Source organism: Trachypithecus francoisi, unplaced genomic scaffold, assembly GCF_009764315.1.
Source record: "Trachypithecus francoisi isolate TF-2019V2 unplaced genomic scaffold, Tfra_2.0 Lachesis_group1, whole genome shotgun sequence".
In the NCBI taxonomy this organism is placed as follows: Eukaryota; Metazoa; Chordata; class Mammalia; order Primates; family Cercopithecidae; genus Trachypithecus; species Trachypithecus francoisi.
The window spans coordinates 13,730,421-13,802,509 of NW_022681454.1; the positions used below are offsets into that span (position 1 = coordinate 13,730,421).

General features: G+C 40.5%; 1 long non-coding RNA gene across 1 annotated transcript; it reads right to left on the reverse strand.

Moving 5' to 3' along the window:
- Nucleotides 1-24,011: 24,011 nt before the first annotated feature.
- Nucleotides 24,012-44,331, reverse strand: LOC117085159. The gene is made up of 2 exons (XR_004437827.1): nt 44,282-44,331; nt 24,012-24,388 (listed from the first exon to the last, which is right to left on the reverse strand). It is a non-coding gene; the product is annotated as an uncharacterized LOC117085159 (long non-coding RNA).
- Nucleotides 44,332-72,089: the final 27,758 nt, after the last annotated feature.

Genomic DNA, 72,089 nt, shown 5'->3' on the forward strand with positions numbered 1-72,089 from the left:
TTTTATGTGATTCTAAAGCCTTGCTTTAGTGTATGCTAACCTTCTCATGACTTCTGCCTTTAATAAAAGAGAAGTAGAAAGCAGTCTCTGGTCACAGAGTTTTTATAGTCTGGCTGATAAAATGAGCTATATACAAAACTGAAGATGAATTCAAAATCAATTATCAACAAGACTAAGTTTAAGTTTCTTGGTAAAAGAGACTTCATCTTATTCATCAATGAGGCCTCAGCACAGAGTCAAATGCCTAGCACAAAAAGGATGCTCAATACATATTTGATAAATAAGTAGGTGAATAAGTGCATGAACAAACAGCAGCATGTTAAATACGACTCATTCAGCAAGCTATTTACTGAATGCCTCTTATGAGCTAAGTATGCGGCCAGGTACTGCTTCAAAGGGTACAGAAATCAACATGCCTTAAAGGGGGAAAAGCTGGAGAATGAATCAAATAAGGTCAAAATTTTCGCATGATTTACCTACTTTAGGATCACTCCAGCCCCACTTGCGAGAATAAGACTCCTACTATTTCCCAGGAACTCTAGGAGATAATTATTGAAAGAACTAATATTTATTGAGTGTTTACATGTTGAAAGGCACCACTTTAATTACTTTTTACATGTGGATGCATTTCTTGCTTACAGCATTCCCACAAGCTGGGTATTGTTACTACTCCCATTGGAATACAATATATGTGAAGAAATTAAAACACAGGTTTTAAAACCAAATATGACAAAATGGTAACAATCATTGAATCCAGACACTAAGTTTAAGGTGATTAATGCAGTTTAATTTGAATATTTATTCAAAAATTTTCATGATAAAACAGTTAAGAAAAAGAATAGGTTTTGAGGAGTTTAGATCAATGTGATTAAAGATCTCTCTCTCTCACACACACACACACCCTAACTTACAGTTCAATAAAGGAGGACAAATGCTAAGAATCTAAGGCACAGTAGGACTCATCTGTTGGTAGGCGCATGTCTATTCCCTCCCAAGTTTCTCAGATCCTTGAGGGTAGGGTCTGTGGCCTCAAACCACGTATTCCCAGCACTCAAAACTGTATCTAAAACACGGTCAATGCTTAATGATGCTCAATGAACAAATGAATGAAAGAATGGGAATGAGAGGTCCAGTGTGATATAGGGCAGGGAGATGGTTAGAACCATGGCATATCAGTTTCCTAGGGCTTCTGGAACAAAGTATCTCAAATGGGCAGCCTAAAACAATAGAAATTGTTTGATTTACAGTTCTGGAGGCTAGAAATCCAAAATCAGGATGTCAGCAGTGTTGCACTCTCCCTGAAATGTATAAAGGAGAATCCTTCCTTGCCTTTCCTAGTGTCTGGAGTTGGCCACCACCAATCCTTGGCATCCCATGGCTTGCCACTGGACCACTCCAATCTCCGCATTAGCCATCACATGGCATTCTCTTTGGGTGTCTCTCTTTCCTCTTCCAATAACGGCACCGGTCCTATCGGAATAAGGGCCCATTCTATTTCAGTAAGACCTCATCTGAACTAATGATACATACAAAGATACTGTTTTTAAATGAGGTCACATTCTGGGCTACTGTGGATTAGGACTTCAATATATCTTTTGAGGGGTCACAGTTCAACCCAGAACATATGGTACCAGGAGAGACACGTCCATCCTAATGCACCTTATCTCTCCAAATGTCCAAAAGAACACAAATTTAACCTGAATGCTTCAGCATGTAAGATGAGGAACAAGCTTAATATGTGTTCATTGACAATCCTGACATGGAAAGAAATTTTATAATCTCCGCCAATCAAATGCCAGCAACAGCTGGCTTTCTCACAGTGCCAAGTCAGCTTTCCCAAGTAGTTTATGACTGGCTTCTCATCAGCTATTTATGTTTTCAGAATATTAAGCAGTGTGTAGTCACTTTCTCAGGGAGGGCTTCTCAGTGCGGTTTCTAAAAATGTGCTGAATGTGTTTCCGAAGAGGAAAGGCGCCAGGGGGCCTTTAGTGGGGCATGCTGAGCCTTGTAATCACAAACAGATGAGAGTTTCCTGGTTCTGACTCTAAGAAACCAGCAAGAGTCCCCCAAATCAGCTCACAATCAGCCTGGGCAAAATCACCATCTTACAAAAATTGTCATGGACTCCTTCCCTCCATCCTACCAAGTCCTCAACCCTCCAGGAAACTCAATTTGCTGATATGGTAAAGGGACCCAGTCTTCCTAATTTTGTGGTCTAGAATTCACAAAAGGCCTTCTATGCTCTCAGTTTAACATAGAGAGCTCCCCAAATAATGATGTACTGAGCACAGCCAGGGCTTTGTCTCCTGCTCCATGTATCCACTGACACTGGTGAGCTCTTGCATCTGCTAAGATTCTAGAGAGCTAGTAACAGAATCTGAGTATAACTTAAATGAAGGGAGAAAGTGCTTATTGGATGGTTACTGTGGTGGCGTGTGCAACCATGGGAAGCCTGAACAATCTCAGACCCCTGGGGATGTAATAAGGTGTTCAGGAATGGGGAAACTGACGTTGATGTTCTCATTGTGAAAAGATCCAAGACCCCTGGGTGCCTGTGGGTCTTTAGTCAAGATTCCAATTTTTATCCTCACTAGTGTTATCCGCCCCCTTGGGTAAAACAACAGAGAGGGAAAAGCCAGTCCTCAAGTGAAAGAATGCTATTATCATAAGCAAAGAGAGGAAGCAGTGTGCTGAGTGGACAGCAACACTAGCCCCCACCAGGAGACCGAGGCATATGACTGCCAGAGGACTCATTTAACCTTGCCCAGCAGCAGGCAGATCTACCACAGCCTGTTTTCCTGAGGCCACACTCCAGGGAGCCCTGTAAGATCAGTGAGGCTCTGAGTCTGCCCAAACCATGGACAATGGGTACCAGATGGAGAAATAACCTACCCAAAAGATGTCTAATTAGGGATTCCCATAAGAGAGTCTACCAAACAAGATCAATCAAGAAATTTTAATATCCTTCCTGCCTAGAGCTAGCACCTAACATAAAATGCAAAGACCAGTGAGCCCTGCTCACTAGAGACTCCTATAGGAGACAAAACAGTTTCCTTAGTCCGGCATTTAATACTATCTGTAGCTGTAGCTTTCTACTTCCAGGATACTTTCCAGAATGCTCTGAGGCTCAAACTGTGTTCCCACAGTACCTTGTACAAAGAGTCACTTCTGCATTTGCCACATTACAAAGCTTCTACGAGCAAGTAGAATTCACCTGATTTCCCTAAATATAGGTAATTATATGGGCAGAGAGGATGAGAAGAGAGCCTGCTAACCAAAGGAAACCTATTAGCAACAGGACAACTTAGGAATAACACAAGGGATCATCACAGGCAGAAAAGGAGGCCTATTAGGGGCATTGTTTTTATTTAGAGGAATAAAACATTAAGCAATAATCAAAAACTAAAAATTATTTAAAAATAATAAATATGATTAAAAAGGAAAAAATAAATTTTTGAATGTCTTCCCACCAAAAATCCATATACAAAATTAAAGGACAAATAGAAAACAAACAAAAAAAAATACTTACAACAACTATATCAAAGGATGTTAATTTGTCATGCAATAGAATTCAAACTAATAATAAAGGGAATAATAACATAAGCAGCATATAGAATTGCTCCACAAATATTATTTTATTTATTTTTTTTTTGAGATGGAGTCTCGCTCTGTTGCCCAGGATGGAGTGCAGTGGCCAATCTTGACTCACTGCAAGCTCCGCCTCCTCGGTTCATGCCATTCTCCTGCCTCAACCTCCCAATTAGCTGGGACTACAGGAGCCAGCTACCACGCCCAGCTAATTTTTTGTATTTTTTTTAATAGAGACGGGGTTTCACCGTGTTAGCCAGGATGGTCTCAATCTCCTGACCTCGTGATCTGCCCGACTCAGCCTCCCAAAGTGCTGGGATTACAGGCATGAGCCACTGCGCCCAGACTAATTGCTCCACAAATATTTATTGTTCATCTATTAAGTGTTCAGTTCAGAAAAATATATAAATTGTTTAGAATTATATGAACAGAAGCCTAACTTCACTCAATGATTTAATAAATGCAAATTAAAACAGCAAGATATAGTCATTTTTACCTATCAAACTGGCATTGAGTAAAGGAGATTTCAAAATACGGATTTGGCAAGATTTGGAGGAAATGTATATTCACACACTGGTAATGAGAGTACAAATTGGCATAACTTTTTTAAAGGTCAATTTGGCAAAAGATCAGTATCTATTATAATGAAATACCCTTTAATTCAGACATTCTGCTCCAAATAATTTCTGTGTACAGATATGCCCACAGAGGCACACAAGGATGTATAGCTAAAAATATTCATTGGAGTACTGCATGGAAAAGAAATTTAAAACGTAAAACGCTCCAAACTGAAAATAATCTGCATGTTCATTAATAGATGATCTATACATAAATTATGGACATTTATATAATACAATGAAACCATTAAAAAGAATGTTCTAGAATGATAGAAAGAAAATGGTATATACTAATATAAAATGTCTGTAATATATTAAAATGAAAAAGAAGTCACAGAAAATAGTTCATCGAATCTTTTAAAAATCTATTTAATAGGCAAAATACAGAACTTTCTTGTTTTGTGGGTGTATCAGGTATGAAGATAGGAGTGTGTGTATTTGCATTCTATATTTGCATATGTTCATTATATGTATAATAATTTCTATTTCATTGTATTTATCTTTGCCTACCTATTGCATGAAATTCATGTTTTAAAATCTACACTTTTTAAAATATTTATTTGATTTTTAGTCATAACATTCTTGTAGACTATTTTCCTTTCCTGGAGCTTTTATTATTATTATTATTATTATTATTACTACTACTACTACTACTAGTGATGGTTCATTTTAATGTGTCAACTTGACTGAATCATGGCGTCCCAGATTGCACATTATTTTGGGGTGTATCTGTAACGGTGTTTCCGGATAAGATTAGCATCTGAATCAGTAGATTCAGTAAAGTAGAACACCCTCTCAATTGGGTAGGCATCATCCAATCCTCTGAGAGCCTGAGAAGAACAAAAAGGCAGAGGAAGGAGGAATTCACTTCTTTTGCTTTTTGCCAGCTTGCCTGAGCTGAGGCATAAGTCTTCTTCCTTTGGTCTGGGATTTGCACCATCAGCCCCTCTTGGTTCTCAAACCTTCAGACTTGGACTGAATTATAGCAGCAGCTGTGATGGATCTCCAGTTTGCAGATTGTAGATGATGGGACTTCTCAGCCTCCATAATCATACGAGACACATATGATAATCATACGAGACACATATGATAATCATACGAGACACATATGATAATCATACGAGACACATATGATAATCATACGAGACACATGATGATCATACGAGACACATGATGATCATACGAGACACATGATAATCGTACGAGACACATATGATCATACGAGACACATATGATGATCATACGAGACACATGATCATACGAGACACATATCATACGATACACATATGATGGTCATACGAGACATACAATCATATGAGACAATCATGACACATAATCATACGAGACATAATCATATGAGACACAATCATGAGACACATATGATAATCATATGGAAGAAAGTAAAACGAAAAACAGGGTATATGCCCTATTTTATACCCAATATACCATAATTGTGTGTGTATATGTATATGTATATATGTGTGTACATATATACACACACAATGTATTTTTAGGGTATGTGTATATAATGTGCATATATACCCAATTTTTTCCTGTTTCTTTGGAGAACATTCAAATAATTCTTATTCTATATTTTTATCATATCCTCACATTTTAATCCAGCTCTCAAATATACTACATATCCAATGCAGGCTCTCCTTTCCCTCTTTCCCAAATCCAGCAAGTTTTGCATAGTTTGTAAAGTTTTTTTTTTTTGACCATTTAAATAAGAGACCCTTGTGTTTGAAAATCTTAACTTCAGGCATACAAGTCCTAGAAGACAAATATATAAAGGTGGCTTGGGGCTTTCCCTCAGGACCAGAAAGACAACAATATCCTTTGAGAGAGAGAACTGCAGTCCTTGCCCCCAATAGTAATACCACTACTGTGCACACTACTCAGTGAGCAAAATCCTCAAAGCTGGACTGGTTCTATCTGTTGGGTCTGCTCTGTCTTTCTGATAAGCACATCCCAGGAGAGGAAAGAAATACGGCTGACTAGTTAGGTGAAGGCAGGTCATTGTGGTTCCTTCTCTGCTTCAGGAACATAGTCAAGGACAGCTTGACCACCCAGCTTTAAGTAACGGCTTCTCAGTTTACATGGTTTATGCAGTGGACCCCAGGACAATTACTTCAGAATTTAGAGAGTTTCCCAGAGATGCACAGTCCTCCTGGGAACAAGAACCAGCTGGGTGTGAGGCTTGTGCACTTGCTCCGAAAGGAGCATTCCCACACCCTTAAGTGACCCAACAGAGAGATATGCACACATTGGGGACCAGAGAGACATTTTTTGAACCAGTGCTAGAAGTCACGACTACAAATTCTCTTCCAGATTATTTCCTTATTAATGGCTGTGAAACATTACAGCCAAAAGCTTCAGGAAAGGCAGTATGAACCAACATGGCATTCAGTTCTCTAACCAGAAACATAATATTTCAGCTTGACTCAAGTGTCAGAAGTCACTGTGGTAGAGAGCAGATCAGCAAAATGTCCTGAGAGCCATGCAAAGGAGACAGTCGTTTATGCTGGTGGCATCATTGCACTTTTAGGGGTGGAGGAGACCTGGTACGGGTCACATTTTAAGTAATAAAAAATAATAGCAGCAACAAGCACTTTGTCATGTTCAATATGTAGCAAGTTCAGTTCTAACTTCTTTTGTGATGATCACTTAGTCCTCACTACAGCCTTATGGTCCCTGTCCCTGTTATTGCCACATAGCAAGCCAGGAGGCCTAAATATAGAAGGAGTAATGTGGCAAAGGCACTCAGCTAGTTAATGTGGAGATGGCTGGCACTGAAACCCCTAGACCTATCCACATAAACTCTGCTATGCTACCTTTCTATGCCTGAACTGGGTGCCTCCATCAAGACTCTCCTCCCTCCTCACTTCAGAACAAGTGCAATGACCACTGATAATGGTCATCTGTGTTTGAAATTGTACCTATCACAACTTGATTTTTATTGCCTCAATTGCTTTGCATCAAGTAGAAATATCACAGGCAGATGTTGGAATGAGACCAACCCCTGTTTGGAATTTGCTCAGCACCTTGCTCCCTTGTTAGACCTTAAGCTGAGAGTCTACTCTCTAACTAAAGTTTTCCCATCTGGAAAACTAGAACAACACCCACCTTACAGGGTTCACAGACTAAAGACATTTGCAATGCACCTGGTGGAGGAACAAACACATAGGATATGCTTGATATATACTGGTTCCCTTCCTTGTCTTTTCCTTTTTCACAGTGCCCTACCTACACTTACCCACCTCAGGTGTTAATAGAAAAACACTTTCTTGTTTTACAACAGCCCTCATCTCCATTCTGGCTAAGAGCAACTACACACAGAGGTGCTCATTCCTTCATTCACTTACTCATTCAGTAACACAAGGTAGCATGGACCTTGGTGGGGGGTATTTGTTTCCCAGGGCTGCCTTAGAATACCACACTCTTGGTGGCTCAAGACAAGGGAAATTTATTCTCTCACAGATCTGCAGAGAAAAAGTCTGAAATCAAGGTTTTAGCAAGGCCATGCTCCCTTGGAAGCCCTTAGGGGAGGATCCTTCCTTGTTTCTTCCAACTTCTGGTAGACCTGAGCTTCCCTGACCTAAATGTGCAGCATTTCGACCTCTTTCCATGGTCATGGTGCATTCTCCCCACGTGCCTCTGTCTTCAGATGGTGTTTTCCTCTTCTTATAAGGATGCCAGTCATATTGGAGGAAGGACCCATCCTAACAACCTCATCTCAACTTGATCAAATTTGCAAAGACCCAGATTATTTCCAAATAAGGCCATGTTGCCAGGTACCAGAGGTTAGAAATTTAACATGTTTTTTGTGGGTATACAATGCAACCCATAAGAGGGATGACAAATGCAGAATGGCACGGCATGGATCCAGGGGAGGCAGATGGGGAAACTGAGGCACATACTTGGAACTTTTGGTCAATTTGTTTCTCCCCTGTTTCCCAGCATGACTCTCCCATCATGACTATGCACTCTGTGGGAAGGAACACTGTGGCACAGGTCAGAAGTATTGAGGGAAACTCCTTCATAAGAAGCCAAGGAGTTGGCAGTCAGTGTTTCTCCCTTAACACCTACTATGCACTACACACACTCCAATCTCCTACTTGAATCCTCCCAATACCCCTATGAGATTATAAAAGGTGGAAGTGAAGCAACTCATGAATGATTAAGCAGCTTACTGCTGATAAGGTTCAGGGCTGGAATTTGAATCCAGCTCTGCCTGGCTCCAGAGCCTGGAAACAGACAAGAACCACTTAATAGAAAAGTTGTCACAGATGTTCAGTGTTGTATGCAAATGAAGAATTAAGGTTAGCATATTATGGTATCATTGTGAATCCTTCATTGTTATTTGCCACATGGAAATGGCAACCATCCCATGTGGACCAGTTCACCAAGGAGATGCAGGGTTACTTATTTAATTGACTGCCCTCCACCTTTCCTCTCCTTTCCTCAAATCCCATTTTATCTCTGGGCACAGATGGAGCATTCGTTGAGGTGTTTGTGCAGCTGCAGCCTATTGGGACTCCCACAAATCAGCCACAGGGTGGAGCACTAAGATGTGGTGTTGCATCTGCTCACCACACCCGAGTTGTCTTCCCTGCTGTTCACCAGCTCTGTGACCTTAGGCAAGTTACCTAACATCACTGAGTTTCTGTTTTTCTATTTGGAAAATGAGGATAATTATACCTATTCATAGGTTGTTGTAAAGATTAAAGTAAATGTGGCAATACATGAAAAACCAGTGGTATAGCACCTGATACCTAGTATGTGTTTAATTAATATAACTTTGCTAGGTCTATAAGGCAATGGGTTCTCCTATATTTTAGCTCATTGCACTAGATTCCTATGATATGATCTAAATGGGGAAGGAGTGGAGAGATCACTTTAACCTTAAAACAGAAAAAATGGGATTTTTCTCAAAGGTAGTCATATTTCAAACCAGGGGGTGTAAGGTATAAAAAAGCATAGGGACCTTTAGTTTCCTAAGGCAGGCATAAGGTGACTAGATGACTTGAAATGATCAAAATGTATCTTCTCACAGTTCTAGAGGTTGTAAGTTTGAAATCAAGGTGCTGGTTGAGCCATGCTACCTCTGAAGCTCCTAGGGGATGAGATTTCCTTGCCTCTTCCAGCTTCTGGTAGTTACAGGAGTTCCTCAGCCTGAAAATTCATCACTCTGGTCTCTGTGTCCATCTGCACATAGCCTTCTGCTTGTGTCTTTGTGTCTTCACTTGGCTATCTTCTTATAAAGATGCCAGTCATATTGCATTACAAACTCACCTTACTCTAGTATGACCTCATTTTAACTAATTGCATCTACAATAACCTCATTTTTAAATAAGTTAACATTCTGAGGTTCTGAGCATTAGAACTTCAGTATACTCTTTGTGTAAGACACACCATAACTGACCATGTGGATTGAACTTCCAGAGAACTGATTTCCACTCCCCCAACCAGGGCCTAGGCTGTGGTTTACCTGATGGGGTCACTGAACCCTTAGGTTCAGGAGAACCCAGCATGCATAAGTCTCTTCCCAAGTCTACATTCAGTGACATCATGCTGATGGTTTGAAATCAGCCAGGTGGGAATATTCACACCATATAAATTAGTAAAATCTGCTCAGAGAGCATGTTGTTCAATATTCACCAGCCCACTGCTGTAAGTCACCAAGTTAAGGGAGTCACTTGGCTACTATGAGATAGAAAAGACCCAAGACCCATGGGTTTCAGGAGATGAGAGTGTGTAGAACTGTAGAGAACTCCACTATTTATTGAGGAAGTCAGTTCACTTCTCCAAGAAAGTGAACTGCAGGATACCTCCCCTCTGCTACCCAACAGGCCCATGCTGAAGGCTGAAAGAAATAACGGTGTAAGTACAATGCGTTCTTTAAAAAAAAAAAAAAACAAATATTTTGCTGCTATTTTTTTTTTAACAGAATCTTGTTTTATTCAGCATGAAAAGTACACAAAGCCTCAGATATAATTCACAGTGGATGTATTAGTGCATTCTCATGCTGCTATAAATAACTGCCTGATACTGGGTAATTTGTAAAGAAAAGAGGTTTAATTGACTCACAGTTCTGTGTGGCTAGGGAGGCTTCAGGAAACTTATAATCATGGTGTAAGGAAAAGTAAACATGTCCTTCTTCACATGGCAGCAGGAAGGACAAGAATGAGAGCTGAATGAAGGGGGAAGCCCCTTATAAAACCATGAAATCTCATGAGAACTTATTCACTCATGATTGGGGAAACTGCCCCCATGATTCAATTACCTCCCACTGGGCTCCTCCCATCACACGTAGTGATTATGGGAACTACAATTCAAGATGAGATTTGGGCATGAACACAGCCAAACTGCATCACTGAGCCCCTGGCCCCTCTTAAATCTTATGTCTTCCTATTTCAAAACACAATCATGCCCTGGCAACAGTCGCCCAAAGTCTTGTCTGAGACAAGGCAAATCCCTTCTCCCTATGAGCCTGTAAAATCAAAAGCAAGTTAGTTACTTCCTAGATACAAGGGTATAAGTGCTGAGTAAATACACCCCTTCCAAATGGGAGAAATTGGCCAAAACAAAGGGGCTATAGGCCCTATGCAAGTCTGAAATCCAGAAGGGCAGACAAATCTTAAAGTTCCAAAATGATCTCCTTTGACTCCATGTCTCACATCCAGGTCATACTGATACAAGAGGTGGGTTCCCATGGCCTTGGGCAGCTCCGCCCCTGTGGCTTTGCAGGGTACAGCTCCCCTCCCAGCTGCTTTCATGGGCTCTTGTTGAGCGTTTGTGACTTTTCCAGGCATACAGTGCAAGCTGTTCATGGATCTACCATTCTGGGGTCTGGAGGACAGTGGCCCTCTTCTCACAGATCCACTAGGCAGTGCTCCAGTGGGAACTCTGTGGGGTGGGGGGCTCCGACCCTACATTTCCCTTCCACACTGCCCTAGCAGATGTTCTTTATGAGGGCTCTGCTCATGCAGCAAACTTCTGCCTGGACATCCAAGCATTTTCATACATCCTCTGAATTCTAGGCAGAGGTTTCCAAATCTGTTTTTGACTTCTGTGTTCATGCAGGCTCAACACCACGTGAAAGTCATCAAGGCTTGGGGCTTACATCCTCTGAAGCCATGGCCCAAGCTGTACCTTGGCCTCTTTTAGCCATGGCTAGAGTGGCTGGGATGCAGGACGTCACGTCTCTAGGCTGCACACAGCAGGAGGGCTCTGGGCTGGCCCATGAAACCATTTTTTCCTATTAGGTCTCTGTGCCTGTGATGGGAGTAGCTGTCATGAAGGTCTCTGAAATGCCCTAGAGACATTTTCCCCACTGTCTTGATGTAAATTTCTGCAGCAGTCTTTAATTTCACCTCAGAAAATGTGGTTTTCTTTTCTATTGCATTGTCAGGCTGCAAATTTCCAAACTTTGCTGTTCTTCCTCTTGAGTGCTTTGCCACTTAGAAATTTCTTCTGCCAGATACCCTAAATAATCTCTCTCAAGTTCAAAGTTCCACAGATCTCTAATGCAGGGCAAAATGCCACCAGTCTCTTTGCTAAAGCATAACAAGGATCACCTTTATTCCAGTTCCCACAAGTTTCTCATCTGAGACCACCTCAGCCTGGACTTCATTGTTCATATCACTATCAGCATTTTGGTCAAAGCAATTCAATGAGTCTTTGGAAGCTCTAAACTTTCCCACATCTTCCTGTCTTCTGAGTGCTCCAAGTCTCTAGAAAGTTCCAAACTTTCCCACGTTTTCCTGTCATCTTCTAAGCCCTCCAAATGTTCCAACCTCTGCCTGTTACCCAGCGCCAAAGTCACTTCCACATTTTCAGGTATCCTTATAGCAGCACCCCACTCTACCAGTACCAATTTACTGTATTAGTCTGTTCTCATGCTGCTATAAGTAACTGCCCAAGACTGGGTAATTTATAAAGAAAAGAGGTATAGTTGACTCACAGTTCTGTGCAGCTGGGGAGCCCTCAGGAAACTTACAATCATGGTGGAAGGGGAAGAAAGTATGTCCTTCTTCACATGGCAACAGGAGGGAGAAGAATGAGAGCCAAGTGAAGGGGAAGCTCCTTATAAAGCCATCAGATGTCGTGAGAACTTACTCACCATCATGAAAATAGCATGGAGGTTCAATTACCTCCCACCAGGTCCCTGCCACCACATGTGGGGATTATGAGAACTACAATTCAAGATGCGATTGGGGTGGGGACACAGCCAAACCATATCACTGAGTGTCCAATAAATATTTCTTAAATAGAAGTATTGCTATCTTAATCAGAAGAGTGGGTTTTTTTGTAGTTTGTTCACAATTTAGCTCCCCAAAAAGCATAAGTAAGTCTAGGATATTGACCAGTTGCTAAGCCAGAATGACTTCTTAAAAGACCTTGTCAACAATTTACCCAGCAGAGGCTAATGCTTTTCTGTCTGTCTCCAACTGGAACTCAGAAGGGAACATCAACTGTTTTCTCCTTCATTTTCCTACACTTCCGCCACCTTGTACACAGCTCCTGTTCTAAGGTCTTACTTTAGACTCTGAAATTAGCATCATAATGGGTCTTCCAGCTTCGTATCTGCCCCACCAGCTCAACTACTTCCTCTTTCTGCTCCTGGGGTGCTCTTTTTTTTTTTTTAATTTTTTATTATACTTTAAGTTCTAGGGTACATGTGCATAACGTGCAGGTTTGTTACATATGTATACTTGTGCCATGTTGGTGTGCTCTTTCTAAAGACATGTCTGACCATTTCATCCCCCTGTCTAAAACCTGAAAATAATTTCTGTCACCCTCAAATACAACCCGAACTCCTTAGTATGGCATTCAAGGCTCTGGGGCTATTATTCGGTCTGGGTCTGGGTCTGGATAGGATCTTTTGATGCCTGATGCCACCTCAGATGCAGATGGGCAAGTAACCCAAGTTAGCCAATTAGATTTTCCCAACCCCAGTCACTGTGGTTGGTAATCCAGGAAGATCACTGACCCAAATAAAGCCAATAAGTCTTACCTGGGGTTTATTTAAATAAATAAATAAATAAAATTCTTTTTTATTGCAAGTCATTAGGCTGGAAATAAATAATTCTAGACATATCTATGATTGCTTCTTACTGCATAGGAATTCCACATTTCATCTTTGCAATAAGAAAACATACACAGAGAAAGAGAGAGAGCAAGAGTAAGAGCGAGAGAGAGAGAGTCAGTCTGAGGGAAGCTAAGATAGAAAGGTAGAGGCAGAAGAGAGAGGTGAGGTCTTTAAGTTCAGGTCCAGTTGCTCTGGGGCCATCTTTTTTGGTCCACACTCACACTTTGCCACACAAGTCCACCTCCTTTCCACTTAAACCATCTCCAGTTGGGTTTCTGTGATGGAAAAGAATCCTCAACAACAAGACAACCATTGACATTCTGTCCCCAGCTTGTCCTTCCAGCCTTGCCCATTTTCCTTCCCTGGACTCTGTCCTCCATACTTTTGCACAATCTGATATATATTCCTAAAATTCTCTTGTCCACTGTTTAGGCTTCCACTTTTTTTCATCTTCATTGAGTGTTTCTTTGTAAGCTAATGGTCTGTCTTTCCCAGTGTGGATGAATTTCAAATGATCAAAGTATAAATTCACTGTAGTGTCCCTGACACCTAGACAGGGCTGGGGACATAGTATTTGTACAACAAATATTTTGCTGAAGAAATAAACACATTTATCCTCAAAATGGGAGAGAAAGTGGTCATGATAAAAGGTTGCAGGCTTTATGTCTTAGCCTTGCTACACTATGAACTTGCTGAGAGCAGGCAACAATTCTTACCATGTCCAAAGCTGCAGCCCACTGTGCAGTTCCTTGCACATGGGGGTGCCCAGTAAAAGGGAATAGGCTGACTTTATCTGTAAGTTTGTGGGGTCTGAAGAGAGAGCCCTAGGAATTCCTAAACACTGGAGGCACTCAATAAACCTGTGTTTAAACCTAGGTGACAATTAGTCTAGTTTTAAGCACAGTTTTAATGAGTGCCCCCAATGACTTCTGACTTCTTCCCTACTCTTTCGGAAGGAATAATAAAATTAATTTATTACTGATAAGAGCAGCCAACAATTTATGTATCTCTTACTAAAGGCAATATAATTTTTTTCATAATTTTGTAGTTTTGTAGTTTTATGTAATTTAATCTATAGAAGAACCTTACATTGACACTATTATAATTCTTTCCTTTTCATAGATTAGGAATTGAGGCTCAGAGCTGTTAAGTGACTTACTGAGAAGCCCATGACAGTCAGTGTCAGGGAAGGACTGGAATCTGGAGCCATCGTCAACTAGCCCCTCCGCCATCACTCACTTAGCAGACACTCTGAGGCAGGCCCCATACTCACATTTAGAATAGAGATGTCAGTGGGACATAATGCCTGTCCTTGAAGGGAACACAGAAACAGATGGCAACATGCAAGGAAGAACATCAGGGTAAGGTACAGGGAACAGAAGCTGAGGGTAGTGGGAACAGCAACATCAGAAAAGACCAGGAGGACTGAATTTTGGAAGGTGAGTAGGAGTTAGCTCGGAAAGGAAGCAGAAAGGAATACAGAAGAAGAAAATAGGAAGCATTCTCCAACAAAGAAACAAGTGTCCTTGAGGGCTAAAACCAGAGTTGGCAGTAGCTCCTTAATTAACAGAACTCAAAGATCAGGATTTGAGGTACGGAATGGGAAGAGGGAAGTGGCAGATGATCAAAATTCCCAAAGGCCATTAGTGTCTCATCAGGGAGTCAGACCATCCTGAAGATTTGTGCCTAGAACCAATACAGCACGGTGTCCTAGGTATGGACTTAGAAATCAGAGAAACATAGGCTATTATAGCCTCAGTTTGGAAAACAGAGCCACAGGTAAGCCCCTATGTGATAGTTCTTTATTATGTATCCCAGAGAGTAGAAGTGAGGTAAAAGGAAGACGAAATAGGAACATAGGCTGAAATAAAATAAAAAGATGCATTATCAATTTGGCTGCCATAAGGTACAACTAGTTGCTTGATTCTGTAGGACTGTTCTTCAAGAAAATAAATAAAAAGTATGTTTGCACAGCCTATCCAGGGTAATAATCAGTACACCTGATTCTACCTCCTACTGATTAAAGGTTCGTCCCATGGAGCATTAATTCTCCAGTTCCTGTGGGCTGGGTATACACAGGTGACTAAAGGTACTGTGCAGTTGGGGTCACAGAGAAGCCCCAGGACAGAAGGCAGCAGGCATAGGCTGGCTGGGTGAGGTGATGTCCAGACACCTCTGCCTGAAGTGAGTGGAACTCATGCTGAGCGTATTGCTATAGCAGCCCCTGAAACAAAAAATCAGGTGAGGCCAAGAAATAGATCAGTCTCATGCACACTATCCCAACACCTGCTGGCTATGTTTCTTAGTGTGCCTCAGTTTCCTGTGAATAAAATGGAAAGAGTAATTGCATTTGGCTCATGAGAAAATTCCAGTGCTCACAACTGTTCCTAGAACATAGAAAATGCTCAACAAATAACAGCTCTTATTACTACTGTCATCATCAAAAACAATGGTATGATCAAACTAACTTTGCCAGAGATTTGCACTTTGGGTCACTGATTTTTAACCTATTATTATATATATATAGAAGTTTATCATTAAAAAAAGCAACAGTAACCTTGAGCTTTAAAAATAAAAATGCAGCACTTTTTAAAATCCCTTTTATCTCTGTTCCTGGAATCAAATTGACCTCTCTCTAAAAACGTGACTTGGAAAGCACCATGAATGAGGACACAGAAGATGTGGGCCTTAGTTTCATCTTTGTACAGAGCTGTGTGTTCTTAACAATTCCACTTGTTCCAACCAACAGAATGTATTGATTCTTGTTCTTGGTGGCGGGGGAGGAGGGGGTGGGCGGGGGGAAGCAGGCCCTGGGACTTGCTCTACAGACAAAGATGAGCCAGGCTTAGTCTTCCGAGATCTCAGTCTAGGAGGTGAAAACAGACCCTGAAACATCTGACTCTGGTATCAGACAGTAAATTTTTCACAAACATTACAAATAATCAAGGAGCAACCAGAGAACCACATGGAGTCTCTAGAAAATTGGTTTCCTCACTGGTCACAAGAATCCAACAGAGTGTCCCAAGTATGGAGCACAAATCTCTAGTAAAATTGAGACAATTTAGGTGGTATACAGACAGGACATTAAATAAATTATAATTAATAGTGTAGTAAGAAAGTAATTCTCTTTACAATCCTTCTGGTTCTTACAGGAGGTAGCTGCCATCTGGAACTTGATAATCTTCACTTTTAATAAAGAAAATAGGAGACCACTAGTTTGTTCAGAACTTTTGGCTGACTTGGTATTTGCACATAATTGTATAAATTTATTTCATTTTACTTTTTTCAAAATTTTGTGTGAAGTTTTACTTTTTAATTGAAGATAAAAATATATTGCTTTTATTTTAGACATAGTTATTTAAGTTTTAAAAAGTAACTTGATTAAAAACACATTACATAAAGACAGTACAGATGGTATGTAAATGTAAGGAAATAATTTTTCACTATATGATTCAATATAAAGTAATCACTTTGATGGATAGCATCAAATATAGCAAAATCATAAAGGTGCAATGAAAATTTCTGAAGTTGGGGAAATACTGGAGTAGATGACTTAGAAGCCCTCCTGCTTTTTAAATATATTTTGTCTATTACACAAACACTTACGGAAAACACTTCTGAGAGGAGTCCTTCAAGGGTGCTGACTCTGCTACAGTGATTTACCTGCTTCATCCTCTGTGGCTTGGAATAAGGATATGGGATTTAGCCAAAGCAGTCATTTTCGACCATGAGGTGGTCTTGATGATGGATACCAAACTCCAGGAGAAGAAAGAAAAGAGACTGGGACACCAATGAATATAGTGCCACCAAAGCCAAAGGAGTCCTAGACTATCTACTGCCAGGCTTCTTTTATATGATACTGAAATAAACTTCTTTCTTGTGTATTTGACTGAATTTTTAGACTTTCTGTTAGATGCAGCTGAACCTAATATTAAATGATACAGCATTTATTTCTTGCAAGAGAGGTACTATGAGAAATGAAATCTAAAACATAATATTATCTTATTGCATAAAGTCCTACAGGCAAATATTATGGACTAGGATATTGCAGGTAGAAAAGCTGATGTCCCATGCTATATGATAGCAAAACAGTTTGCCAACCTATTGACTAATAGAAGTTGAAACACAGACCACACATTCACTTAGGCTATACCATTAGGAGAGAGGAAAGGAAAAGTCAAAAATGTTGATATATTAGTTATCTATCACTGCATAAAAATTACCCCCCCCCAAACTTAGCAGTTTAACACAGTAAACATTTATTATCTGATAGTTCCTGTGGGTCAGGAATTTAAGCACAATTTAGCTGGGTCTCTCTGGATTAAGATTTCTTTTAGAATTGTAATCAAGATTTTTCCTGTGGCAACAGTCTCATTTGAAGACTCAACTGAAGCAGATCTGCTTACAAGCTCACTGATGCAGTTGACAAAATTTAGTTCTTCACAGTCTGTTAGAGTAAGACCTTCATTTCCTCACTGGATATTTATCAAAGGCCTCCTTCAATTTCTTGCCATGTGGATCTCTCCAGAGAACAACTCACAACATGGGAGCTAGTTTTCCTGAGAGCAAGTGATAGGATAAGAGAGACAGTATACCCAAATCTTAATCGCACAAGTGGCATTTATCACCCCAGTGTGTTCTGAAGTATTTCAGTAAATTCAGCCCACATTCAAGTGGTGTAGATTACACAAGTAAATTCCATATGGTAGGGATCATTAGGGCCCATCATAGTTGCTTACCAGGGTTGATATGTGATAACATTGTCTGCCACTTTCAACAAAGTTTCACAAAAAATAAAGTCAAACAACACCTATCCATTCACTAAAAGAATAGCAAGAAATGAAGCTTTCCTTTGCCTGTAGACTAAAATCTAGGCTCCCTATGAGGCTATAATTGGAGATCTAGAAAGATTATGGTCTAACCTGAATCTGTTACCAGCTGCTGCAGCCTTAGCATCAAATAGACTTCCTGGTGAAATGAAAATAAGTGAATTGCTTCCTGACCAAAGCCTATTGCTTCAGATGGCCATCAAGCTGGGGGAGAAGAATGGACAGATCATAGAGATCTATGGCTGAAATTCAAGAGCCATCAGGTTTAAAACCTCTAGCTGGACAAGATTTGGGGCTGTGGTCACTTATATGTGGAATTTTCCAGAAGTATATGGAACAGGAACCTTCTAAGTTATTAAGCAAGAAACTGCCCCACGAGAGCTATTATTTGTTATGGACTTGTGGCTGTTGGGTTTGTCCAACCCTCTCCTTTACTGAGTGGAGGTTCTTTCTGCAGGAATGCCGTTTCTGCTTCATTGTTGGTTGCTAGTGGACAGGGAGTGAGAATGAGATAGGTTGTGTTAGTGTTTAGGTCACTGGGGTTTAAGAAGATAAAATCAGACCTGGTGAAGAGAACTGCACATCTTCCAAGATCCTAGACTTTCAGCAAATACAGCACCTGGAGGAGATACCAAGGTCCTCTTCCTTGGATAGGGATTATATTCTACATATAAAAAAATGTAGGTTTCGGCTGGGCGTGGCGGCTCACACCTGTAATCCCAGCACTTTGGGAGGCCAAGGTGGGTGGATCACGAGGTCAGGAGTTTGAGACTAGCCTGGCCAATATGGAAACCCCATCTCTACTAAAAATACAAAAATTAGCTGGGTGTGGTGTTATGCGCCTGTAGTCCTAGCTACTTGGGAGGCTGAGGCAGAAGAATTGCTTGAACCCAGGAAGCAGAGAAATAAAGTAGGTTTGGAGGTTGGGTAGCTAAAGGATCAAGGATCAACTGTGACAGTAATTGTTTGATGCCTACCTAATATCTATTGTCTTCTTTTGCACAGGCTAAATATTGGAGCCTCCAAAATGAAATACTCCGTGAAAGGTACAGCATCTTTCACTCCTTGTGTTAATTGTTGTTCTGGGTTAATCCCCTCACACCCAGCAGAAAGCACTGGTTTTATAGAAGAAGCAGAAGTGAAGCTGGAACTATTAGGAATCAAAAGAGGGAAGGAAAACTTGAAACAGATAAAGTTTGTGTATTACTCCATTCTCACACTGTCATAAAGAGCTACCTGAGACTGGGTAATTTATGAAAAGAGGTTTAACTAACTGACAGTTCCACAGGTTGTACAGGAAGCATGGTTGGAGAGACCAAAACATATGACCATGGCAGAAGGGCAAAGGGGAAGCAAGCACCTTCTTCACGTGGTGGTCAGGGTGGTGGTAGGGAGAGAGAGAGAGAAGGGAGAAGTACTACACAGTTTCAAACAACCAGATCTCACGAGAACTCATTCGCTATCATGAGAGTAGCAAGGGGGAAGTCCACCTCCATGATCCAAACACCTCCCACCAGGTCCCTCCCCTAATATTGGGGATTAGAATTCAACATGAGATTTTGGTGGGGACACAGAGCCAAACCATAGCAGTGTGGCTTGAAGGTTCTTCACAAGCAGCCCCCAGATGGAGTTGAAAAAGTAAAATACACACATTTTTATCCACTTGGCAGTTTTTTCAACTTTTGGCAACAGTCAGGATAGAGCCTGTGAAAGTTAAAACTTCAGGATTGATTTGGAAGTTGGGACACTAAGTTCCTCCAGTTTGATGTGGTCTTTCTGTTGTGGAGAAGAAAACTAGAAATAGAATAAAGGAAGTGAAATAGAAAATGAAGGAGTGAGCAATACTCAGCACAGATGGCTTAATTCAAACAACAGGATGAAGGTGATTGCTCCCTGACACTGATTATGTGCAGCCACTGTTCTGAGCACTATACATACACTGCTAATCGCTTCACCTTCTCAGCAAGGGGATACTCACTATCTCCATTTTACATATGAAGAGACTGAAGCTCTGATAGCCTATCAGCCGGGATTCTAACCCAGGCATTCGGTGTCTAGGGACCATGTGCCGAAGGACCAGCTCCTCTGTGCAAAATTGTTTGAGTCAGCTAGGGAGGGAATAAATGAATCAATTACAGAATGACCAAATTTATAAGTAAATTACTGAATGCATACATTTATAGACAAATGAATTGAATAAATGTATAGATATCACCACTTTTCTGAGAAGTACAAAGGATTTGGCAATTCTCCTTAGTCTATATCTTGAGATACATCCTCCATTAATTCTTTGAATCTAATTAAAACTGCCACTAAGGGAAAGCAGGTTGTTATTTGCATCGTTGTTGGTACCAAAGGGGAGGAGAAGCCAGGGTTGGGAAGGGAGGGAGAGAACATCAACACAGCTTCACTTTTTCCTCTAAGGCCAGCCTTGGTGCCTCCCATGCCACAGAGTCCAAATCACCCACCAGTTACTTTCCGAGGAAATTATATTTTCTCTTTCAAAATGTTATTCTTTAGAGATTTATTTAGCTTTGATTAAAGAAGAAACAGGGGGAAAAGTGCTATCAGTCATTCACATTTCACTGTCCATTCCTTTATTCACTAATGTATTTGCTGGATATTTATTAAGTCTGTGTGCCAGGATTTGTGTCAGATCCAGCTTGCCTTGAGAGGAGAGTCATTGTCTTAGGTTTGATTCCCCTAGAGGCAGACTCTGAGACCAGAATGGGTATGCAAGAAGTCTATTTGTAGGCAATCCCAGGACAACTGGCACAAGTGTGTGAGTAGCAGAGTCAGACTGGGCAGGGAAGGAAGCTAACAGAGGGTATGCCTTCATGCCGGTTAGTGTAGAGCTCAGTTTTACCTGGGCAACTCTGGAACATGTTGTAGAACATGCCTTCAAGGGAACCTGCCTAAGGGGCGATGAGATGGGCTCATGAAGAAAAGAGGTTTAGTTGACTCACAGTTCTACGGGCTGTACAGGAAGCATGGTTGGGGAGGCCTTAGGAAACTTACAATCACAGCAGAAGGGCGAAGGGGAAGCAAGCACCTTCTTCACATGGTGGAGCAGGACTGAGAGAGAGTGAAGGAAGAAGTTCTAGACAGTTTCACAGTTTCAAACAACCAGATCTCATGAGAACTCACTTACTATCATGAGAATAGCAAGGGTGAAGTCCAGAGTCTTATCATCTAACTCCCAACTATAATTGGTTGAGGTGAGAGCTGCTCCCAGGTACCATAATCCCCTTGCACTTTTGGTTTCCCTGCCTGTGATGCAGAAAACTCTCTCAGACTGAAAGCTCCAGGTGCTTGGAGTAGGACACTGTAGGCATGCACTAGAATGGTGAGTGCCAAGAGGATACGGGATGGGTAAGACCCCACAGCATCTGCTACAAATGAACACATAGATGATTAATTTAAGCAGAAGCCAGAATAGGAATATGACCTTGGTACTACAAAAGCACATAGAAGAGAATGATTGATTTATTGACCACTAGGCTTCCCTGACCACACAAGCACACATTTGTACACACATATCCACACATGCACATGTACACACACATGCATACCTATGCGCACATGCATGCGTGCGCACACACACACACATACACACACACTCCTCTTCATTCCACAGCCCACAAGTATTCCTTATCAGATAACTTAGCTAAATGCTTATGTTCTTCTCTTTACAAGGATGAAGGCTGTCCTTTTGAGACCCCAAGCCTTGGAAATAGTGATTCCTCTTCTGATATGGAATTCAATATAAAATCACCCGAAAGCATAAATATGTATAAGGAAGTTCAAAGTAGTTGTGATTTTTCTGATGTTGATCAAATAATTTTTTGTGTGCAAAAAAATGTCATATTACTTCCAAACAATTTCTTGGTATCCCTGTTTTGTGTCTCAGGTGCTTATGTAGTGTGCCCATTGGGTGATCTCTACACTCTTCACAAAACTAAAGCATCATGTAGAGGAGGGTGACCTCGTCCACTTTAGAATCAGTGGTATCTGCAAGGCCTGCTAACATTAGGCACAGAGTGGGAAGTCATTCAATGCTGGATGGGTGGGTGGGTGGGTGGATGGATGGATGGATGGATGGATAGAAATATGAGTGAGCTCTATTTGAAGAGAGAGAGATCCCAGGATATGTCAGAGCTTTCAAAGATGAAGTAAGCTCTAAATCTAGACTTAAAGGATGGCCAGTGGATGTCTTCAGATAGGGGATTCAGTGTGGGAGATAGGGAACACCTTATTTTTCAGGTATTTTGAAAAACACCATTCAATTTAACTTAGTTATACTCTCGGATTGGAATTCATCAGGCCCCTGGGGTTAGAGTTTCTCAGGGCCTGCCAGTGAGCTTGACTTGGGAAGACCACACAGGTGGTCTCTGAAGTTATCAGCAGCTTCGGTCACTGCCACAGATAATTTATTCCCTCTGCTGGAACTTCAGCTACTGAGAGGGACAGGCTAATTGGGTCTTCCTGTAAATCCACATCAGTTAGAAGCTTCCTGCTACAATCTCTGCACCTCCTTTCTAACCTTTTGCAGTGCCAAGGCATAAAGAGAAGGAACATTTATAAAGCACATGCCTGCTGAGAATACCCTGTCGTGATTGTTTTCTCCAGTTCAGGCATTCCCTGCCAGCTACTTCAAAGGCTTTTGAAGTTACTGCTAATTTAAAAGCAATAATAAGATTGACACTGAAATGCTTCCCAGCTGGTTTTTCTGGGCAATAACTCTCACCAGTTCCTTTACAACCTGCTTTCTGTTACAGTTTGGGGTTTGGAAAACATGGGCTTCTAAAACACTCAAACAGAACAGAACATGTTTCTAAAACAAAGAAATAACATGATCCTAGCACAGATATAAACATGTTCTTCTCCATTTTATTTCTTAACAATGAATGTCAGTGAAAGGTACCTGGCCCAGTACCTGGCACTTAACAGAGTGCTTGTAGCAAGTGTGGGGTCAGTGAGTCCTAGGTTTAAAACTCAAGTCTTCCACTTATTAATTGGTTGTTCTTAGACAAGTTATTTAATGTCCCTAAAACTCCAAGTTATCCTCTAAAAATAGGATATAAAAGTACCTCTCTTGAAAGCTAGTTAAGAAAGTGGAAACTCAAGGATAAAAAACAAAACAAAACAAAAAAAAAAAACAAAAAAAAACACAGGTGTGAGATTCAGATCAGAAGCGAAAGCTTAGCTTTGCCACTTTCCAGCTGGTCACCTAGGGCTTAGTCAATTCACCTAAGCTCCCTGAGACTCAGTTTCTTTACCTATAAAATGGAAATGATAAGACATCTCTCATAACTCATATAGTAGATATAATAGTAATTAAATTTCATGACATATTATTTAATGGCACAGTATTTGGTACTGAGTTCAGTAAAATGACAGCCTTTATGGATGTAAAGATGAAATGAGAAAAAGTATCTGAGCCGGGCACGGTGGCTCATGCCTGTAATCCCAGCACTTTGGGAGGCCGAGGCGGGCGGATCACGAGGTCAGGAGGATCGAGACCATCCTGGCTAACACACGGTGAAACCCCTTCTCTACCAAAAAAGACAAAAAAATTAGCCGGGTGTGGTGGTGGGCGCCTGTAGTCCCAGCTACTCGGGAGGCTGAGGCAGGAGAATGGTGTGAACCCAGGAGGTGGAGCTTGCAGTGAGCCGAGATTGCGCCACTGCACTCCAGCCTGGGCAACAAAGCAAGACTCTGTCTCAAAAAAAAAAAACAAACAAACAAACGAAAAAGTATCCAAATAGCTGTCCCAGTATACTTAACAGACCATTTCACAAACTTTTTCTATTTTAAAACCATTTTCATTGATATGTCTGTATTGGCTGTTGCCTCATAATCAGGATTCCCAATGCTCAGTGATTAATTTTATCAGTGTTTTTATTATTGTTACAGTGATTTAATCAATTTAAACATTCTGTCGATGTTTAAGCTCCGGCTTAGAACAATAACAGTTTAACATGGCTCATGAGTCGCCCCTTCAGCTGCAGGCTGGGAGTTCTTCTGACCCAGAATAGCTTTCATTGCAATTGTTTGCCTGCTCCACAGTTTTTCATTCTCCGGCAGGCTAGCCCCAGCTTGTTTATTTACATCAGAACCAGGCAAAGTCCCAAAAGTGAGTGGGAAAAGACTTGGAACTGGCATCTCACAGCTTCTGCCACATCATTGGTCAAAGCACATCACCAGACCAACCCAGATCCAAAGACTGGGGGAAAGAATGCATGTCTTCATGGGAGGAGCTGCAGAGTTATATGCAAAAGGGCATGAACATGGTGAGAGGTGGAAAGAAATGTGTCCATTACTGCAATCTATCATACTGCTCCAAAATAAATTGCAGACATTTTACCATGAGTTTGTCATAAGAACTCAGATGCTCAATCTTTGGGCATAGGCTCAGAAACAGCCTTTCAGCCCTTTGGAAGTGACAGACTATGAGCTTTTCCTTTTTAAGAAAACCTGTTAGCCACGTCATTTGCCTCATATGTCCTTGGAAGAAGTAACCTGGCATTGCTTTACTCACACTATCTGCCTGAGCCTTCCCACACCGATAGCAGGGGTGCAGAGCGGCAGTCCTATGGATTGTCATTATGCAGCAGCTGCAATGCTGTTACCAAAGCAGGCATAGCAAATGGACATGATGCAGCTCCTGAATGCCAACCTTGCCACAGACCCATCAAACCATCTAACTCAGGGTGGGTAGCTTAGCTAGGATCCAGAATTGTTGGGGTTACCAGAAAGTGCAGAGTCAGTGCCTTCAGGGATGGGAGAGGATCAGAATGCCAATTCTTTCCCATCTTAGTCATAGCTAGGGTGGGAATTCAAACTGACTCAAGGGAAAGAGAATATGGTTCTTTAAATCTGGTATCATTAAAGAGCACAGGAGATATAGTCAGAATTGGTGTGAATCCCAGTTCTGCTATTTACTCATTCTATAACCTTGGATGACTTGCTTACCACTCCTGGTTTCCATTCTTCCAATCTTCCTACTGGGGACAATAATATTTAATTTACAATGATACAATGAGGACTGGATTAAGGATATACCATATGTAAAACACATGACAGGTGGGCACTCAGTAAATGTATATTTCACATTCTATCATACTAGCAGCCTTCTAAAATGGGATATTAATAGAACAAATCAGTGAGATGTTTACACAGTGAAGTTGAATACCTTCTTTCTGAGGTAGTAGGATCTGTGCACTAATTAGAGATGATGAAAACAAATGGCTGCACCTAAAACTTCAGAAAATTCTACTTACATAAGTTCCACCCCTACTTTCCAATACATTTGCCCCCATTATGACTTCTTATTTCTCAGCTTTTCTTTTATTGGCTTATCTGGATAGTCAGATTAATCAGAGTTCTGTATGACTATGAAACCAAAGCATGGTGGAAAACTTAGGATCTGAACTCAGTTTTCTGCTTCCATATCAAGTCACTTCGATTAGGGAGAAGAGTCAAAGCTGCCACTAATGCAGAGCAAGTCCTAGAAGACGGCTTATCGCATGACCAGCTTTGGTTTCAGGCAGAACTTACATTAAGGTTCCTAAACTATCTTTTTGTCTTTCCATTAAGAATAACCCAAGAGTGTTTTTTTTTTCAGCCAACGTTTACACTGGAATATAAATTTTATTTAGTACAAGTCTCAATAACTTATTAAATATGTGTATGTGAGAGGTTAGGTGATATTACTAACAACTAGTATTTATTTGATATCTACCATGTGTCAGGAACATTGAACACAATATATCTAATATTCACTACAACTCTAAGAATGTTGTAAGGTTAAGGTGAGGTTGGGCTAAAAGTAAGGGAGACTCAAAAAGTAACAGTGGCTTAAGCAAAAGTTTACTGCTCTCTCTTTGTAAGTTCCAAGACAGAAAATATACTTATATACTGACTTTGTTCCAAAATGTTTTCAAGAACCCAAGCTCCTCTGAGTGTGAAGTTCATTCCCAAGATATCTTCAGAGTTCAGAATTATTGCTTTGGCTGCCGGTCACTATGCCCACATTCCAGCCAGCGGGGCAATATAAGGACTAACAATAAATGTAAAGGGTGTGATCCACTTGTCTTTAAAAATAATAATAATAATAAATAAATAAATAAATTTGATAAATAAACTTACAAAATTTATTTATCAACTCTAGAAGTCTTTTGAGGGAGTCCTTGGGGATTTCTAGGTATAAGATCATATCATTAGCAAACAGAAATAATTTGACTTCCTTTTTGCCAATTTGGATGCCTTTAATCAGTAGCATTTCTATTTATCAAAAATAAGCAAGGTGAGAACCAAATTAAGAAGTGAATCCCATTTACAATCGCTATAACAACAATAACAACAACAACACAACACCACCACCTAGGAATATATTTAACCAAAAAGGTAAAAGATCTTCACAAGTAAAACTACAAAATGCTGATGAAAGAAATTGTGGGTGATAAATACAAATGGAAGAACATTCCATGCTCGTGGACTAGAAAAATCAATATTGTTAAAAATGACCATACACTTGAAGCAATTAATAGGTTCAATGAAATGAATAGCAAAATCCCAATGTCATTTTTCACAGAATTAGAGAGAAAAAAAGCCCTAAAATTCATATGGAACCAAAAAAGAGCCCAAATAGCCAAGGTAATCCTAAGCAAAAAGATCAAAGCTGGAAACATTACATTATCTGACTTCAAATTATACTACAAGTTTATAATAATCAAAACAGCATGGTACCATCATAAAAATAGAGACATAGATTAAAGGAACAGAATAGAAAACCTAGAAATAAATCCAAATACCTACAGACAACTGATCTTTGACAAAGTTGACAAAAACACACTGGGGAAAGAACACACTATTCAATAAATGGTGCTGGGAAAGTTAGCTCACCAAGTGGAATGAAACTAAACCCCTATCTCTTATCATACATAAAATTTAACTCAAGATGGATTAAAGATTTAAATGTAAGTCCTGAAACTATAAAAAATAGTAGAAAAAAGCCTAGGAAAAACTCTTCTAGACATAGGCCTAGGCAAAGAATTCACCACTAAGACCTCAAAATCAAATTTTTAAAAATAGACTTAAATAAATATAAAAGCTTCTGTACAGCAAAAGAAATCAACAAAGTAAAATTCTACCTGCATATTGGGAGTAAATATTTGCAAACTATGTATTCAATGAAGGATAAATATCCAGAACCTATAAGGAACTCAATTCAACAGCAAAAACCAAATGATACCACTGAAAAATGAACAAAGGGCACAAACAGACATTTTTCAAAGGAAGACATAAAAATAGCCAAGAAACACATGACACAAATCCTCAACATAACTAATCATCAGAGAAATGCAAGTTAAAACCACAATGAGATACCATGTTAAACCAGTCAGAACAGCTATTAAAAAGTAAAAAAAAAAAAAAAAAAAAAAAAAAAAAAAGATGTTGGTGAGGATGTGGGGAAAAAACAAAATTGTTTATACAATGTTGGTAGGAATGTAAATTAGTGCTAACTCTATGGAAAACAGTATGGAGATTGCCCAAAGAACTAAAAGCAGATCCACCATTTGATCCAGCTATCCTACTACTGGGTATACACCCAAAAGAAAAGAAATCACAATATCAAAAAGATACCTTTACCTGTATGTTAATCACAGGACTATTCATAATATCAAAGATATGACATCAACCTAAGTGTCCATCCATGGATAAAGAAAATGTGGTATATACATATATACAATGGAATACTACTTGGCACAAAAAAAAAGAACAAAATCATGCAGCAAAGGATTAACTTAAGCCTATCTATAGTGAAATAACTCAGAAACAGAAAGTCAAATGCCACATGTTCTTACTTATAAGTGGTAGCTAAATAATGTGTACATATGGACATAGAGTGTGGAATAATAGACACTGGAGACTCAGAAGGGTGGGAGAAGGGTGAGGGATAAGGAATTACTTAACAGGTACAATGTGTACCATTCAGATAATGGCTATACTAAAAGCCCAGACTTTACCACTATGCAGTACATCCATGTAACAAAATAGTACCTGTACCTACTAAGCCTATAAAAAATTTACAAAATTAATTTAAAAATATTGCCCAAGTAAGAACCTATAACACTTCAGCATGAATATCACTGGCCAATACTTAGTCAAAGGCTTTAAGAGTACCTGGAAAATGTAGTCCTCATTCTGGCTAGTGATTTTTCTAATAAAGAAGAAAATAGATACTGAGGGAAAATTAGCAGTGTAGGCCATTGTTATTAAAATCTTCAAAATACAGAGTAGAAATAGCCTCAGAGATGTTGTCACTTGCTTAGTTAACCCAGATTTGAGCCCAGGGTTGTGTGAGTTTATTTCATTCTTTCTACTAAATTATATTGTCATAAATCCATTTTTTCTATAGGGATCAAGGCCATAGACAATGCCATTAATGAATGGATTAGTGGAGTGGAGTTCCAGACATGCCCCATCTCAAACTTTGAACCTCCTTCTTCCACTGTTTTACAGCAAGGCTATGACTAAGGATAATTATTACATTGCCAGTGATCTTTAAAAAAAAAAAAATCACAACAACACTCCCCTGTAGTATTCTCATCTATAAAATAGGTATAATACCTATTAAAAATCAGGATCAAGGGCTTTAGTATATGTAAAAGTGATATATAAACAGAACAATACTGTAAACAGATGTTAGCACATTTTGTTATTTTATATAAGGCATTAAGTTCACTATTTTATGTAAGTGGGTCCTCATAGGAGGAGGAGATGTATTTCTGCAAGGGTCAAGCTTTAAATGTTTCATGAATGCAGTGGCACTTTGTCAGTCAGGGACTGGGGAAGAAGGTGCTCTGGACAGGGAGAACCCACAGTACAGAGACATAGAGTTTGCCAGGACATGGTGTTTGGAGAAGACTAAGGAAATGAAAAAGAATAAACCCTCATGAATCATTGATGATGGGCAGATATCCTTGCAATTATGTGGCTATTCTGGGTGACCTTCATTTTCAAGGTCATCTTATGGTAATGATACAAGGTGGCTACTCTAGCCACTTTGTTCACCATTGTCTTGCCCCAGTAGCCTATCTAAAGGAGACGAGAGAGGTAAATGAAAGAAGTTATGGTGACTCGATGGGCAACTATAGAACCCATTCCTAGGAGAGTTACAAAAGATGTGTTCATTAGGGATATAACAGAGGATCTAGGAAAGAGAAGGTCTAGCTCCATATCCAAGTCAGTAAAGGCTAGGATTATGCAGTAGCTAATTTCAAATAGTACCATATTCTGAGGATTCCCAGATTTTTATGTTCTTATTCCTTTACTCCTAGTCTCATCTGTAACATTCTCAAAAGACTTCAAGAGAGTTTTGTGCTATCTTAGTAACATGATAGTAAGAAGGGCACCTGTGTCACCATCCACAGTGGCCAGGAATGAAGGGAGTGCTGTGTGGGACATAGAAAAGGGAGAAGCAATAGGGAAGTGCAGGCAGGTTGGTCCCAGAAGCCAAGTGGATAGATTCATAAGAGTGACTGTCTAGGTTTTACTGGAGCTGGAACCTCCTGAGGAATCCTCAGCTCTCCGCTACCCAGCCTTCCCCCTTAGCTTAAGCCTAAGATGCATGGTCAAGATGTATGAAAGGTCTACATGCCTAGACTTCTCTCCCAAGACAAAGGGAAGGCACCTAGCTGCATGAAGTCTGAGACTTATACAATTTGGGAGAATCTCTTTAAGAAATAGAATACAAACTTGGGGATACAGAATTAATTACGGAGCCTTGGAAGAAAGTGAAAGAAAAAGTAAGGCAAAGAGAACACCATATAAGAAAATAGTGAATGAGACTCATGTGATTGGATTCTAGACTTGACTTCATCATTAACCAATCATGTGAAAATAGATACATCGCTCTCCTCACTGAGCCTAAGGTTTCTTCTGGAAAATGATGTCTCCTCCCCCATCTCCATCAGTCAGGGTCATAGAAGGAAATAGATGGTTTGATATGGTTTGGCTCTGTGTCCCCACCCAAATCTCACCTTGAATTATAATAATCCCCACGTGATGTGGGAGGGACCTGGTGGGAGATGATTGAACTATGGGGGCAGGTTTTTCCTGCATTGTTCATGATAGTGAATAAGTCTCATGAGATCTGATGGTTAAAAGGCAGCTCCCCTGCACATGCCCTCTCGCCTGCCACCATGCAGGGGAGGCCATTGCTGTTCCTTCACCTTCTGCCATTATTGTGAGGCCTCCTCAGCCAAGTGGACCTGTGAGTCCATTAAACCTCCTTGTTTAAAACAATTACCCAGTCTCAGATATTTCTTCATAGAAATATGAAAATGGACTAAAAATGGTTCATTCTAATTGGCTCATAGCAGGATTTGGTAGGTGAGGCCTGGATGCAGATAAAGTATAAGGAATTCTGGCAGAGTACCCAGGACTTGCAAAATAGAGAGTTCTCTCCAATGCTAGGCCTGAAAGGACAAGGATTGAGAGTAAGTACTAAACCTCAGAGAGGGTAATAGTAAGGGGAGGGCTTCCAGATGCCACCAACATTGAGCAACCTAAAGAAAAGGAGTTGGGAAATAAATACTCCATTGTCATTCGCTTCTCACCCACTACCTTCTGCTGAGGGTCCCGGTCCAAGAAACTCATCCAGAATTTTGAAGACAGAGGAATCCACTAATGTGGTCTATACAGGTTGTTCTCCAGAGGCATAGAAGAGGAAAGAGAAGGGTGGAAGTGGGTCTAAAGGAGCAAAGTAGCAGTACAGATTTCTGGTTCTCTAGACCTGGCAGGCTAATGTTCTGTCTGTATAGAAGATCTCTGAAAGTTTGCTGACTTACAATATGAATTTGGTAAACTTATCTCCTCCTTTTCCTTCTTCACCATGAAAATATCTCTGCCCAAAGAGAATAGAGGAAGCAATGTATGTATCTGTGCCCAATTTCCCTCTGAAAATGGAGCATTTGTGATAGACTTCAAATACAGCTCTGGGTATGTCGTGCCATTTCTGAGAGCCTCAGTTCATTCCTCATCTGTTCTACAAGATGTTATGATGACCAGCTAAGATAATGGATTTGTACTTTGTAAGCTGTAAATTGGTACACAAAAATTGGTCTTTACCATAAGAACTAAGTAACAGTAAGTGACATTTTTTATGTTTGTCCTATGCTTCTGAACTACACTTAATATTCTTCCAAATCACCCTTTGAAGAAGATATTATTAACCCCCCTATTTTCAGATGAGGAAACTGGAGATTGAGAGGGGTTACATAATTTGCTCCAAGTTATACAGGAAGAACAGTGCCTCTTAAACATGAATACAATTAGAATCAACTGATAAGAGGCAGACTCTGAAGATGAAAGTCTAGGTGAGGCCTGAGATTCTGAATTTGTAAGAAGTTGATATTGCTGATCCACTAACCATGTCCTGAAGAGCAAGGAACTAAAAAGCAGAAAGCAGAGATGCAAATCCAGCAACCTGACTCCAGAGCCTGGATATCAAACCACTATAAAATCTTCTGGACTAACTCCACCCTGGTTTCAGGATCCTGCTGAAAGAAGTCAGGCCTGGGAACACTGATGTGCAGAAGCTCTTGGAGGACAGAATGTAGAAGTGAGGATGGGTGAGGGAAGAGCAGATCACATAACCAGGCCTCAACATGAATGGGACTGAGGAACTCTGTTGCCTCCCTCACTTCTTCCTGACATTCAGGCCCTAAGGTCTAGACCTTCCACCTCCCATGGTCATGGACCTAATCTGGATCTTCATTTTCTAGAGCCAGCAACCCCAGTTCAAATCCTAGTTCTGCCATTTATTAGCTGGCTGACCCTGGGCAAGTTATTTATTCTCTCTTTGCCAAATGAGAGAAGACATTTCTCCTAAGATTGTCGTGAGGGCTAAGCTAGTGAAACTGCATTTAAAGTGCTTAGAACAATGCCTGAGCTACAGGGAACCATAAACTAGTCAAAAAATATCATAACTAGTCTCCTTTATTGTAGGTCAATTCCCCTCAGATCCATTCTCTTGTAAAGGCCAGATAAATCTTTCAAAAAACTTGATCCGGCCTTGCCAGTCTTTAGCTTCAGACCCTTTGATGATGGCCTTTGATTTCAGTGTGGTGTGCTTGGTTCTTCCTCTAAGCCTTGGGCGTTGCTATGTTCCTATACTCAGATCACATTTAAAAAACCTGTTGTTCTCTGAAACTGATACTTGCTGTTTTGCCTTTAAGCCTTTGTATGCAGTGTTTCCTCTACCAGGCCTGTACCACTTGCCCCTTCAAGGCAAAACTCAAACACCTCTGTGACCCAGTCTCTTTCCCCATCTCTCCTCCCTGTCTCCCCATCATGGCCAATGTTGTAAGAGAGCATGTGGCCCCAGAACTCTCTGTATCCTCCATTATGAAACATCACAGGGTGATCCATTTGTCCATGCCCCTTACTCTCCTCTGGAATATGAGCCCATATCATGTACCTCCTGAGCTAATGCAGGTCCTGGCATGTGATGGAGTGTTGCAGGGATTTGATGCAAGATACAGAAAACAGGAAGCAAGGGAAGGAAGAAAGGAGAGAAGCAGAAAGACAGAGAAGAAGTTGGGGCAATTTGTGCTGCTATAAACCCAGAACTTACACTTAACTCATCAATATAAAGATTCGCCGAATTTAGAAATAGGTTTTGTTTTCAAGTTTGTTCAGAATTTTCCTGGTTCTTTGGTGGGCATCCACATATTTCTCCACAGAAGTGATGCTGTATTGCAGGTTTGCAAGTTGTGATGTAAGTCAGGAATCATAATTTATTTGTAAATTAGCCCCAGGCCAGTTCTGAAAAGCCTTTGTCATCTTTCAAGTCACCAGGTTATCAGCATACTGAGGTTCTTGACTCTCAAATTCCAGGCAGAAAAATGTTCCTAAGGGAAAACACTTGCTGTATTTTAAGAGCAGGTCCCCTAAAACCACCTGATAAAGGGGTGTTGGGAAAGAACATAGGACAAGACCACTCTCTGGGTCAAAGCCGGGGAGCAAATTTTTATAGGTAAAGTGTTGGTTCACAAGATTGGCTTAATATGTCATCTTTTATCAGCCTGTGGTGATGTAAGAGTCTGTTGACGTGACCTTGTGTGTGATATGCAATGAATAGTCCATGCAGTCAGTGGATTCTGAGTGCTGCAATAACTCCAAGGACTCATCCTTGCTCTTCATTTCTCACAACAATACTGTGGGATAAGAACTGCCAGCATTATCACTCTGTGGAAGAAGTGAGACAGCAGAGAGGCTTAAGTTGCATAGTCACCAACCAACAAGTGGCTCCTACAAAAAGATATGTTCACGACCCAATCTTCAGCACCTGTGAATTTGACCTCATTAGGATAGAAAGTCTTTGCAAGTGGGATTGTTAGAGATCTTGAGATGAAGAGATCCCTTGAACAATCTGCATGTGACCAAAATAAAATAATAAATGTTCATGTAAGAAGACCACAGAGGAGAAAATGATGTTAAGATGGAGCAGAGAAAGAAGTGCCCACAAGCCAAAGATTGCCTACAGATGCTGGAAGCAAGAAGAGGCAGTAAACAGATTCTCCCTGAGCGCTCTAGCCCTGCAGGCACTTTGATTTCAGATTTTTGAGCTCAAGACCTGTGACACAATACATTTCTATCACTTTATACCACCAAATATATGGTAATGTACTACTGTGACCTCTGGAAACTTAAATAATGGTGAAGCCAGGATTAAATCCCAAGTCTGCTTAGCTCTGCTCTGTGACTTGGGACAGGTTATTTATGTTTCACAGGCTTCAATTCCTGATTACAGCAAAAATTAAATGAAGTCATGTGCTGATATCCAGTACCCAACACACTGCCCAGTGGCAGCCCTCACCATAGTTTAGTAGTTTATGAAGCAAGGATCATATAGGAAGAGAACTTTCAGAGGTCACGAGGCTTGATTTCAGAGGTCCTGATGACCTTCTCTTCTACTTCCTTGCTGTGTGGCTTTAATCAACTTACCCTCTTAGGCCTGAGTTTCCTCATTGTTAACATGGAAATAACGTCTACCACCTAGGACTGTGTTATGTATATAAAACAAGATCAAGTTGAAGTGCAGCATGATAAAGACTAGTTGGTTTATACTTCTTCCTTCTCGGTTTCTCAGAAACATAAGCCCAGTTTCTCTGCTTGGGAAAAGTTAGACATGTATAAGGCAAGATTTGGCTAAATTGTTTTTTAAATGTTCAGTGAAAAGTCCAGTCTTTCATCCTTCAGATGGTGTCCATGCTGAGTCCACCCAGGGCTAATCACTGGGGACCAGAGTCGAATATAAATGAGCAGAACTCATTTCAGCAACTTAAAGTTCTCTCAGAATTCATGATTTGAGCACTCTGAACTGAACTTGAACTCTCCAGCATTCAAATTGGCTTATACAGTTTTGATTGCAAGAAAAGAGAATTTTAAAAAGTCATTAAACAAGGTGAAAAACCTTATTGGATACGAATTGGCTCTTAAAGAATATTACAATGATATAAAGCTCAAATGGGTCAGAAATTTATGAAAGTCATTTCCCTTAAATAAAACATGATTTTAAAATTCAAAGGAGAAGACTTTGCCAAATGTACTTGGTGTTTTCAAATATTTGAAGAACTGCAAGAGATTTTGCTCATTCCAAAGACAACATGCTAGACAGCAGGATATCCACATCAGAACTGAGGGCTCCACTGGGCCTAAGGCATGTGCATGAAGCCACCTGCACAGCCCTGCTGGTCTCAGGATAGAGCCACACTGATTTCCCCTTGTCTGCCCAACTGTGAAGGCCATTTAAGATCCAGGCATTGGACATACAGATTAAGAGCCCCAGTTATCATAGGATATACTATACTGCAATTGCTTGCTCTTCAAACAGAACACAAACTTCTTGAAGGCAAATAATGAGCCTTTTTACTGTTACATTACCAAACACCTAGCAGAATACCAGTCAATACATGGAGGTTAATGACTGAGTAGGTGAGGGAGGAAGGAAGGAAGGAAGGAAGGAGGAAGGAAGGAAGGAGAGGGGAGGGGAGGGGAGGGGAGGGGAGGGGAGGGGAGGGGAGGGAAGAGGAGAGGAGAGGGGGGGAGGGGAGGGGAGGGGAGGGGAGGAGGGGAGGGGAGGGGAGGGGAGAGGGGAGGGGAGGAGGGGAGGAGGGGAGGGGAGGGGAGGGGAGGGGAGAGGGAGGGGAGAGGGAGGGGAGGAGGGGAGGAGGGGAGGGGAGGGGAGGGGAGGAGAGGAGAGGAGAGGGGAGGGGAGGGGGGAGGAGAGGGGCAGGGCAGGGGAGGGGAGGACAGGGGAGGGGAGGGGAAGAAAATAAATGAAACAGTGGATGAATAAAAAGATAGGTAGATGAGAGAGTGTATGGATGAATATGTTGATATGTGAGTGTATGGATGGGTAGATGGGCAAAACAAAATGGGTAAGAGATAAATTATCATGATGAAGATAGATAGATAAGGATGGACAGATGAATAAGTTGATGTATGGAAGGATGTATACATGAAAAAATGAAGGACTTGATAATACATGGATAAAAGGAAGGAAAGGAAAGATGGATGGATAGACAAACAGATGAATATACGGCCTACCTAGAAATTCTTAGTGAAGGCACTATCTTACAATTCCACACTTGAATATTATACTCCCACGTTTCTATTTCCCTATTAAAAGATCACATTTACCTTTTAAAACAGGGGCCTGTAATGCCTTAATCCCACAATAATATACTATAGCCTTACAATTCTTTCTATTTCAACAAAAAAGTAACATGTGGCAATGAACAAAGCAACTGGAGGTCACAGAATCTGCTCCAAGGTGACAGCTAGAAGGGTAGAAATGAGATTTGAAACAGTCAACAGCCATCCATATAATCATCACACCATGCCGCTTTCTCTTGTTGGCTAAGTGTTAAACTTGGTTGCAGCCAAAGTTATATCATGTCATACAAAACCTACACCTAAATTTCTATCTTTCATGGTTCTTCTGAACACATATTGGTGCCAATATATTATGCAACCCTAGGAAATATTCAAATAAACCCTAGGAAATATCTAATATGACTCTCTAATATGTAAGTTAGGAAAAGGATGATCACAAAGGTTGAGTCACCTGCCAAAACCCACATAGCAGATCAGTGGCTGAGAGGGACTGGAAAGAGCCCTGATTCCCCTGGCTCTGAGGCTGACTCACTTCCCATCAGTATCTGCCTTTCTGAGAGATGCTCATTTCTTTGCACAGTCATAAAGGAAACCCAAAGGAGTCCTCAGTGATGGTAATGAAACTTGACACCTAGGCTGAAAATAGTCCAGCAGGTCTGTAAGGGAATTTGGGAGCAGAAAGCAATGTTCAATACTCTCAGATGCCCCTGAAAGTCTCCTCTTATCTCACCCTGAGAGGTCACCTCTCTCCCCAAATTTGTGACTCAGACAGACTTGGTCTCCCTCGTGGCATTAGCACTCAGTTTCAGAACCAATGATCCTTCCTCACCATGAGTCTCTAGTCTTGCTGCTGAGAAAGCACCATTATCACCAAACAAGTCTATACATGGAGTTGCTCCTCACAATGCCCTGAGTTAAGCCTGTAAGGAGCAGAGATGTGGTTAGAAGGGGAATAAGTCAATGGAGATCCCAAGAGACAGAGAACAGCCAAGAATCAGAGACTCTGTGACCTGGAAAATATCAGAGATCAGCTGGACGAACACCTTCAATTTATACACAGTGATGTGAGACTCAGAAACACCCATGAATCACTACAACTCTCATCCACTCATCAGGCACTGCAATGTTGAACTCATTTAAATCCTTACCAAAAATTAAACAGTAGGTGATAACCCCAAGAGCAAACAAATGCTCAGAAAGAATAGGTGACTTGCCCAAGGGCACAGAGCTAGTAAGTGGTAGAAGTAATCCAGGCAGGCAGGTTTCTGATCTCCATACCACTGCTCTTTCCACAGCCCCTGTGCTTTTTGAAGGCCCTAAGGCTGACAGTCAAATCAAAAACAAGGGATGAGGAGAAGAGAGTCAAAAAGAACAAAGAGAATGGTAGAGGTATCCAGGCTCAGACTTAAGGGATGTGCAGCCCCTGAAAAACACTTGCAGAGATGCGTGTCTGCGTGTATGGTTGAAGAGAAGGGGAAAGGGTCTCAAGTTTTATTGACCCTTTTCTCCCACTGGTTTGGTGGGATTGGGAAAACAACAAGCAGGGGATCCCTCCAGGTCACAGGACATGATAGTGATAAATGGACGTGTGTGTATGCATGGGTGTGTATATGCCTATCTTTTCACAGCTGTCAGCCTCTGTTTATTCTAGTACATAAAGTTTCCTCACATTTCTTGAAAAGTTCTGAGAACTCATCTGAGACATGTATTAAAAAAGTTAAAAACAAAAATGTCAAACAGAAATATAAGTGCCATGGAGTTCAAAGGTCCTGCTGTGCATGAGTTGTTGTGGGGGAAGGGGGAGGTGTAGATAATAGGTAGGGTCCAGCAGGCCTGTGAGGGGATTTGCAACTGCTTGGCTACTGTGCTTAGCTTCTGCTGCACACATTCTGGTGCTCTGTGATATTGGGAAACAATTAATCTACCCACGAGCTTCCTTCCCCTGAAACTCAAAGCTAACCAACCACACCTGTGCTAGGTTTTTTTTTTTTTTTTTCCTCCCTCCACAAGTTTAGCATGGAGGGAGAGGTTGGTGTGGTAGTGTTGGAGTTAATTACATACTTCTAGGTGCTGCTCCTTTACTCCCTGGTGGTGATATTGCAAGCCACATGTTCTGAGGTTGTATTTCCATCTGTAAGTGGGGATAGCAACACATTTGCTGCCTTTCTTTGCTCTGCACGTCAGCCATGCTAGCTTTCTCAAGTGTGCCCTCTGACTCTGGCATGCATTATTCCCTCTGTCCAGAATATTCTTCTCAACCCTTACCCCATTATACAGTCTACTACATATGTACCCTGGCCCTCATAGAGCTGTCAGAGTTCCCCTTTTACATTTATCATGGTGGCTACTTGCCATCACCTCTCTCCCACAAAGTTCCCCAAAGTGAAGGATTGTGTCTGCTTTTGCTTGCAGTTATAACCCAGTGCCCAAGCTCTGTGCCCTACACCTACCTACTGACACTTAGGCTGAAAATAGTCCAGCAGGTCTGTAAGGGAATTTGGGAGCAGAAAGCAATGTTCAATACTCTCAGATTCCCCTGAAAGTCTCCTCTTATCTAACCCTGAGAGGTCACCTCTCAGGGTTGTCCTAAGGAACAAAGGATTGAATGTATCTAAAAGGCCATTATCAAAAAACAAAAGACAAGTGCTGGTAATATGGAAAAATTGATACCCTTGCACACTGTTAGTGAGAATTTAAAAAAATGGTGTAGCCACAATGGAAAATAGTATGGAGGTTCCTCAAAAAATTAAAAATAGAACTACCATATGATCCATAAATTCCACTTCTGGGTATTCATCCCAAAGAAGTGAAATCAGGATCTCTAAGAGATATTAGCTTTCCCATTTGTTGCAGCACTATTTATAACAGCCTAGATGTGAAAACAGCCTAAATGTTCATTGACAGGTGAATGGATAAAGAAAATGTGGCATATACATAGAATAGAATATTATTTAGCCTTTAAAAAGAAGGAAATTTTGCCATATGTGACAACATGGATGAATCTTAAAAACGTTTCACTAAAAGCAAAATAAGCCAGTTTCAGAAAGACAAATACCACATGATTTCCCCTACATGAGATATCTAAAATACCTAAAATAGTCAAATTCATAGAATCAAAGAGGGTAATGGTGGTTGGTGGTTGCCCGGGCCTGTGGGGAGGGAGAAAAGGTGAGTTACTAGTCAATAGGTCCAAAGTTTCAGTCAAGCAAGTTGAATAAATTCTAGGGATCTAAAGATTGTTGTACGTATAGTCAGCAATCCTGCATACTTCAATATTGTACACTTGAATTTTAAAAAATGTTTAGGAGGGTAGATCATGTGGGAAGCATTTTTACTACAATAAAATATGATTAATAAAGTAAAAAATAAATCACCAAACAAGTGTGAATTATGAGAGTTATTTTGGAAAGAACATGTATATAAATGCAGACTCACATGTGGGTCTTATTTTTCCCTGAGCATCCTACTCTCTCCTCTTGGGCCCATAGACATATGTGGAATATTCCCAATCCCTACTTTCTCCACCATGAGCAGCCGAGGCCACCTGAGAGATGCACATAAAGTGCTGGATCATCACTGGGAAGTTGTGAGCACTCAGTTCCCTTTCTTCTTACTTGGTTTATGTGATCGTGAAGAATACTTGCAACCATGGTCACAAAAATTATTCATAGCATGAAGACATCTTTTGGCATGACTCAGTGTTTTCTGAAGACATACAAGACTTCCTATGCTTGATTTCGCATCATTGAACAGGCTATCCCCATTTTATTTAGTAGATAAAAGACCTTTTCTCATGCTTCACCTTTTACTCTTCACTGAGGTTTAGTCATTTGCCTGGTTAACAGCAGTAGACATTGGTTCATAGTGTGGAGCTAATTTACAAGGACCCCAAGCCCTGGGAATCTCTTCTCTCTCTTCCCTTCCACACCTGTACCAGTGAGAGAAGTGACCTAGCATCCAACTTTGCCAGGGTGGGCTAATTCAAGACCTAGACAGGGAGTTGGAGTTAGCAAACCCATTTTTCAAACTCAGTCTATAAGATGTATGTCTACATAGACCCTATCAATAATAAATCTAACATTTTCTTCTCTATTTGCTAATTTTCTTGCCTATTTCTCAATTATTTCAAAACTCTGGTAGAAAAGAGAGGGCTGCAAGTTACAGACCCAATAGCATACCCTGATGCTGCCCCCACCACTCATCTCCCTGGCACATAATAAACAGCAATTTCAGGAGTAAATAATATTATCTAATATATAATATTATCTAATATATTCTAATATATATCTAATATATAATGTTTATCATGTGCTAGGCACTGTTCTAAGCATTTCACATGTTTTGCTTTACTCCCATGCTGAAATCCAGGCATTTAGAACACCCACTCACCCAAACCAGCAGCAGGAGGTGCCCTACCCTTCACAGACACAGATTGTGATGTAGCAGGACCCTCCCTACTCTATGCCCAGGGAAATATCCAGGCATTCAGAGCACCCACTCGCCTGATCAGGAGGTTGACCTGCCCAACTCTTCCCATGCAGAAATCCTAGTAGAGAGAGACTTTCCCTGCTCCAAACCCAAGTAGATCTCCAGGCATTCGGAGCAACAGCTTCTTGGATTAGCAGCCTGAGCCACTCTACCTTACCTAGACATAGACTGTGGTATAGCAAAGCCCTGTCTGCTCCACACCCAGGCAGATCTCCACACATTCAGGGCACCAGCTCACCTGAACCAGCAGCCTGAGCTGCCGCACCCTTAATGGACACAGATCACAGTGCAGCAGGGTCTTCTTTGCTCCCTGCCCAGGCAGATTTCCAGGCATTCAAAGCACCTTCTCACCTGGATCAGCCACTTGAGTTGCCCCACCACTTTTGCGTAGAGATCTTAGTATATGGGAGCCCTCCTTCACTCCAAGCCCAGGCAGATCTCCAGGCATTGAGAGGACCCATTTTCCTGGATTAGGAGTTTAGACTGCCCCCTGTCCCCATGTGGAGAACTTGGGGCCAAGAAGGTTTCCGCTAGGCACACCTCTGGACATTTGGTGGCCATCTACCAGATTCTCCCTCAGCACTAGGGCTTGTGCCTGCAATCAGAGGACCCATAGGAGTACCTGCTCAGTGTGGCCCTGCTCAACAATGGTCACTATCCCCTTGGGGCTAAGCAAGAAGCTCAGACCACTATGCATTTCACAAATCAGCCCATTGACTGAAGCAACAGGGAGCTTCTGCCAGTAAACAAGGATCAAGTATATACCCAGCCATGTTGGCCACAGCCAGTTCTTACCTATAAGCACCCTCTACTGGTTTGTATGTCAAACTGCACAGCCCAATACAAAACCTGCAAAAAGAATTGCATAGGGCCATAGGAGCAAAGCCAAAAGATCCTACCCAGCATTCTCTACAATTGTACCCTCTAAGGAGTGAGTGGAAGGAAGGGGGAAAAATATATTATAGAAAAAAAACAGGAAAAATAAAGTATCCTACCCACAAAAAAAAAAAATCACAAAAATTAAAACTGCCAGTATCTCCAGATAGGAAGGAACCAGTACAAAGATTCTGGTGGCCATGAAAATTCTGAATATAATTACCCCACCAAAGTATTACACTAGCTCTTTAGCAATGGCCCCTAATGGAAATGGGACTCAGAATTTACAGATAAATAATTCAAAACATGGATTGCAAGGAAGCTCAACAAGATCCAAGTCAAGGTTGAAGATTGACACAAAGAAACTTGTAAAGCAATCGAGGAAATGAAGAAAGAGAGACATCTTTAAAAGAAATCAATCAGAGCTTCTGGAATTAAAAAACTCACTTAAGGAATTTCAAAATACAATTGAAAGCTTTATCAGTAGACCTGATCAACTAGAAGAGAGAATTTCAGAGTTTGAAGACTGGTCTTTCCAACTAATCCTATCAGAAAAAAAAAACAAAATTTTAAAAAATTAACAAAGTGTTCAAGAAATATGGTATTGTGTAAAGCAGCCAAACCTATGAGTCATTAGTATTTCTGACAGAAGGATAAAAAGCAGATGACCTGGAAAAGATATTAAGGAGAACAGTTGAAGAAAATTTTCCTAATCTTACAAGACAGGTAGGCATCTAGATACAAGAAATCCAGAAAATATCTATGAGATACTGTACAAAATGAACACGAGGGCATGGAAATACCAGATTGTCCAAGGTCAATGCAAGAGAAAAAATCCTTAAAGAGAAAGGCCTAGAGAAAAAGGTCAGGTCATGTGCAAAGGGAATCCCATCAGGCTAACAGCAGAAATCTTATAAGCCAGAAGAGATTGGGGGTCTACATTTAGCATTTTTCAAAAAGAGAAATTTCAACTGACAATTTCATATTCCTCCCTAACTAAGTTTCATAAGCAAAGGAGAAATAAAATCCTTTTCAGACAAGCAAATGCTAAGGGAATTCATTACCACTAGACCAGCCTTACAAGAGATTCTTAAGAGCATTCTAAACATGGAAACAAAGAACAATATCAGCTACCACAAAATACACCTAAGTACACAAAAATACACCTAAGTACATAGTCAACAGACCCTGTAAAACAACCACACAATACAAACTACAAAGCAACAAGCCAGTAACTTCATGATAGCCTCAAAACATCACATATCAATATTAACCTTGAACGATAATAAGTCTAACAATCCAAATTAAAAGTCACAGAATGACAATTTGTATATTTTAAAAAACCAAGATCCCTTCATCTTCTGACTTCAAGAGACCCATCTCACACATAATGATACCTATAGACTCAAAATAAATAGTTGGATAAAGATCTATTATGAAAATGGAAAACAAAAACGCAGAGGTCACTATTCTTATATCAGAAAAAAAAAAAAACAGACTTTAAACCAACAACAGTAAAAAAGGACAAAGAAGGCCTTTACACAATGATAAAGGGCTCACTTCCACAAGAAGACTTAACTATCCTAAATATATACACACCCAACACTGGAGCACCCAGATTCATAAAACAACTACTTCTAGAAATGTGAAAAGATTTAACCACATTATAATAGTGGAGGAAGCCCTGTTCAACATCCCACTTACAACTTAGACAGACCATTGAGGCAGAAAATTTAAAAAGAAATTCTGGACTTAAATTTGATACTTCACCATTTGGACCTAATGGGCATCTACGGAATACTCCATCCATCAACCACAGAATATATATTCTTCTCATTTGCACACAGAACATACTTCAAGACTGACCAGATGTTCACCATAAGGCAAGTCTCTATACATTAAAAAAAAATCAAAACAGTACCAACCCATACTCTCAGATCACAGTAGAATAAAAATAAAAATCAATAACAAGAAGATCTCTCTAAACCACAGAATTACATAGAAATTAAACAACTTGCTCCTGGATAACTTTTGGGTAAAGAACGAAATTAAGTCAGAAATCAAAAAATTATGTGAAATAAATGAAAACAGAACCACAACATACCAAAATCTTTGGGTTGCAGCAAAAACAGTGTCAAGAGAAGTTTATAGTGCCAAGCACCTACCTCAAAAAGTTAGAAAGATCTCAAATTAATAATCTAAGAGCAAACCTAGAGGAACTAGAAAAACAAGATCAAACTAACCCCAAAGCTAGTAGAAGAAAATAACTAAAATCAGATAAGAACTGAACAAAATTTATACCCCAGGATTTTTACAAAGACTCCATGAAATCAAAAGCTATTTTTTGAAAGGATAAACAAGATCAGTAGACCACTAGTTACATTAACAAGAGAAAAAGAGAGAAGAAGAAAATATCCACAATTAGAAATGACAAAGGTGACATATTCCACAGAAATACAAAAGATCAATACCTTTATGCACACACACTACAAATTCTACAAGAAATTAATAATTTACTGGAAACACAGTCTCCCCAGATTGAATCAGGAAGAAATTGAAACCATGAACAGACTAATACTGAGTTCTGAAATTGAATCAGCAACAAAATTCTACCAAACAAAAAAAGCCATAGACTGGATGGATTCACAGCTGAATTCTACCAGACATACAAAGAAGAGCTGGTACCAATTCTACTAAAACTATTCCAAAAAATCAATCAAAGAGGAGGGACTCATTCCCAACTTATTCTATGAAGCCGCAATTATCTTGATACCAAAATCTGGTGAAGACATGACGAAAAGAGAAAACTACAGGCCAATATCCCTGAGAGATATAGATGCAAAAATTCTCAACAAAATACTAGGAAATCAAATCTAACAGTACATCAAAAAGTTAATTGATCATGATCACCTAGGCTTAATTCCTGGGATGTAAGTTTGGTTCAACATACGCAAATTAATAAATGTAATTCACTGCATAAACAGAATTAAAAACAAAAACCATACGGTCATCTCAATAAATGTGAAAAAGCTTTCATTAAATTCTAACATCCCTGCATGATAAAAACCCTCAAGAACTTAGGCACTGAAAGAGCATACCTGAAAATAATGAGAGCCATCTACGATAAACCCACAGGCAACATCATACTAAGTGGACGAAACCTGGAAGCATTTCCCTTGAGAACTGAAACAAGAATGTCCAGTCTTACCACTCCTATTCAACATAATACTAGAAGTGCTAGCCAGAGCAATCAGGCAAGAGAGAGAAATAAAAGGCATCCAAATAAGAAAAGAAGTCAAACTATCACTCTTCACAGATGATAAGGATTTTAGAGACCTAAAAAACCCTAAAGATTCTGCCAAAAGGCTGAGGAACTGATAAACAACCTTAGTAACATTTTAAGATACAAAATCAATATACAAAAACCAGGAGCATTTTGCTGCACCAATAACATTCAAACTCAGAGCCAAATCGAGAATGCCATCCCATTCATAGTAGCCACAAAAACTAAAATAAAATACCTAAGAATAAATCTAACCAAGAAGGTGAAAGGCCTCTTCAAGCAGAAGTATAAAACACTGCTAAAAGAAATCATAGATTACACAAATAAATGGAAAAAACATTGCATGCTCATGGATTGGAATAATCAATAATGTTAAAATGTCCACAATCTCCAAAGAAATCTACAGATTCACTGCTATTTCTATCAAACTACCAATTCATTTTTCATGGAACTAGAAAAAAACTGTTCTAAAATTCATATGGAACCAAAAAAGTCCAAATAGCCAAAGCAATCCCAATGAAAAAGAAGAAAGCCAGAGGCATCACATTACCTGACTTAAAACTAGTAAGGCTACAATAACTAAAAACAGCATGGTGCTAGTACAAAACACACACATAAATAAATGCCACAGAATATAGAACCCAGAAATAAAGCTGTACACCTACAGCCATCTGATCTTCAACAAAGCCAACAAGAATAAGAAATAGGAAAAGTATTTTCTATGCAATAAATGGTGTTGGGATAGCTGGCTAACCATATGTAGAAGACTGAAACTGGACCCCTACTGTATTAATCCATTCTCACACTGCTTTAAAGAACTACCTGAGGGGAAAAAAAGGTATTGGATGTGGCAGATCGGAGGCAGAAATAGATTGCAGCTCCAACTCAGATGGACAGAGAAGCATGTGGAGGCTTGCATCGTGAATCTTAGATCCAGAACAAATGCAAGAATAAATCAGGAAAAATGAGAGGACCCAAAGACCCTCTGAAGGATGCAGGTTGCCCCTGCACAATCTGGGAGGCACACCAAATATTATGAGTGCCCAAATTGTGAAAGTGGGAAAAGGGAGGTTGTCCTCCCCCAAACACACACCCCCACTGGCGAAACTGAAAGTCTAGTTTACAGGAGAAGATTCTGACCTTACCTGGAGCTGAGTCCATTTAGAGAGCCAAGCAAAATACAGGGGTAGAAGCAGCAGCAGGAAAGGCCCTGTGAGCTCACTGGGTCCCCAAGCAGGTCATTGCTGCCTGGAATTACAGGGAACCTTTGGGAGGGTAGCCAGAAGTGTGAGGAAAGCACCACAGGGAGAAGGAAATCTCCAGCTAAACTTTGTAACAATTTGAACTGCTGAGAAGCCTCCTAGCCACAGCTTGGGGGAGGGCATAAATCCCGGGTGCAGACTTTTCGGGCAGGGGAAGAACTAAAGCTCTACTTTCTGTTGCAGCTGGGAGGCAGGTTTCCTGGGGCAAGTTCTCAGCCCTGCTTGCCCACTGCCTGGAAACACACTTGGTGCTGATAGGGGAGGCACAGTGGGAGTAAGACCAACCCTTCAGATTGTGTGGGAGCTGGGTGAGGCCTGTGACTGCCAGCTTTCCCCCACCTCCCTGACAAACAACATGACTCAACAGAGATAGCCATAATCCTTGTAGGAACATAACTGCATTGACCTGGGAACCTCACCCCCATCCCCCACAGCAGCCGCAGCAAGACTCACCCAAGGAGAGTCTGAGCTCAGACACTCCTAGCCCTGCCCCTACTTGATGGTCCTTCCATACCCACCCTGGTAACTGAACACAAAGGGCATATACTCTTGGAAGTACTAAAGCTCCACCCTCTGCCTGTTCCTCTCCATAGTATGACAGCTGATGCTCTCCAGAAAGCACCACCTCCCAGCAGGAAGCCAACCAGCATAAAAATAGAGCATTAAATTACCAAAGTTAAGAACCCTCACAGAGTCCATTACACCCACCACCACCTGCACCAGAACAGGTGCTGGTATCCACCGCTGAGAGACCCATAGAACGTTCACATTACAGGACTCTGTGTAGACAACCACTAGTACCAGCTCAGAGCCTGGTAGACTTGCTGCGTGGCTAGATCCAGAAGAGAAATAACAATCACTACATCTTGGCTCTCAGGAAGTCACATTCATAGGAAAAGGGGAAGGCATTACATGAAAGGAACACCCAGTGCGACAAAAGAATCTGAACAACAGCCTTCAGCCCTATAATGTCACTCTGACAGAGCATACCCAAATGAGAAGGAACCAGAAAATCAACTCTGGTAATATGACAAAATAAGACTTTTTAACAGCCCCCAAAAAATTACACTAGCTCACCAGCAACGAATCCAAACCAAGAAGAAATCCCTGATTTACCTGAAAAAGAATTCAGGAGATTAGTTGTTAAGCTAATCAGGGAGGCACCAGAGAAAGGTGAAGCTCAATGCAAGGAAATCCAAAAAAGAATACAAGAAGGGAAGGAAGAAATATACAATGAAATAGATAGCATAAATAAAAAACAATCGAAACTACAGGAAACATTAGACACACTTATGGAAATGTGAAATGCCCTGGAAAATCTCAGCAATAGAACTGAACAAGAAGAAAGAAATTCAGAGGTCAAATGCAAGGTCTTCAAATTAACCCAGTCCAACAAAAACAAAGATAAAAGAATAAGAAAATGTGAACAAAGGCTCCAAGAAGTCTGGGATTATGTTAAACAACCAAATCTAAGAATAACTGGCATTCCTGAGGAAGAAGAGAAATCTAAAAGTTTGGAAAACAATTATGGGAATAATCAAGGAAAACTTCCCTGGCCTTGCTAGAGACCTAGACATCCAAATACAAGAAGCACAAAAAAACACCTGGGAAATTCATTGCAAAAAGATCACCGCCTGGGCACACTGTCATCAGGTTAACTAAAGTTAAGATGAGGAAAAAATCTTAAGAGCTTTGAGACAAAAGCACCAGCTAACCTATAAAGGAAACCCATTATATTCACAGATTTCTCAGCAGAAACCCTACAAGCTAGAAGGGATTGAAGCCCTATCTTCGGCCTCCTCCAACAAAATAATTAGCAGCCAAGAATTCTGTATCCAGAGAAATTAAGCATCATATATGAAGGAAAAATACAGTCTTTTTCAGAAAAACAAATGCTGAGAGAATTCACCACCACAAGAACTGCTAAAAGAAACTCTAAATCTTGGAACGAATCCTGGAAATATAACAAAACAGAACCTCTTTAAAGCATAAATCTCACAGGACCTATACAACAAAAATAAAATTAAAAAAAACAAACAAACAAAAAAAAAAAACCCAAGGTACACAGGTAACAAATAGTATGATGAATGGAGTGGTACCTCACATCTCAATACTAACACTGAATGTAAATTGCCTAAATGTTCCATCTAAAAGATACAGGACTGCAGAATGGTAAGAATTCACCAACCAACTGTCTGCTGCCTTCAAGAGACTCAACTAACACATAAGGACACACATTCACCTAAGGTAAAGGAGTGAAAAATGGCATTTCATTCAAATGGACACTAAAAGTGATCAGGAGTAGCTATTCTTATGTCAGACAAAACAAACTTTAAAGCAACAGCAGTTAAAAGGAGACAAAGAGGGACAAAGAGATAATGGTAAAAGGCCCTGTCCAACAGGAAAATATCACAATCCTAAACATATATGCACCTAACACTACAGCTCCCAAATTTACACAACAATTACTACTAGACATAGAAATTAGATAGAGAGCAACACAATAATAGTGGGGGGCTTCAATAGTCCACTGACAGCATTAGACAGACCATCAAGACAAAAAGTCAACAAAGAACCAATGGATTTAAACTACACCTTGGAACAAGTGGACTTAACAGATATATTCAGAACATTCCATCCAACAACCACAGAAGACACATTCTATTCAACAGCACAAGGAACATTCTCCAAGACAGACCTTATGATAGGGCACAAAATGATTCTCAATAAATTTTAAAAAACTAAAATTATATCAAACACTCTCAGGTTGCAGTGGAATACAACTGGAAATAAACTCCAAAAAGAACCTTCAAAACTATGCATAAACATGGAAATTAAATAACCTGCCCCTGAATGATCACTGAGTCACAAACGAAACCAAGATGGAAATAAAAATATTATTCAAACTGAAAGACAACCGGGACACAACCTATCAAAACCTCTTGGATAAAGCAAAGGCAGTGCTAAGAGGAAAGTTCATAGCCCTAAACACCCACATTAAAAAGAGTGAAAGAGTACAAACTGACAATCTAAAGTCACAATTCAAGGAACTAGAGAAATAAGAAAAAAGCAAACCCAAACCCAGCAGAAGAAAGAAAATAACCAAGATCAGAGCAGAACTAAATGAAATTGAAACAAAAAAATACAAAAGATAAATGAAACAAAAGGCCGGTTCTTTGAAAAAATAAATAAAATTGATAGACCATTCACAAGATTAATCAAGAAAAGAAAAGAGAAAATCCAAATAACCTCAATAAAAAACAAAATGGGAGATATTACAACCGACACCACAGAAATACAAAAGATAATTCAAGGCTACTATGAACACCTTTACATGCATAAATTAGAAAACAGAGAAGAGATGGATAAATACCTGAAAAAAACACAACCCTCCTAGCTTAAATCAGAAGGAATTAGATACCCTGAACAGACTAATAACAAGCAGCAAGGTTGAAATGGTAATTTAAAAATTATCAACAAAAAAAGTCCAGGACCAAATGGATTCACAGCAGAATTCTGTCTGAAATTTCAAAGAATTGGTACTAATCCTTTGGCACTATTCCACAAGAAAGAGAAAGAGGGAACCTTCCCTAAATCATCATATGAAGCCAACATCACCATAATACCAAAACCAGGGAAGGACATACCAAAAAAGAAAACTACAGACTGATATCCCTGATGAACATAGACACTAAAATCCTTAACAAAATATGAGCTAACCAAATCCAGCAACATATCAAAAAGATAATCCACCATGATCATGTGGGTTTTATATCAGGGATACAGAGACAGTTTAACATACATAAGTCAATAAATGTGAAACACCACATAAACAGAATTAAAAACAAAAATCACATCATCATCTCAATAGATGCAGAAAAAGCATTTGGCAAAATCCAGGATCCCTTTATCATTAAAACCCTCAGCAAAATCAGCATACAGGGACATATGTGAATGTAATAAAAGTCATCTTTGACAAACCCACAGCCAAAATAATACTGAATAAGAAAAAGTTGAAAGCATTCCCTCTGAGAACTGGAACAAGACAAAGATGCCCACTCTCACCACTCCTCTCCAACACAGTACTGGAAGTCCCAGCCAGAGCAATCAGACAAGAGAAAGAAATTAAGGGTATCCAAATTGGTAAAGAGGAAGTCAAACTGTCACTGTTTGCTGATGATATGATCATTTACCTCGAAAATCCTAAAGACTCCTCCAAAAAGTTCCTAGAACTGATAAAAGAATTCATCAAAGTTTCCAATTACAAAATTAATGTACATGAATCAGTAGCTCTTCTATACACCAACAGCGACCAAGCAGAGAATTAAATGAAGAACTCAACCCCTTTTACAATACCAGGAAAAAAAATACTTAGGAATATACCTAACCAAGGAAGTGAAAGACCTCTACAAGGAAAACTACAAAATACTGCTGAAAGAAATAATAGACAACACAAACAAATGAAAACACGTCACATGCTCATGGATGGGTAGAATCAATGTTGTGAAAATGACCATACTGCCAGAAGCAATCAACAACTTCAATGTAATGCATATCAAAATACCACCATCATTCTTCACAGAACTAGAAAACACAATTCTAAAATTCATATGGAACCAAAAAAGAGCCCACATAGCCAAAAACTAAAGAAAAAGAACAAATCTGGAGGCATCACATTACCTGATTTCAAACTACGCTATAAGGCCATAATCACCAAAACAGCATGGTACTGGCATAAAAATAGGCATATAGACCAATGGAACAGAATCAAGAACCCAGAAATAAACCCAAATACTTATAGCCAACTGATGTCTGACAAAGCAAACAAAAACATAAAATGGGGGAAAAACACCCTTTTCAACAAATGGTGCTGGGATAATTGGCTAGCTACATGTAGAAGAATGAAACTGGATCTTCATCTCTTACCTTATACAAAAATCAACTCAAGATGGATTAAGGACTTAAATCTAAAACTTGAACCTATAAAAATTTTAGAAGATAACATTGGAGAAATCCTTCTAGACATTGGCTTCGAGCAATATTTCATGACCAAAAACCCAAAAGCAAATGCAAAAAATACAAAAATAAATGACTGGGACTTAATTAAACTGAAGAGTTTTTACACAGCAAAAGGAACAATCAGCAGAGTAAACAGACAACCCACACAGTTGGAGAAAATCTTCACAATTTATACATCTAACAAAGGAATAATATCCAGAATCTACAATGTACTCAAATCAGTAAGAAAAAGTCAAACAATCCCATTAAAAAGTCGGCTAGCAACGTGAATAGACAATTCTCATAAGAAGATATACAACTAGCCAACAAACATATGAAAAAATGCTCAGCATCACTAATGACCAGGGAAATGGAAATCAAAACACAATGCAATCCCACCTTACTCCTGCAAGAATGGCCATAATCAAAAATCAAAAAACAGTACATGTTGGCATGGATGCAGCAAACAGGGAACATTTCTACACTGCTGGTGGGAGTGCAAACTAGTACAACCATTATGGACAACTATGTGGAGATTCCTTTTTTTTTTTTTTTTTTTTGAGACGGAGTCTTGCTCTGCCGCCCAGGCTGGAGTGCAGTGGCCGGCTCTCAGCTCGCTGCAAGCTCCGCCTCCCGGGTTCACGCCATTCTCCTGTCTCAGCCTCCCGAGTAGCTGGGACTACAGGCGCCCGCCTCGTCGCCCGGCTAGTTTTTTGTATTTTTTTTAGTAGAGACGGGGTTTCACCGTATTAGCCAGGATGGTCTCGATCTCCTGACCTCGTGATCCGCCCGTCTCGGCCTCCCAAAGTGCTGGGATTACAGGCTTGAGCCACCGCGCCCGGCGGAGATTCCTTAAAGAACGAAAAGTAGAACTACCATTTGATCCAGGAATCCCACTACTAGGTATCTACCCAGAGGAAAAGAAGTCATTATACGAAAAAGATACTTGCACATACATGTTTGTAGCAGCACAATTTGCAATTGCAAAATTGTGGAAACAACCCAAATTCCCATCAATCAACAAGTGGATAAAGAAATTGTAATATATATATACACATATATATAATGAGACATACATATATATATATGGTGGAATACTACTCAATCACAAACAGTAATAAATTAATGGCATTTGCAGCAACCTGGATGAAACTGGAGACTATTATTCTAAGTGAAGTAACTCGGAAATGGAAAACTAAACATTGTATGTTCTCACTGATATGTGGGAGCTAAGCTATGAAGACACAAAGCATAAGAATGATACAATGGACTTTGGGGACTTGTGGGGATGGGTAGGAGGGGGTTGAGGGATAAAAGACCACAAATATGGCGCGGTGTATACTGCTCAGGTGATGAGTGCAACAAAATTTACAAATCACCACTACAGAACTTACATAACCAAACACCACCTGTACCCTAATAACCTACAAAAATTAAAAAAAAATTTTAAAAACTACCTGAGACTGGGTAATTCCTAAGAAAAGATGATTTACTGACTCACAGTTCTGTAGGCTGTACAAGAAGCATGTCTAAGAGGCCTCAGGAAACTTACAATTATGGCAGAAGCTGAAGAGGAAGTAAGCACATCTTACCATGGCAAAGCAGGAGGGGGGGCAAAGGGGGAGGTGCCACACACTCTTAAACAATCAGATCTTGTGAGAGCTCACTATCACGAGAACAGCAATGGGGAAATCCACCCCAATGATCCAACCCACTAGGCCCCTCCCCTGAAACATGGAAATTACATTTCAACATGAGATTTGGGTGGGGACACGGAGCCAAACCATATCATTCTGCCCCTGGCCCCCTCCAAGTCTCATGTCCCATGAAAGCAGCCAGGAGGGAGGTTGTACACTGCAAAGCCACAGGGATGGAGCTGCCCAAGACCATGGGAACCCACCTCTTGCATCAGCATGACTTGGATGAGAGACACAACATCAAAGGAGATCATTTTGCAGCTTTAAGATTTGACAGTCCTGCTAGATTTCAGACTTGCATGGGCCCTATAACTCCTTTGTTTTGGTGAATTTCTCTTATTTGGAATGGCTGTATTTACCCAATACCTGTATCCCCATTGTATCTAGGAATTAACTAGCTTGCTTTCGATTTTACAGGCTCATAGATGTAAGGGACTTGCCTTGTCTCAGATGACTTTGGGCTGTGGACTTTTGGGTTAATGCTGAAATGAATTAAGACTTTGGGAAATGTTGGGAAGGCATGATTGGTTTTGAAATGTGAGAACATGAGATGTGGAGGGGCCAAGGGTGGAACAATATGATTTGGCTGTGTACCCACCCAAATCTCAACTTGAATTGTATCTCCCAGAATTCCCAAGTGTTGTGAGAGGGACACAGGGGGAGGTAATTGAATCATGGAGGCTGGTCTTTCCCGTGCTATTCTCATGATAGTGAATCAGTCTCACGAGATCTGATGGGTCTATCAGGGGTTTCCGTTTTTGCTTCATCCTCATTTTTCTCTTGCTGCCACCCTGTAGGAAGTGCCTTTTGCTCACACCATGATTCTGAGGCCTCCCCAGCCATGTGAAACTGTAAGCCCAATTAAGCCTCTTTTTGTCCCCAGTTTCAAGTATGTCTTTATCAGCAGCATAGAAACAAACCAATACAAGTTAGTTACTTCCAAAATACAATGAGGTTACAGGCATTGGGTAAATGCTCCCATTTCAAATGGGAGAAATTGGTCAAAACAAAGGGGCCACAGGCTCCATTTCAATACCCAGAAGGGCAGTCATTAAAGCTTTAAAATAATCTCTTCTGACTCCATGTCTCACATCCAGGGCATGTTGATGTAAGAAGTCAGCTCCCAAGGCCTTGGGCAGATCCACCCATGTGGCTCTACAGGGTACAGCCTCCACGGCTGCTTTCACTGGGTGGCATTGAGTGCCTACAGCTTTTCCAGGCACAGAGTGCAAGCTGTTAGTGGATATACCATTCTAGGGTCTTGAGGATGATGGCCCTCTTCTCATAGCTCCACTAGGCAATGCCCCAGTGGGAATTCCGTGCAGGGCACTGCCCCAGTGAAAGTTCCCTATGAGGACTCCAACCCAGCAGCAAACTTCTGTCTGGACATCCAGGCATTCCCATACATCCTCTGAAATCTAGGTAGAGGCTCGCAAAATCTTGCCTTCTGTGCACTCACAGGCCTAACACAACATAGAAGCTGCCAAAGCTTGGGACTTGCATCCTCTGAAGCAATGGCCTGAGCTGTACATTGCTCTCTTTTAGTCACAGCTGGAGCTGCAGTAGCTGGGATGCAGGGCATCATGTCCCATGGATGCAGAAAGAAGCTAGGCACTGGTCCTAGCCATTGAAACCATTTTTCCCTTGTAGGTTTCTGGGCCTATGATGCAAGGGGTGCCACAGAGGTCACTAATAGGCCCTGGAGACATTTTCCCCATCGTCTTGGCTATTAACATTCAGCTTCTCTTTATTTATGCAAGTTTCTGTAGCTGGCTTGAATTCCTCCCAAGAAAATGGGTTTTTGTTTTCTACCACATGGTCAGGATGCAAACTTTCCAAACTTTTATGCTATGCTTCCCTTTTAAGTAAAGTTCCAATTTCAGATTATCTTTTTGTGAATGCATATGACTGTACACTGTTAGGAACAGCCAGGTCAAATCTTGAACATTTTGCTGCTTAGGAATTTTTCCCACCAGCCTGTAATCCCAGTACTTTGGGAGGCTGAGGTGGGCAGACAACAAAGTCAGGAGTTCGATACCAGCCAGGCCAAGATGGTGAAACCCCATCTCTGCCAAAAATAAAAAAATTAGACAGGCATGGTGGTGGATGCCTGTAATCCCAGCTAGTAGGAGGCTGAGGCAGGAGAACTGCTTGAACCCAGGAGGTGGAGGTTGCAGTTAGCTGAGATCATGACACTGCACTCCAGCATGGGTGATAGAGCAAGACTGTGTCGCAAAAAAAAAAAAAAAAAAGAAAGAAAAAGAAAAAGAGAAAAGAAATTTCTTCCACCAGATACCCTAAATCAAGACTTTGGGAAATGTTGGGAAGGCATGATTGGTTTTGAAATGTGAACTCTCTCAAGTTCAAAGTTCCACATATCTCTAGGGCAGGGGCAAAATGCCAATGGTTTCTTTGCTAAAGTATAGCAAGAGTAACCTTTACTCCAGTTCCCAAGAAGTCCCAAGAAGTACCACCTCAGCCGGGACTTCATTGTCCATATAGCTGTCAGCATTTTGCTCAGAACCATTCAACAAGACTCTAGGAAGTTCTAAACTTACCCACATTTTCCTGTCTTCTTTTGAGGCCTTTAAACTGTTCTAACCTCTGCTCATTACCCAGTTCCAAAGTCACTTCCACAATTTCAGGTATCTTTATAGCAATGCTCCACTCCTGGTACCAATTTTCTGTATTAATCTGTATTAGTCTGTTCTCACACTGCTATAAAGAACTACCTGCACCTGGTAATTTCCGAAGAAAAGAGGTTTAATTAACTCACAGTTCTGCAGGCTGTACAGGAAGCACAGCTAGGAAGCCTCAGGAAACTTACAATCATAGAGCAAGGTAAAGGGGAAGCAAGCGCATCTTACCATGGAGGAGCAGGAGAGATTGTGTAAAGGGGAAGTGCCACATATGTGTAAGTGATCATATCTCATGAGAACTTATCACTATCACAAGAACAGCAAGGTGAACAAGTACTCCATGATCCAATCATCTCCCACTAGGCTCCTCACCTCACACAAAGGGATTACAATTCGAGATAAGATTTGGGTGGGGACACATAGGCAAAACATATCACATACCTTTCATCATATAAAAAACTTAATTCATGATGGATTAAAGATTTAAGAATAGGACTTCAAACTATAAGAATCCTAGAAGAAAACCTAGGAAATGTCATTCCAGACATAAGCTTTGGGAAAGAATTTATGACTAAGTCCTCAAAATTAATGGCAACGAAAAGAATCATTGACAAGTGGGACTTAATTAAACTAAAGAGCTTTTGCACAGCAAACTGTGTAATCCTAGCACTTTGGGAGGCTGAGCCAGGAGCACTGCTTAAGCCCAGGAATTTAGGACCGGCCTGGGCAACATAGTGAGACACCATCTTTACAAATAACAATAATAATACTAAAATAGCTAGGCAAGGTGGTGCACACCTGTCGTCCCAACTACTTGGGAAGCTGAGGTGGGAGAATTGCTTGATCTCAAGAGGTTGAGGTTTCAGTGAGCCACGATTACACCACTGCACTCTATCCTGGGTGACAGAGTGAGATCTTGTCTCAAACAAACAAACAAAAACACATACATAAACCAAAACAGAGAAGCTATCAACAGAATAAACAGATAACCTGTAGAGTGGCAAAAAAGAATAGCAAAATGCATCTGGCAAGGGTCTAATATTCAGAATTTGTAAGAAACTTAAACAATTGAACCAGAAAAATACAAATAGCCCTATTAAAAATGGGCCAAAATCATGAACAGATACTGCTCAAAACATGACATAGAAGCAGCCCACAAAGATGATAAAATGTTTCACATTGCCAGTCATCAGAGAAATGCAAATCAAAACCACAATGAGACACTATCTCACATCCGTCGGAATGGCTGTTATTAAAAAGCCAAAAAACAACAAATGCTGGTAAGGCTGCAGAGAAAAGGGAATGCTTATATACTGTTATTGGGAATGTAAATTAGTTCAGTCACTATAGAAAGCAGTTTGAAGATTTCTCAAAGAAATTAAAACAGAACTACCACATGACCCAGAAATCCCATTACTGGTTATACATCTAAAAGAAAACAAATCATTTCACCAAAAAGACATATGCACTTGCATGTTCATTGCAGCACTATTTACTGTAGCAAAGACATGGAATCAACCTAGGTGCCACATCAATGGTGGACAGGATAATGAAAATGTAGTACATATCCACTGGGGAATAATATACTGCCATTAAAAAGAACAAAATTATATATTTTATAGCAATATGGATGCAGCTGGAGGGCATTATCCTAAGCTAATTAACCCAGGAACAGAAAACTAAATATTACATGTTCTCACTTATAAATGAGAGCTAAACACTGAGTGCTCATGGACATAAAGATGGCAACAATAGAACCTGGGTACTACAATAGGGGAGGGGGAAGGAAGGGGAAAGAGATGAAAAACCTACTATTGGATTCTATGCTCAGTACCTGAGTGATGGGATCATTATACCCCAAACCTCAGCATCACACAACATACCCAGGTAACAAATCTGCACATGTATACACGTACCCCCTGAATCTAAAATAAAAGCGGAAAACAATAAAAATTTAAAAATAAAAGGGATGGCTATAAATAATGGGAGGTAGGACAGATATAATTATCCTCACATCTCAGAATAACAAAGACAATCAGAAATGACTTGCCTGAGAAAGTATCCTTTGGTTCCGCTACTCTCCTATGATAGTGTGCTTGGAACTGCACTCAAAGCCTGTCTATACTTAGACACACCCATGTTGAAATCAAACTGTTGTCTGTTCCTGTATCAATTAGCTTAGGATAATGGCCTCCACAGTCTGATTGCTTTCAAACAAGGGCATGTAATGTCTGTTTCATGGATGATCAGGACCAACCATCACCCATGCCTGGTCTCCTTGATTTCCTTGTGTTTTCTGTCCTTCAAACATATTCATTTTTATGTTTGTTCATGTCAACAAACATAAGCTTGTTCATGTCATTTTTCCAAAGAGATCCAGTGTAGTGAGTTTAACTGCTTTATTGTAAGACTTAAAAAAAAATTAAAAGGCACCTGCAAGCCTCTTGGCTCAGGACTCCAACGTTAAAACCAGTCATTTGATGAGTACCTGCTATATATGCCAGGTGCCTTAAAAGCATTCATCTTACTAAACCCTAATAATAATGACAAAATGTGGGGTTATTATCCTAATTAAACAAGAAAAGAAGCCAAATCTCTGGAAAGTCAAGTGACTTCCTTACATTTGCACAGCTACTAGGTAGCAATGTCAGGATTTGAACTCAGATCCTTCCCTTACGCTATATATCCTCTATAGTTAGCTTTATTGTCTAGATAGCCAAGGACTTGTGTTCTGATTCAATATTCCCATATTCACCAAGAGTATTCACCATATAATGCACAATATTCACGAAGTGTAACCTACAACAGTAAATAACGCAATCATTTTGCTTCATCAGATAAGTCTCATCATCCTCAATATTGTCACTGCCTAGTATCTGTCATATTGGCTAAAAGCTCAGCCACATAATTACATCATAAAACCTGATCTCATACCTGGGCTGCCTATTTTCTAAAAAGGAGACAGTCAAATCTACTTGATATTCAAACAAAGCTCAGGCATCACTTGCTCTTCTCTTGCCATTAAACGAATGTGGTTCTTATCATCAGCAAGTATCATCAAATCAGGAAAATGTGGCCCTGGCTGAGAAGGAGATCCAGCTAATGAAGCTCTTAATGAGAGCTGAGTGTGCTTGGTAGACATGAAACGCAGACAGGGAAAATTGGTAGTTTAAACTAATGCTGGTAAGAGCATAAGAGCAGTTTGGTAAAATTGATTGAAATTATAAATATAAAAGTACTTAGATCCATGGAACACAAGTACAGAATTATATATTTATCAAGATATCATTCTAACATTGTTTGTGGGAACAAATGTTGGAAACCATTAAAATGTCCATCCAAAGAAAGCAAGTTAAATAAAACACAAGAAAGATCCACCATTTCTAATCCAGAATGCTTGAGGCCAATTTTGTTTTAGAATGCAGATTTTTTTTTCACTCTAGTTTAGTAACATGGTGTAACAGATGAGATGTACACCCATTACCAGCAGGCCTTGGAAACATCCTCTAATCAAATTTATTTGTACTTCTGAGGCATGCCACATGAACATGAAGTGGGATAACCAAAAAGCATAAACATTTTCATACCAGTTCAAATTTGTTTCCTGCCAGATGAATTTGGGTGTCAAAATTTAGAGGAAAAAAACCTAGTTTTTAGGGCTTTGGGAATTTGGAAATTGGAGTTAAGGATTGTGGACCTGTTTATTCACATAGTGGAATATTGTGAAACCAGCTAAAAATAAGTGAGGCAACTCAATATACTGATGTGGAAACTTCAATATATATTCTAAATGGTAAAAAATATATGTCAGGAAGTGTATATGGATGCTATCATTGGCATTGGCATTTTACACGCACACACATGAGCTGTACACACATAGAACTGCTCTAGAAAGACACACCAGGAACTGATTTCAGTTTTTGTCTCTGGAAATGCAAATGGGTGGCTGGGGAACAGATATGGAGAGAGAGAGATGCCCCTTTTCTCTATTTATACACTTTAGAATATTTGGAATTTATGTGGAGTACCTGTGTTTGCACATTAAATTGAATAATTAATATTCTCTTGACTGCCACTTGAAAGAGCTTTCCCTAAATATGCCGTTCCCCATCACTCTCTATCACATCCCATGGTTTATTTTCTTTGCAGCACTTTCTACTAGCCATGACTTCATCTTCATTTGTTTATCATTTTACTGTTGGTATACCACTTTAGAATGCAAGCTCCATGTTCGCCCGGCTTGCTAGTGAATCCCAGCATCAAGACAGTGACTGGCACAGGGGAACTATGAGGAACTATACATCCCACACTGAGAGGCAGGCTGAGGTAGAAAGTGCAGAGTAAACCATGCTTGTCCTCATAACACAGCCTGACCTCAGTGTGCAGACAAAAGTGGCCCTACTGGTTGTCCATAAAGGACAATTTTTGAATTATTTTCCTGATTGTAAAAAGTGTAAAAGGGCTGGCCGCACTCTACTCTATGGCCCCATTATAATATCTGGCTGGGAACACTTTGAACAACACATTGTATGATGAGGCTGAGGTATTCTGAGCACCTCCCAGCCTCCTTTCTGTCCTTGAAGAATGAAATTCACACACCTGCACCTGCCTGCAGACCTCCCTGCAGCCCCCTGCCAGAACATCCTGAAAAACCCCATCCCCTCACCTGTACAACATACTGTATACTCCCCTGCTCCCTCTCCTCCTGATTCCTCCACCCAGAGGTCCTTCCTGGCCATTCTCTGCTTAGTTGAACCTCACCTTCAAAGCACACCTCAAAATATTATTTCCACTATGGAGGCTTTCTAAGTCCCTCAGTTATAACCAATCCCATCCCTCAAAACCAGTCTCCTCTCCCTTAACACTCAGGCAGACAGTTCGTTCTAGGAAACTTATTCCATCTGGTATTTAAGTCAGTTGTTTCCATATCTCCAGTGGACCGTGAGTTTCTCGAGCACAAAGACCCTACCTAAAGGGAAAATTCTCCCTTTATTCCCAGCACCTAAAGTGGAACTTGATACATTCTTAGAACAAAATTTATTTTAACTTTACATCAGAGAAGAGAGGAGAGACAATTAGAGCATTCAAAAGCAGTATTCTGTGCTGTGAAAAAAAAAAAAAGTAAATGCTTAGGAATCCTCATTTTTATCTTGGCCCCACCACGGATAATTCTGTAACTTCTAGTTGTTTCCTTAATATCTCCAAGCTTCCATTTCCTCAACTCTAAAATGGGCCAATAATATCTAATTTATAGGAATGAGATAGAGATTAAATTCCACTTAGCCAAGGACTTAACATAGAGTAAGGATTCCATAGAAACTGCTTCTTTAGTTTCCTTTATTACATGAAAGAAAAGATGGATCAATTAGAAAATATTTAAAAAATAAGAATGCTGATATTTACTGTTAAATTCATAATCACGCTATACAGATATTTAACTTTTGACCTCATTCCACTACCCCCAGGTCCAGTTTTAAATTGACTAGGATAATTAACAATGGCATAGAGTAAATCCAGAGGAAGAACACTCATTCCCAGAGGTAAATCCATAATTTCTCTGAGCCTTCAGATTAAAGGCAAATCTTCTAAAATCCTATCCAGACAAACAACATGGCAAGATTTCTCTGACTCAAAAAATACAAAATGTGGGGCTGGGATATCCTACCTCAAATTCCAATTCTGTTTCTTACCTAAGCCTGGTGAAAGGAAAAGGAAGACTCAGAAGCAGCAGTGCTGTAATGAAGCTGTGGCAGGTAGATTAAATGCCATCAGCATCACTGGGAGGCTGAACCTGGTTTTGTGCTCCAGTGAACATATGCTATGCTTACATTGTGCTATCTGCTTTTCCACTCACCTGTCCTGTTGGTTTCTGCTCTTTTCGTTCTCAAATGCGTCCAAGAGAATTAGTTCCTTTGCAAAAGAGACTCACCAAAAAATTGAAAGACAATTACATGACCCTAACTTGCCGGGTTCTGTTTATTATGAATCCAGGAGTTGCCATGAGTTCTCACCAGGCAGGAAGCATTGAGTTGCATTCTGTTAAGTCACAGGTGTCCAATCTATGGCCATATAAGTGGAGAGACTTGACTATATGGCTTTGGAACTCTCCTTATTTGTGATATGTGTGGCATGTCACCATGCTTGCTTTGTACCCAATATTCAAGTCTAGCTTTACCTTCTTTGGGAATCTTTTGGGAATCTTTCCCTATGAGGGATACCACCCTTCTGGGGCCCCCACAGCAAGGGCCATCTTTAAACATTTGCAGGATCTAGGAACTCATGTTTCAGAGGCTGTCTGCACACCACATGAAAATAAAACATATCCACATCCCATGTTTACTATAGAGTCTAATCTCCACAACCATGGGTTCTGCATCCTTGGGTTCAACCAACTGTGGATAAAAAAATTTATCTAATGGATGGTACTGTTTGTGCTAAACATGTACAGACTTTTTTTCTGTCATTCTCAAAACAATACAGTATAACAATGATTTACATAACATTTACATTGTATTGGGTATTATAAGTAATGTAGAGATGATTTAAAGTATACAGGAAAATGTGTGTAGGTTATATGCAAATACTAAACCATTTAACATAAAGGGACATAAGCATCCTTAGACTCGGTATTTACAGGACATCCTAGAACCAGTCCCCCATAAATACTAACGGCCAACGGTCATTATTTCATTGAAGGAAATGTTAAGAATTATAAAAATAATTCTTAATTTGTTTAGTATAAATTATTGACTTTTTTCTTACAGTTTAAGTTTTATTTTATGTGTTTATATATAATATGTATATTTTGTGTGTATATATGTACATATTGGTGTATACATGTGTATGTATATGTGTCTGTGTTGAGTTGAAGTAGAACAGCTGATGTAAAGTTTTATAAACATTTAACTTATCATTTATTCACTTGTAATTTTGCAGTTTTCTTTCTTTTCTTTTGGAGCTGCTATTTTTTCAGATATTGAACATTTACCTTCAAGCCCATTGAAAAACTCACAGGCCTCAGGCTCTCTGCTTTGAGTGCCTAATGGATAAACTGCATTAGACCACAGTCCTTTCTAGTTATATGTTGGAGTAAAGTATGTTTTCATGAAGGTCTCCCCATTGGACTCTGACTCTCTCAGGACAGGGCACCCTGATATGTTCTATACCTCTACATACAAGAGACCTCCATATAGTGGAGGCCTCAGGACACTGTTGCAGATTTGAGGGCCACTCAAAACATTTCTATTACACTCTCTGTCAGAGATCATTTCTAGTTTTCACTAGATAGAAAGCTACTAAAACAAAACAATACAAATATTCCTGTCTCCCCTCTTTTCTCCTTCAGCAAAAACTTTATCATCCCAAATGCCACTTCACGGTAGACTTAAAATGTCCTTTTAAGTAGGGCCAGGATGTGAAGGTTGGTACAGAAATTCAAACCTAGAATGTTTTTTTCTGAGGCTGTAACTCAGCCATGAAATTTTGCTCCAGGCAGATTTCAACAAGCTAGGTCTTAGCTGCAAGATGAATGTTTCACTTGACAACCAGAAGCTTTTTTATACTATTATTTTATATATAAAAGTCGACAAAGACTGTTCTCCCACACACTCTCTTTTGAAACTCAGTCTGACAGAACAGTCTAGAATGTCTGAACTAGTTTCCCCTCTAGAGAAGAAGACTGACTTTATTGAAAAATTACTATGTATCTAGGGGTGTCCAAGGGAAATAATGTAGTCATGGGGTCCTGGTTTCTGTTTCCGGTTGGGCAAGTAAAGCCCCTTTTTCATCTACCGTTTCTGCTTATCTCTAGAGACAGAAACTAAAATCCATGGTGTATTACTCCCTTTTCATGCTGCTGATAAAGACACATCCAAGACTGGGCAATTTACAAAAGAAAGAGGTTTAACGGACTTACAGTTCCACATGGCTGGGTAAGCCTCACACTCATGGCAGAAAGCAAGGAGGAGCAAGTCACATCTCACATGGATGGCAGCAGGCAAAGAGGGAGAGTTTGTGCAGGGAAACTCCCGTTTTTAAAACCATTTGATCTCATGAGACTTATTCACTATCATGAGAACAGCTAGGGAAAGGGGAAAGTCCTGCCCCCATGATTCAATTATCTCCCACTGGGTCCCTCACACAACACATGGGAATTGTGGGAGCTACAATATGAGATTTGGGTGGGGACAGAGAGCCAAACAATATTACATGGCTTCAGGCTGCTAAAAGCCTAAAACAAAACCAAACAGAACAACAACAAAATAAGGCAGGTTGGCTAAACTTGTAAAATTAGACATTGCGCTAAGTGCTTTTTATGTACATTGTTTCTCTTTTAACCTTGTACCAACCTTAACCTTAAGACGGGTAGAAAGCATTATCCCCATTTTACAGATGAAGAAACTGGATTCAGAAAGGTTATAAATTTTGACCAAAATCAAACATCTAAAACTAGTCAGAGACAAAATTTGGGATCAATTCTTATCATTCTATAATTGCACAAAGCTGCCTCAAGAGCTAATTGAGAAAAACAAAAGGTTAAATATATACATATTTAAAATCAGTTCTGGAAGAATTTTCCCATAAAGAAAATTAAACTCAAGTGTGCACTGAAGATACAAGTAAGAGATTCAGTTTTTGGTGATCCCATTCATTTTGCAGACAGGGTAATTCTGTTGATTGTCACTGCAAGTATGTCTCAACTTTCCTCCCTTACCATCTTATTTCTGGATTCTTGTAACAACTCTATAGCTGTTATATATAATGATGTGCTTCCCATATGCTCCTTCAATGAGGGTCTAGTTGTCCTAGCCTGGGAGTTCTGAGGGCAGAGGCCTGCAATGATCAGCCCCTTCATAAATCTCTCAGTTGTAGAGATGCCCCAAGGTTATCTAAGTTCATACGCCTCCCCAGAAAGCCCACATGCAATGATGGACCAATGTGAGACTATGAAAAATCCAGGTCATCTTGGCTTAACTCAAGACAACTCTGAAGAGCCACTCTAGCTCTAAGAGCCTTTGTGGGGTTGGATAAAATTATCAGGGATGTATCACCATTCAACTTCTCTCCCTGCCCAGTCCTGCTTCTTTCTTTTCCCTTCCACTGGTTCTCATCCCAAAGAAATGCTTTAATAAATATCCAGCCTGCTAAATTATTCCCAGAGGTGGCTTAACAACCTGTAATGTCTTTTCAGGGGAAAGGAAGAAGGAAGGAAGGAAGGAAGGAAGCAAGCAAGCGAGGGGGGTGGGAGGGAAGGAGGGAGGGAGGGAGCGAGGAAGAGAGCAAGGGAGGAAGGAAGAGGGGAAAGGGTGGAGGAAGAAATGAAGGGAGAAATGAGGGGAGAGGAAAGGGGGAGGGGAAGGGGAGGCGAAGGGGAGGGGAGGGGAGAACGAAGGGGGAGGGGAGGGGAAGGAGGAGGAGAGGGGAGAGAAGGGAAAGGAAGAGGGAGGAAGAGAGGGAAGAAGGACAGGAAGGAGGGAGGAAGAGAAGGGAAAATAGAAGAGGGGAGGGGAGGAGGGAGAAAGGAGAGAAGGGGAAAGGAGGGGAGAAGGGAAGGGAGGGGAGGGAAGGATAAGAGAAGAGAGGGGAGTAGAGAGGAAAAGGGTGGGGAAAGAAGGGGAGGGAGGGGAAATTAAACAGAATTATTTATTCTATTTAACCAAATTGGTCTCTTCTTCCAGCATCCTCAGAAGCCTCACTGTGGTTACTATTTCCACTGATATTTAAACATTTGACAAAAGTGATGAGAATCTTAATTTGTTTACTTAGAAAGAGGATTATTCCTAGACTAAAAGAAGATACTAGGAAAAGGTAGCCATAAACATGATCTGCTGAGCTGATTTTTCCCACACTGCCTACTGCTTCCCTGCCTGAAAGTTTAGTGGGGTCTATCTAGTTCTAAACATATATATCTCTATGGACCCTTTAACATAGACATTATAACAGAAATAATGGGTTTGCTTAAAACTCATTCAAATCTGAATTGTGAAGTAAGGAGTATATACATGTATTACACTAAAAAAGTACCTTGAGCAAAGTTCTTCACCCCAAACTACCAAATACCTACAGTGTGGTCTAACATTTATTTCTGATTACCACTCATAATCATATTTAGCCAGGTGTGCCAGGTAGAAGAGTATCTGACCCAGCTGACACTAGACTGCTCTACCATTTGCATTGACCAAGTTCTGCTGGTCCCTTTCCATGTCCTCATACTGCTATGTTGGTCTGTCCTGGAGCACCTTTACCTTGTTTCAAAGGCCATATTCCCAGTCGTTGCCATTTGTTTTCTGCTAGTTTCATTTATAAATCATCTTAAGCAATTGGATTACTTAGTCCACACAATGCTGCACAAATATCTGTGCATAATTGTCCCTTGGCCTGAGAATGGCTGTTCTGTGTGCATAGCCCCTGTGGTCCTCTGTGTCTGTCTCTCTGATCTGAGTGCTCTGTCTTGAATGCTGTCTTTATGCTTTATGTCATACCTTTAGGCTCTGCACACATTTTACTCATGTTAATGTAATTCATTGCTGAGGATCTGGGCTAAGAACAGCTCCTTTATAGAGGCAGCTGTTGTGACACTTTCTGAGCATCAACATTTGCATCCCCTGACTCCAAGAGTGTAGGGATTCTGATATTTAGGAATGTCACTCACAACCATGTGGGCTATGCTGGTTTGCTGCTCCCTCCAACCATCTCCAAGAACACTGACTGTTTAATTCTTCCAATTTCTCAAGCATGAATCTTCTGCTCTTGGGACACTAAGACCTCTGCCATTTATTCTCCCATGCATTTCTACTCACTGTAAATGTGATCCTGTTGGGGCCTTAAAGAGGAGCCAATAAATAAATAGTCAACCTCTTTCCTGATTAAGTTCCAAAACAGTAGAGAAAACTAAGGAAGCAGGCAAGTTGTGTCAAAGTGAGACACTGTTAAGCTGATATTAGAGAATGTGGCTTATAACCACAGGCATTTAAACTTCCTCATACTGAATCCCAGAATTGGTCAGAATTATCTCCCAGACATAGCAATTCTGAGCCAGAGCAAACCCAGATAGTTCCTAAGAGGAAGGAAAGTTTCTAAGTATTGCCAGTTTCTCCCGCTAGACTCTCTAAAGAATTTAGTTATTTCTCTCCTCCAGGGGAAGAGGCCAGGAGTGATATAGTAATGGATGTTTCTCTACATGGATTAAAAACACCAAGAATGGTCAACAGTAGTATCAAATAGCCTTTCCAGATGCATCCTATGTCCAAGACACTGTTTTAAGCCCATTACATATTTTAACCCATTTAATCCTCATGACAACCTGATGAGGTTGGTACTATTTCTAACCTCCACTTCAGCAGATGAAGCACAGAGAGAGTAATATGTTTACTCAGGGTCCCTCTCCCAAAAACGGCTAGAACCAGGATTTGAACCCAAGAAGTCAGATTCCAGAAACAAGGCTCTTAACTACCAAATTATGAGTTCCAAATCTACCAAGAATACACAAGAGTTCTCCCCTAACAATTCCTTTCTCTATAGTCCAACTACACCTGCCCCTCAAGGCTAAGCACAAGCTCTAGCTTCCTGCAGATTCTCCCTGACAAAGGAGTTCCTTGAGGTTCCTTCACCTATTATACCTGCAAGGCTTTGGAGCTACAAGAATAGCCTTTACTTTTTTTTTTTTTTTTTTCTGAGGCCGAGTCTCGCTCTGTCGCCCAGACTGGAGTGCAGTGGCCAGATCTCAGCTCACTGCAAGCTCCGCCTCCCGGGTTTACGCCATTCTCCTGCCTCAGCCTCCCGAGTAGCTGGGACTACAGGCGCTCGCCACCTCGCCGGCTAGTTTTTGTATTTTTAGTAGAGACGGGGTTTCACCATGTTAGCCAGGATGGTCTCGATCTCCTGACCTCGTGATCCGCCCGTCTCGGCCTCCCAAAGTGCTGGGATTACAGGCTTGAGCCACCGCGCCCAGCCTAGCCTTTACTTTTAAACCTACTAATTGACAGCCTGAACACTGTAACCTTTGTTCCAGGGTGGACAGAAATCAAGGAATGCAAGGGTTAAGCCACTGAGAGATAAGGTCTGATTCATTCTAGCCTATTATTAGATAACTCCAAGTGAATGAAATGATGTAGAGAAAAATGGCTAAAAGTAGGGTCTGACTTGTATCTTGCAACTATCAATTATCTACCATCTCAGAGTATTATTATGAGTGCCTGCTCTGTGCTACGTGCTGGGCACTGTTCTAAAGCCTCAGTAGTAAGGTGGTGGAGGCTGGGGTTAGCAGAGAGTACGAGATGTAAACAAAACAAGCAAGTGAATAAAACCTCCCTGACCTCAGGGACCTTACTGCCTTATCAGAAAGCCCAACTTTAATTCTATAATCACATAAGCATGCTACAGCACATTGGAGAAAGTATCAGGAAACAAACAGAAAAGTGCTAAGTGAACAAAGGGCAGAGGAAGAGATCTTGTCTAAGGAACTAGATGTCAAGAAAACTTTCCATGGGAAGCCATTTAGCCACAAGTTGAAAAATGGGTAGCCACTCACTATCATAAGATTGGTTAGAGCAGGGAGCACATTCCAAGCAGAAGGAAGAGAATGTACAAAGTCTTGGGGATGGGGGGATTATGGGACTAACAGGCAGCTTCCTGTGGCTGGTACCAAGAGGAGATGGAATTAAGCAAGGTTGAAGAGGTACATAGGCCATATGAGAGACTTTGGAACTTATCCTAAAAGCAAGAATAAGCTTTGCTTCATGTTCCACTCATTCATTGATTCATCCATTCAAAAGACTTTTTTTTTTTTGCAAAATATACCAGGCGCCAGATCTGTGATGAGTTCCACGAATATGACAGACAGGTAGGGCAGCATCCTTCTCTCTCTCTCCTTCTCAATCTGTCAGCTGAGAGATGCAGATTGGATAAGGAATAATTATAACACATTTTATTGTGATGAAGGAGGCTCATCTCAAGTCTTAAGAAAATACAAAATGGAGTTTTCACCACATGCACTAAGAAAAACTACATAAAGAATGAAAGGAAACTATCCAGACTATTCCCAGCAGGGAGGACTTCTGTCCCAAAGAGCAAGGTGGATCAGGAAACTAAATTATGAGTGGGTACAGAGAAGAGCTGTCTATGTGTGATTTGTCAGGTAGGTGGAGATCAGAAAGAAAAAAGCCTTATATGCCATGATTGTAATTTCTTTGTATTCGTCTTCTCGGGTTGTTATAACAAAATAACACAGACAAGTTGGCTTAAACAACAGAAATTTGTTTTCTCACAGTCCTGGAGGCTCAAAGACCCCAGTCAAGGTCTGGCAGGATCAGTTTTTGGGGAGGGCTCTCTTCCTAGCTTGTGGAAGGCTGCCTTCTTGCTGTGTCCTCACATGGCAGAGAGAGGGAACTCTCTGGTGTCTCTTCCAATGAGATTGCTAACACTATTAAATCAAGGTCCCACCCTCATGACCTCATTTAACCTTAATTACTTCCCAAAAGCTCTATCTCAAAACACAGTCACTCTGGAGGTTAGGGGTTCAATGTGTGAATTTTAGGGGACACAATTCAGACCATAGCACTTGTAGTTAGCAAAGAGACACTGAAAGGTTTCAAGCAGAAAGTAACACAAACTATTAATTTAGAAATGTCATACTGGTCACAGGGTTGAAACTAGATTAGAGCAGGGATGGGGACAAGACTTGAGGCAGAGAGAGGAACTCTAGTATCATTTCTTCTTCTGTGTAGAAATAATAATAATACTAATGAGCATGGAGAGAAGAGGTCAGGCAGAAAGATGCTAAGGAGGGACCTCAGCAGGGACTGGCGACTCCAGGTTTTGGGCTTGGGTGATGGGACCCAAGTGACTGCTACTCACTAAGACTGTAAGCACAGGATGAACAGATTTACGAACAGAAGTGGATAAGTAATGAGTTCAGATCCGGGAATGTTGACTTTGATGCAAAGGTAGAAATGTAGACCATCTTAAAGATCCATTCTTATACATAAAGATCATTGCTGGACTTTAAAGTAAAGATAAAAACAAGAATTGTAAATTTGGTTGATTGGCCAACTAAGAAGAGAACATGAAGTGCTTAACGGATAAAGATTTACTTAAAAGTGTGTTTTTGCAAAGAATATCTTAGTCCTTAGGCCTAATCCTAATTCTTAGTTCAAGCAACATGTTCCCTTCCCATCAAAATTATCTTCCCTAAATAGTACTATCTTGATGGTCCTTATCCCAAAACACAGCCCCTTGCCTTGCTGTGTCAGAGGACCTGGAAATACTTGGTGTGGTGGGCAGAATAATAGCTCCCAAAGATGTCCAAAAAGCTTCTAAACTGGAAGCTTTTACTATCTAGCATTGCATTAACACTAAATGTAGATCAATTTCTTTCTAAAGAATAATCAATGGCTTAGTTCAGAGAAACAAAAATATAGCAGGTTTAGTGGCATATAGCCTTTGGAGAAGAAGCTTGTCTCCATTTATTATACATCTACTTCTGGGTTGCTTCTCTTTGGTTGTTATGAATCAGAACAAATCCCTAGTTAGCTAATATCTGAATTTACAGATAATCAATGGGATCATGCATACCTTAATCTGCTAGTCAGTATGTGATATTTTATACATGAATAATTGAGACTCTGAGAGGTTAAGTAACTGCCCAAGATCACAGAATGGGAGAAATGCAGAGTAGGTTTCAAACCAGATTACTTTGTTCCAAGACCCATGCTCTTCCACTTTCCCAGAGGAATCTTCCCAGTACAATGTTTGCTCTCCTTTTGTTTAAGAAAATATCAGCTACCACTTTTCCTGTTTTAATTGTGCTTTCCTGTGCTTGGCTTGGGCCACACAGGGTGGTCACCTTTACACACTCCAATCCCTGAGCTCAAACCCTCTGGCCGGTTTCATACTCTACCCCTTCCCTGTGTTATGCCAAGTAGATTAGTTTCCTATTGCTGCTGTAACAAATCACCACAAGCCTAGCAGCTTTCGACAACACGAATGCCTTATGTTACAGTTATGTGGGTTAGAGGTCCTACTGTGGGCTCACGGGGCTACAATGAAGATGTCAGCAGGGCTATACTCCTTCTGCAGCAGAGAACCTGCCTCCTGACCATCAGCTCTTTTTGCCTCATGGCCTTTTCCTCCATCTTCAAAGTCTGCAACATCAGGCTGAGTCCTTCCCATGCTGCCAACTCTCTGCTTCTCTAACTTCCGCCAGACTCTTCCACTTTAATAGACCCGGTGACTCTATTGCGCCCACCTGGATAATCCTGATAAGTCAGCTGATTTGTAGCCTTCATTCCACCTGCAACCTTAATTCCCCTTTGCCATATAACCTAACACATTCACAGGTTGGGGAATTGGGACGTGGACATCTTTGGGAGCCATTATTCTGTATACCACACCAATACTTTCCAGGTTCTCTGACCCAGCAAGATGAGGGGCTGTGTTTTGGGATAAGGACCATCGAGATAGTACTAATTAACTTCAATAGAGAATAAAAAATAAAAACAGGGAGGGGGTTGCCCCGACCTTCCTCAGGCACATAGGGTGGGTAATGTAAATGAGAAAAGGAAACCAACAGTGATAAGAAATTACTCATGTCAGGGACCAGTCAGACTCTTAGAGCCTTTGCCCACCTCTGAGGACAAACTTGGATCTCCTTCCCAGAAACTCCTATTAGCTCTCTGAATTTCATCTGGGAAGGGCCCTGCCTGCCACAGAGAAGTATATAAACTTATCGATGGATATTCAAAATGTCTCCCATAGCCCATGAAATGCCCTGGGGATGATGGATAGATAAGTAGATTCAGAGGTATCATCTCAACCTCTTAGTACGCAGTGCTGCTCCTTCCAGCTTCTTAACACCTGTATTGGACACCCTATAATTTCACTGAAGATGTTTATAACTAAATTCCTGGATAAGGGCAACTATCAGCACATGTGTGCATGTGGGCACGACCCCAGGCTGCTCTCTTATGAAATATCTCTCCTTTTACAGCTTTCCCTTATTCTTTTTAACCCAATTTCACCCAGATACATGTACTGTGGACGGAGGGAGGGAGGGAGGATGATTGGAGTCAGGCTCTAGCAACATGCCACTTTGGGACCCTAGGCAAATTATTTCACTTCCCTGGGCCTCAGTTTTCTCATCCATAAAGTGCAGAAGATAACAACACTTACCCTATATGCTTATTATAAATATTAAATGAGATTCTATGTATGTTGTTTAGCCCAATACTTGGCACACGGTTGGTGCTAATGTCCTTTAGTTTCTGTTCTCACCACCCACAAGGTTCATGAGTCAATAATAATTAGAAAAACCCAATGACAACAAACATTGATTAGTTGTATTTATGTGCCAGGCACCATGCTACACCCTTTGTAGGCATCATTACTTGTAAACTTATATATATCACAACCATCCAACAATATAAGTTCTCCTGTTATATCTGCTTAACAGACAGAGAAACTGAGACTCACAGAGGCTAAGTAACTTCTCCAAGGTCACAGTGAAAGGAAAGTGATTTAAACCCAGATGGGCAGAACTACAAAGCCCAAGGTCTTAGAAACAGCTAGACTTAGACATATGACCAAAAAAAGATTTTAAAAAATAAACTGAAACTTCCCATGCCTTTTTTTGGCCTTCCGCCTACAATAAGCACTCCAATTTCTGGCCACCAACCAGGTTATTTTCTCCAAGCTCTCCTACCACCTGGATTCCAAAGCCCAGAAAAGGAAGAAGCATGTTTACCTGGTTAATCTGTGTGATCTCTGAGCCATCACCCATCAAAGGGCTGGCTTTGCCAGGAAGCAATTAGTGCCTAATTGACAATTGCTGGTGTCTCTGTAGCTATTCCCTAGACCTGCTGACAGCTCCCCTCAACCAGAGTATTTTATTATAAACATCTTCTCTGATGAGGGTTCCAGGGCCTGCATTCTAGGTGTGAACAAGCTGAAGGAGAGTACTGGGCTGCTAGATAGGGTAGAAGACCCCAGAGTTCTGCCTGTACTCAGCTCTGGCAGAAGCCATGTGCCTTAGT